We start from the raw sequence: 72,089 nt of genomic DNA, 5'->3' as shown, positions 1-72,089 counted from the left end.
GGTGAACCTTCGAACTATGGAGAAGCAATGGCGGGCCCAGATTCCAACAAATGGCTAGAAGCCATGAAATCCGAGATAGGATCCATGTATGAAAATGAAGTATGGACTTTGACTGACTTGCCCGATGATCGGCGAGCCATAGAAAATAAATGGATCTTTAAGAAGAAGACAGACGCGGATGGTAATGTGACCATCTATAAGGCTCGACTTGTCGCTAAGGGTTATCGACAAGTTCAAGGGGTTGACTACGATGAGACTTTCTCACCCGTAGCGAAGCTGAAGTCCGTCTGAATCATGTTAGCAATTGCCGCATTCTATGATTATGAGATATGGCAAATGGACGTCAAAACGGCATTCCTTAACGGCTTTCTTAAGGAAGAATTGTATATGATGCAGCTGGAAGGTTTTGTCGATCCTAAGAATGCTAACAAGGTATGCAAGCTCCAGCGCTCCATCTATGGGCTGGTGCAAGCATCTCGGAGTTGGAACATTCGATTTGATGAGATGATCAAAGCGTTTGGGTTTACACAGACTTATGGAGAAGCCTGTGTTTACAAGAAAGTGAGTGGGAGCTCTGTAGCATTTCTCATATTATATGTGGATGACATACTATTGATGGGAAATGATATAGAATTCTTGGAAAGTATAAAGGCCTATTTGAATAAGTGTTTTTCAATGAAGGACCTTGGAGAAGCTGCTTATATATTAGGCATCAAGATCTATAGAGATAGATCAAGATGCCTCATTGGTCTTTCACAGAGTACGTACCTTGACAAGATATTGAAGACGTTCAATATGGATCAGTCCAAGAAAGGGTTCTTGCCTGTATTGCAAGGTGTGCAATTGAGCACGGCTCAATGCCCGACCACGGCAGAAGATAGAGAAAAGATGAGTGTCATCCCCTATGCCTCGGCCATAGGGTCTATTATGTATGCCATGCTGTGTACCAGACCTGATGTAAACCTTGCCGTAAGTTTGGTAGGAAGGTACCAAAGTAATCCCGGCATGGAACACTGGACAGCGGTCAAGAATATCCTGAAGTACCTGAAAAGGACTAAGGATATGTTTCTCGTATATGGAGGTGACGAAGAGCTCGTCGTAAAGGGTTACGTCGACGCTAGCTTCGACACAGATCTGGATGACTCTAAGTCACAAACCGGATACGTGTATATTTTGAATGGAGGGGCAGTAAGCTGGTGCAGTTGCAAGCAAAGCGTCGTGGCAGGATCTACATGTGAAGCGGAGTACATGGCGGCCTCAGAGGCAGCACAAGAAGCAATCTGGATGAAGGAGTTCATTACCGACCTAGGGGTGATTCCCAATGCGTCGGGCCCGATGACTCTCTTCTGTGACAACACTGGAGCTATTGCCCTTGCCAAGGAGCCCAGGTTTCACAGGAAGACCAGGCATATCAAGCGTCGCTTCAACTCCATTCGTGAAAGTGTTCAAAATGGAGACATAGATATTTGTAAAGTACATACGGACCTGGATGTAGCAGATCCGTTGACTAAACCTCTCCCTAGAGCAAAACATGATCAACACCAGAACTCTATGGGTGTTCGATTCATCACAATGTAACTAGATTATTGACTCTAGTGCAAGTGGGAGACTGTTGGAAATATGCCCTAGAGGCAATAATAAAATGGTTATTATTATATTTCCTTGTTCATGATAATTGTCTTTTGTTCATGCTATAATTGTGTTATCCGGAAATCGTAATACATGTGTGAACAAATAGACCACAACATGTCCCTAGTAATCCTCTAGTTGACTAGCTCGTTGATCAACATATAGTCATGGTTTCCTGACTATGGACATTGGATGTCATTGATAACGGGATCACATCATTACGAGAATGATGTGATGGACAAGACCCAATCCTAAGCATAGCACAAAAGATCGTGTAGTTCGTTTGCTAGAGCTTTTCCAATGTCAAGTATCATTTCCTTAGACCATGAGATCGTGAAACTCCCGGATACCGTAGGAGTGCTTTGGGTGTACCAAACGTCACAACGTAACTGGGTGACTATAAAGGTGCACTACGGGTATCTCCGAAAGTGTCTGTTAAGTTGGCACGGATCGAGACTAGGATTTGTCACTCCGTATGACGGAGAGGTATCTCTGGGCCCACTCGGTAATGCATCATCATAATGAGCTCAATGTGACTAAGGATTCAGCCACGGGATCATGCATTACGGTACGAGTAAAGTGACTTGCCGGTAACGAGATTGAACAAGGTATTGGGATACCGACGATCGAATCTCGGGCAAGTAACGTACCGATTTACAAAGGGAATTGTATATGGGATTGATTGAATCCTTGACATCATGGTTCATCCGATGAGATCATCGTGGAACATGTGGGAGCCAACATGGGTATCCAGATCCCGCTGTTGGTTATTGACCGGAGAGCCGTCTCGTCATGTCTGTATGTCTCCCGAACCGGTAGGGTCTACACACTTAAGGTTCGGTGACGCTAGGGTTGTAGAGATATTAGTATGCGAAAACCCGAAAGTTGTTCGGAGTCCCGGATGAGATCCCGGACGTCACGAGGAGTTCCGGAATGGTCCGGAGGTGAAGAATTATATATAGGAAGTCCAGTTTCGGCCACCGGGAAAGTTTCGGGGGTTATCGGTATTGTACCGGGACCACCGGAAGGGTCCCGGGGGTCCACCGGGTGGGGCCACCTATCCCGGAGGGCCCCGTGGGCTGAAGTGGGAGGTGAACCAGCCCCTGGTGAGCTGGTGCGCCCCCCATGGGCCTCCCCCTGCGCCTAGGGTTTGAAACCCTGGGGGTGGGGGGCGCCCCACCTGACTTGGGGGGGAAGTTTCCCCCCCTTGGCCGCCGCCCCCCCATGTAGATGGGATCCCAGGGCCGGCGCCCCCCAGGGGGCCTATATAAAGGGGGAAGGGAGGGCAGCAGTACCCTAGCCCCTGGCGCCTCCCTCTCCTTCCCGTGACACCTCTCCCTCCCGCTTGCGCTTGGCGAAGCCCTGCTGGGATCCCCGCTACTTCCACCACCACGCCGTCGTGCTGCTGGATCTCCATCAACCTCTCCTTTCCCCTTGCTGGATCAAGAAGGAGGAGACGTCGCTGCTCCGTACGTGTGTTGAACGCGGAGGTGCCGTCCGTTCGGCGCTCGGTCATCGGTGATTTGGATCACGACGAGTACGACTCCATCAACCCCGTTCACTTGAACGCTTCCGCTCGCGATCTACAAGGGTATGTAGATGCACTCCTTCCTTCTCGTTGCTAGTAAACTCCATAGATAGATCTTGGTGATGCGTAGAAATTTTTTGATTTCCGGTACGATCCCCAACACTCTTGGCCACCAACCTTCTCCCCATATGCCCCTACCTGCCCCCACCTAGCTTCTTCTCCACGAAACAAGGGGTTCCCAGTTCTGGATCTCCATCACCAGAGCTGCCATGGCAGATGAATCAAGGTGAAATAACAATGCTATGGAACAATTTGATGCGAAAAAAGAAGAAAGAGGGAGGACAGATTAGAAAGTACCAGGCAGCACCAACAAGGGTGAAAAAAGAGGTTGATCCTTTCTCCTCATGTCCAGATCCTGACTCCTTGACTTTCCCTTTCACCCCCACACCAAATTTCTCTTTAAAAAATAGCTTCTCCATACTTAAAAGACAACACAAACAAGGATAAAAAATGGGGAGATCCGGTACCTGTGCAATTTTAACTAATTATTGTGCAACTAGATCATAAGACAAGTCAACTTTTGCAGCAATGTGTGCAACAAAACACAGAAAATATGCAAATATATATAAGAGAGCACATATAGAGTCTTATTTCACACATAATGCACAAGAACCAGTGTCACTGTAGCAAAAAAAGAAAAGAAAAAAGCATATTGTAGGTACAATGAAAATATAACTACCAACTAGACAAGAAGTATATGTGTTTTTTTCCTTTGATCTTTCCACACAGTAGTATATGTGACTCTGTAGCTTAGAATTGTGTGCAAAAAATCTACATCAGTTCATGCACCCCCATAGCCTGTAAAACCTGCACATGATGCAAAAAAAAGAAGCTTGAGAAAAAAATGAACCAACGCTAGCTTGTATTTGTGCAACTTAACGGGTACAAGTGTGCAACCGACAACACTCCCATATCCATCCACTTGTGGGGTTTGAATTTCATTAGTTGGCATCTTCAACTCATATAAAAGTAAAAGATGCCAACTCAGATAATTTCAGATTTATTTTGGTTTTAGCTAAAAATCTGTATGCAGAATTCCAAAACTAAACTTTATGTTGGCTGTTGTGCAACTACATCATCTATTTTGTGAAACTGCAAGTACTCCTGCATGCAAATCATGTTGCGTGTTTATGCAGCTATGTAATGAATTTTGAACTGGGGAACATGATGAATTTAGCCTATCTAACACTAGTAGAAAACTGGGCTTTGGTCACAGGGCAATATTCACATTAGTCCCGGTTCAGTCACGAACTGGGACTAATGTGAGCATTGGTCCCGGTTCGTGCGGCCAGGGGCCTGCTGGGCCTCGTGGGGGCATTGGTCCCGGTTCGTCCGGACCCGTTGGTCCCGGTTGGTGGGACAAATCGGGACCAATGGGCCACGCTCCTGGCCCACCACCCTTTAGTCCCGGTTCCTACCACAAACCGGGACTAAAGGGCTGGTCCTAGTTGCGGCCAGTGTTTAGTCCCACCTCGCCAACCGAAGGGCGCTCACACCAGTTTACAAGCCCGTCCCTCTATGCCTTGTTGAGCTTCTCTTAAAGTGAAAATAGATGCCCTTATACAGGGAATTTGACCTAAATTCACAGTAAATTTCATAGAAATTTACTATGAATTTAGGTTTAATTTTCTCTATAAGCGCATCTATGTTCATTTTTTATATTTATAAAATAAATAAACCTTAATAAAATAAATAAAACTAAATAAACCTTAATAAAATAAAATAAAATAAACTATAGTAACTACAATAAATAAACCTTAATAAATTAAGTAAAAATAGCAGCAGTAAATAAATAAAAATAGCAGCAGTAAAATAAATAAAAATAAAATAATTAAAGTAAAATACATAATTAATTAGAAATAAAATAAATAAGTTTTTTGTTGTAAGTAGAAACAAAACAAAACAAATAAAGCAAAAGAGAAAAAAAGAGAGGAAAAAAATTATGCCACCTACTGGGCCACAACGGCCTGAATACGACTAGAAACCCATCCATGGGCCAGGATTCAGGCCCGCAGAAGGCCCACTAGGCCCCACAGGCAAAGAGAACAGTTAGGCCCGAAAGCCTGCAGTTGAGAGGAGTTCAAGAGGGTGGGCGCAGCAGCGCTTATAAACCACTCTCGAGCTCTCTCAACTAGCGAGGTGGGACTAAACTTTTGACGCGGGGCAGCACAAGGCCTTTGGTCCCGGTTGGTGCCACCAACCGGGACTAAAGGGGGTATTGGTCCCGGTTCGTGGCACCAACCGGAACCAAAGGCCTTTAGTCCCGGTTGGTGCCACGAACCGGGACCAAAGAGTTCCCTATATATATACCCCATCGCCACAACAGAGCACTCCACAGTGCTCTGTTTTTTCTGGCCGGCGAGGGGAGGGCATTTGGGTGCTCTAGCTCACCTCCTATGCACATGAGGTGTTTGATGAAATGTCTGAGCCACACTAGTTAATCTTTGTCCTCTCGAAACTCGACCTCCGAGCTCCATTTTCCCCGAGATTTGTCTAGGTTTAGCGGTCCGTCACGTCCCGTCCCCGTCTTCACCGCCGTCGATCGCCCGCGCCGATCTCATCGCCAGCACCACCGTGGTGAGCCTCTTGTTCTTATCTTCTTTCTGAAAGGAAAAAATTCTTACTTTAGATAGTTACTTGTCTAATTTTGTTACTTTTATTATTCCTTCTTATTACATAGTGCGATGGTTTTGGTATCCGCCCCCGTCGGCCCTCGTCCTGTCTATGATTCAGATGTGGTATATATTATCTTTTTATAACTATTTGGTTCATTTATTGTTTATGACAAATATACCGACCAACGTGACATATATTTTATTTATCTAGGAGGTGGTTGAACCGGAAATTCTAACCGACCCTATTGTCGAGAGGTTAAATTTAGTTGAAGAAGAAAACAATTACTTGAAGGAAAAAATAAAAAAAATTGAGGAGGAGAAGATGATATTGGAGTTGCATGTTGCGGATGTCGTCGATGATCACAAGATCAAGATGGATGCAATGCGCTTGAAGATTAGAAAGATTAGAAAATATGCCATTCATACCGAGGCTTGGTATCATTATGCCGTTGGATCAATTGTTACCTTGGTTGCGATTATGATCGCATTTGTTTTCGCATTGAAATGTTTTACATAGTTTCAATGTATGGTTTAATTAATTAGATGCTCTGGAGAGCTATATATATGTTGTTAGATGAGAACTATGTATGTACTTTGGTTCTAATGTGATGATGAACTTCTATTAATTTGGTCACTTAATTATCTATTCATGATGTTCTGTAATGGTTTTTGACACACTTAATTATATATAATGCACGCAGATGAACCGGCAATGGATGTACGGTGACAGACACACCTCCGAGTACATTAAGGGCGTGCATGATTTTCTCGAAGTGGTTGAGGCAAACAAGCAGAATGGTTTTATGTGTTGTCCATGCCCTATATGTGGGAATACGAAGTCTTACTCTGACCGGAAAATCCTTCACACCCACCTGCTTTACAAGGGTTTCATGCCACACTATAATGTTTGGACGAGGCACGGAGAAATAGGGGTTATGATGGAAGACGGCGAAGAAGAAGAGGAGGATGACAACTATGTGCCGCCTGAATACGGTGATGCTGGAACGGGGGAAGCTACTGAAGATCAAGAGGAACCAGACGATGTGCCCAATGATGCTGCAAGGGGGGAAGCTGCTGAAGATCAAGAGGAACCAGTGCCCGATGATGATGATCTTCGCCGGGTCATAGTCGATGCAAGGACGCAATGCGAATGTCAAAAGGAGAAGCTGAAGTTCGACCGCATGTTAGAGGATCACAAAAAAGGGTTGTACCCCAATTGCGAAGATGGCAACACAAAGCTCGGTACCGTACTGGAATTGCTGCAGTGGAAGGCAGAGAATGCTGTGCCTGACGAAGGATTTGAGAAGCTATTGAAAATATTGAAGAAGAAGCTTCCAAAGGATAACGAATTGCCCGACAGTACATACGCAGCAAAGAAGGTCGTATGCCCTCTAGGATTGGAGGTGCAGAAGATACATGCATGCCCTAATGACTGCATCCTCTACCGCGGTGCGTACAAGGATCTGAACGCATGCCCGGTATGCGGTGCATTGCGGTATAAGATCAGACGAGATGACCCTGGTGATGTTGACGGCGAGCCCCCCAGGAAGAGGGTTCCTGCGAAGGTGATGTGGTATGCTCCTATAATACCACGGTTGAAACGTCTGTTCAGAAACGAAGAGCATGCCAAGTTGATGCGATGGCACAGTGAGGACCGTAAGAAAGACAGGAAGTTGAGAGCACCCGCTGACGGGTCGCGGTGGAGAAAAATCGAGAGGAAGTACTGGGCTGAGTTTGCAGCTGACCCAAGGAACGTATGGTTTGGTTTAAGCGCGGATGGCATTAATCCTTTCGGGGAGCAGAGCAGCAATCACAGCACCTGGCCCGTGACTCTATGTATGTATAACCTTCCTCCTTGTATGTGCATGAAGCGGAAATTCATTATGATGCCAGTTCTCATCCAAGGCCCTAAGCAACCCGGCAACGACATTGATGTGTACCAAAGGCCATTAGTTGAAGAACTTTTACAGCTGTGGAATGGAAACGGTGTACGTACGTGGGATGAGCACAAACAGAGGAATTTAACCTGCACGCGTTGCTGTTTGTAACCATCAACGATTGGCCCGCTCTCAGTAACCTTTCAGGAAAGACAAACAAGGGATACCACGCATGCACACACTGTTTAGATGACACTGAAAGTATATACCTGGACAAAAGCAGGAAGAATGTGTACCTGGGCCATCGTTGATTTCTTCCGACCAACCATCAATGTCGAAAGAAAGGCAAGCATTTCAAAGGCGAGGCAGATCACCGGAAGAAGCCCGCCATGCGTACCGGTGATCACGTACTTGCTATGGTCAATGATTTACACGTAATCTTTGGAAAGGGTCTCGGCGGACTAGCTGTTCCGAATGACGCTGAGGGACACACACCCATGTGGAAGAAGAAATCTATATTTTGGGACCTACCCTACTGGAAAGAGCTAGAGGTCCGCTCTTCAATCAACGTGATGCACGTGACGAAGAACCTTTGCGTGAACCTGCTAGGCTTCTTGGGCGTGTATGGGAAGACAAAAGATACACCTGATGCACGGGAGGACCTGCAACGTTTGCACGAAAAAGACGGCATGCCTCCGAAGCAGTTTGAAGGTCCTGCCAGCTACGCTCTTACGAAAGAAGAGAAAGAAATCTTCTTTGAATGCCTGCTCAGTATGAAGGTCCCGACTGGCTTCTCGTCGAATATAAAGGGAATAATAAATATGCCAGAGAAAAAGTTCCAGAACCTAAAGTCTCATGACTGCCACGTGATTATGACGCAACTGCTTCCGGTTGCATTGAGGGGGCTTCTACCGGAAAACGTCCGATTAGCCATTGTGAAGCTATGTGCATTCCTCAATGCAATCTCTCAGAAGGTGATCGATCCAGAAATCATACCAAGGCTAAGGAGTGATGTAGCGCAATGTCTTGTCAGTTTCGAGCTGGTGTTCCCACCATCCTTCTTCAATATCATGACGCACGTCCTAGTTCATCTAGTCGACGAGATTGTCATTCTAGGGCCTGTATTTCTACACAATATGTTCCCCTTTGAGAGGTTCATGGGAGTCCTAAAGAAATATGTCCGTAACCGCGCTAGGCCAGAAGGAAGCATCTCCATGGGCCATCAAACAGAGGATGTCATTGGGTTTTGTGTTGACTTCATTCCTGGCTTTAAGAAGATAGGTCTCCCTAAATCGCGGTATGAGGGCAGACTGACTGGAAAAGGCACGCTTGGAGGGGGGACTCAATAATATGCAGGGACGGATATTCTTGGTCTCGAGCACACTACATAGTTCTACAGAACTCTACCTTGGTGACCCCGTATGTCGATGAACACAAGAACAGTCTGCGCTCCAAACACCCGGAGCAGTGTGACGACTGGATTACATGTGAACACATCAGGACTTTCAGCAGTTGGTTGGAAACACGTCTCAGAGGTGACACCACTGTTTGTGATGAGTTGTACTCGTTGTCCAGGGGACCATCTTCGACTGTATTGACTTACAAAGGATACGAGATAAATGGGAATACATTTTACACGACCGCCCAAGATCAAAAGAGCACCAACCAAAACAGCGGTGTCCGCTTTGATGCAGCAACCGAGAGGGGAAAGGACACATGTTATGGTTACATAATGGACATATGGGAACTTGACTACGGACATGATTTTAAGGTCCCTTTGTTTAAGTGAAAATGGGTCAATCTGTCAGGAGGCGGGGTACAGGTAGACCCACAGTACGGAATGACAACAGTGGATCTGAACAATCTTGGGTACACTGACGAACCGTTCGTCCTAGCCAATGATGTGGCACAAGTTATCTATGTGAAGGACATGTCTACCAGACCGAGGAAAAGAAAAGATAAGGAAGCGAATACATCATACGATGAGCCAAAGCGGCACATAGTTCTTTCAGGAAAAAGGGACATTGTGGGAGTGGAGGGCAAGACAGACATGTCTGAAGATTATGAAAAGTTTCATGAAATTCCTCCCTTCAAAGTCAAGGCTGACCCAAGCATCCTGATAAACGATGAAGATTATCCATGGTTACGGCGCAATAAGCGAATGACACAAGCGAAGAAAAAGTGAAGACTTTCTCCCGCAACTATTATGATGATACCATGCCAACTTTGTAATAGACGAGTATGATACCATTGTCCGTTTTGTACAAGAAGTGCATCTAGTTTTTGCCGTAACCCTCTCAACTTTCTTGCACATGCTATGTGGATGAAATGATGATACCATGCCAACTTTAAACCTTTTCAGAGTTCATTTGAAATGCTTTTCAATTTTAGGGTCTTATAGCTAAAAATTATGCCACCTACTGGGCCACCACGGCCTGAATACGATTAGAAACCCATCCATGGGCCAGGATTCAGGCCCGCAGAAGGCCCAGTAGGCCCACAGGCATGTACAGAGAGGTTAGGCCCGTAAGCCTGCTTTAGAGAGGAGCTCGACAGCTCAGGCGCACCGCACCTTATAAAATTTATGAAACTAAAATTAACAAAGTATTTTCTGTTCAAAACATTATAAGAAACCTCTATTCTTATTGAAACTAAAATCATATAAAATTGATGCAACTAAAATTATCGAAGTATTTTCTGTTATCATTAAAAGCAAAAAGAATTTTCATAAAGAACTTTTTTTGATAGAAACTTTAATAGCAAAAAGAATTATCATAAAGTAAAATAAATAAGTAATTAGAAACAAAATAAAATAAAATAAATAAGTTTTTTGTTGTAAGTAGAAACAAAACAAAATAAATAAAGCAAAAAAGAAAACAAAAAAACTAAATACAGCAAAAAAAATTCATAAAGAACTTTTTTTGATAGAAACTTTAATAGCAAAAAGAATTATCATAAAGTAAAATAAATAAGTAATTAGAACAAAATAAAATAAAATAAATAAGTTTTTGTTGTAAGTAGAAACAAAACAAAGTAAATAAAGCAAAAAAGAAAACAAAAAAACTAAATACAGCAAAAAAAAATTGTTGGGGCGCTGCCCGCTTGGCCTTCCAACCCTCAGGTTTGCAAATACAGGCCCAGAAGGGGCTAGGAGGCTAAACGGGCAGCGCGCCAAAGTTAGGCCCAGAAGCCTGCTATAGAGAGGAGTTCGAAACAGCAGCCGCGCCGCGGCTTTTAAACTGGTGCGGGCGCCCCTCGGCTAGCGAGGTGGGACTAAACTTTTGGCCGCGATGTGGGCAGCAAGAGGCCTTTGGTCCCGGTTCGTGGCACCAACCGGGACCAAAGGCCGCCGCTTCCCGCCCTTTGCGCCGCAAAAAAAATTGTTGGGGCGCTGTCCGCTGGGCCCTCCAACCCCCGGGTTTGCAAATACAGGCCCAGAAGGGCTAGAGGGCTCAACGGGCAGCGCGCCAAAGTTAGGCCCAGAAGCCTGCTATAGAGAGGAGTTCGAGATAGCAGCCGCAGCGGGGCTTATAAACCACCCCGAGCCCTTCTCAACTAGCGAGGTGGGACTAAACTTTTGGCCGCGACGCGGGCAGCAAGAGGCCTTTGGTCCCGGTTGGTGCCACCAACCGGGACTAAAGGGGGGCATTGGTCCCGGTTCGTGGCACCAACCGGGACCAATGCCCCCCATTTAGTCCCGACCAAAGGCCGCCGTTCCCGCCCTTTGCGCTGCTGAAAAGGAACCTTTGGTCCCGGTTGGTGGCACCAACCGGGACTAAAGGGTGGCATTGGTCCCGGTTGGTGCCACGAACCGGGACCAATGCCCTTGCTATATAACCAGGACTTGTGAAAATTTCATATCTCCCTTGCCTCCCTCGCCAATTGCCCCCGCCGCCAGGCTGCCCAAATCGCTCGCGCGCTCCTCGTCGCCGTCGCCGCCGCCGGCCGCCATCCCCGTCTCCCCGTGCCCCGTGCCCCGCGCCCGAGCCCACGCCGGCCGCCGCCCCGTGCCCCTGCCCCGTCCCCGAGCACGCACGGCCACGCCTCTGCGCCCCGGCCCGCCCCCACCATTGTCGTCGTCGCCGGCGCCCGCCCCCACTGCCGCCCCTGCCTCGACGCCGCCCCTCCTCCCCGTTCGGTCCGGCTCCGGCGACCCCCTTTCCTCCCTGTCCCCTCGATCCTCTTCATATAATTTTTTTTCATATGCATATGTTGATTATATGGATGGATGGATGATGTATGCTTTTTTTCATATATTTTTTTAGGCAGATTTTTAGAATTTTTTGTGTATGTATGTTATGTTTATATGTATGTATGTATGTATGTTTATATGCAAAGCATATGCAAAGAAAATGTATGAATGGTCATATGCAAAGAAAAATGTATGTATGGTCATATGCAAAGAAAATGTATGTATGTATGTTCATATGAAAGAAAAATGTATGTATGTATGTTCATATGCATATGCAAAGAAAATGTATGTTCATATGCATATGCAAAGAAAATGTATGTTCATATATATGATGATATGTTCATATAAAAAGGAAAATAAGAAGAGGAAGAAAGGAGAAGAAGAGGAGAGGAAGAAGAGGTGAAATAAATAAGAAGAGGAAAAAAGAAGAGGAGGAGAAGAAAGGAATAGAAGAGAAGAAGAAAAAATAGAAAAATTCTATTTTTTCTTCTTCTCTCCCCTATTCCTTTCTTCTTCTCCTCTTTTTTTCTTCTTTTTTTCTTCGATCTTCTCCTCTATTCCTTTTCTTCTTCTCCTCTTTTTATTTCTTCTTCCTTTTCTTATGTTTTATCGGGTCTGTCGTCGTCGATATACCCCTCTCCCGATAACTTCAACACGAGGGGGGGTCGATATACCCCCTCCCCGCCGATAATATTATTTCCCATGTACGTATGTCGTCGTTGTCGATATAACCCCCTCCCGATAACTTCAACACGTGGGGGGGGGGTCGATATACCCCCTCCCCGATAACATTATTTTCCCATGTATGTATGTCGTCGTTGTCGATATATATAACTCCCTCCCAGATAACTTCGACATGATGGACGGTCGATATTTATACCCCCTCTCGACCGTGATAACTTATACCACGGGAGCACCCCCCGGCCCTCTCGCTCGACCAAAACTCTCGAGGACACCCAAACCCTAGAAAAAACGATGTCGGTCTCCTACCCCCTCCCGCCGCGCCCCTACCCTTGAAGCGTTGCCTAGGCCACCCCAAACCCGGAATAAGCTAGGTCTACGTTTGCACTAATATATCCACCTGCTGTCATGTTTGTGTAATAATTGCCATGTTGTAATATTTGCAGAAACAATGGAGCACGGACGAGACGAGCAAGCAGAAGAGGTGTTGGGGGACATAATCTTAGCCGGAGGTGATATCTTGTCGTATCTTAACGACAATGATGGTCTGGAAGAACAGGGTGAAGAAGCAGGCTACGGTGATCGAAGAGTGGAGGAGGAAAGACATGATTATGATGGCTCCGGTGACCCAATGCTGGTGCAAGAAGGAGCCCGTGGTGACGGCTCCGGTGACCGAACAGAGTCCGGCCAGGTAAATATATTAGTTAAGCCTGTGCTGACTAGCTAATTGATGCATTCATTGTTTTGGTATGTACACATATTAATTAACACTCGTCTTTCTTCTTTTTTCTAGCCCTCCGGATCGAGCACAACTGCGGTAAAGAGACGAGGCCCGAAGAGAAAGTTGCGCTCGGATGAAAGGTTTGAGATCACAGCAATCGCGCGCGACGGCCAACCGATTGAACCCATCCGGACAAAGGATGCATTTGCTGCTCAGTGCGGGGTTCTAGTTAGGGACAAGATCCCGATCAGCATCCACCAATGGTATAAGCCTAAGAAGGAAGACCCTGAGGTGTCTTATGTCAATGATATGCAGAAAGATGATCTTTGGACTGAGCTGAAGGCAAATTTCACCCTACCGCCAGAGGAGGATCCGGAGAAGCCAGTTATAGAGCAATTAATCAAGTCTCATGCTCTTAAGAAGATGGCAGACCTATTCAGGAGGTGGAAGAATGAGCTGAAAACGTTTGTCGACAAAGAAGAGACACCAGAATTCATCGGCCGGTATGAGAAGATCAGAGATCACTGGCCCGCATTTGTGGCCCACAAGACATCGGAAAAGAGTAAGAAGATGTCAGCGACAAACAAGAAGAATGCTGCAAAGAAGAAGCTTCACCATCGCACGGGGTCAGGTGGCTACCTCAAAGCCCGACCTAAGTGGGCCAAGGCTGAGAATGATCTGCTTGAAAAAGGGATCGAACCACAGACAATGAACTGGACAGACCGTTGCCGGACTTGGTTCTTCGGGGCTGGCGGAACCTTGGACCCTGTATCAGGGAGGTGCGTTTGGACGAACGAGCTTTTGAGAATACCAGTCAAGAAGATTCAGCAATATATCGATGCAGCGCAGGAAGGGACGTTCGTTCCAGACAGAGAGAACGACGAGCTCACAATGGCCCTCGGGAATCCTGAGCACCCTGGACGGACACGAGGCACGCCAGGCTCCGTTCCGTGGAAGGCTGGTTTTCCGGACGCGGGCGGTTACAAAAGCCAGGAGAGGAGGAAAAAAGTGGAGCAGATCCAAATTCAGAAGCTGCACGAAAGGGTTCAAGCGCTAGAGGAACGAGACGGCAATCGACATGCCGAAACTGCCCCCGAAGCTACACCGCCATCTCAGCGGAGAAGCAGCGTGGCTTCCACCGAGCTGCTTCAGCTGGAGCATGCGGCTCCTGCTAGCTACCCCGTGGATGCTATCACGGAGTCTCAACATTGCCACCTTATGGCGGAATGGCAGAACTTCAAAGTCAAGGCGGCTGTTGGCTCTGTTTTACCTCCTGAACCCGGCGCAACCTACCACTGCCGGCCGATTCCAGAAGGATATGCTAGGGTGATGGTGGATGAAATAACGGAGGGATTTGAGGAGCTCCAGCTTGACCACCCTACCGGTGAAGGGGAGACTCGGCTGGGTTCTGCTCTGAAGACTCCATGCCTATGGCGGAAGGAGCTCATCAAGCTTCCGAACTGGACGGCTCCGGCGAGTAAGGGCACTCCGCCTCCTCCTCCGGCGAGTGATCAGGGCACTCAGCCTCCTTCTCCGGCGCGTGGCGGCACTCCGCCTCCTTCTCCGCCAGCGCCGGCGCGCCAGAGCAGCCAGCCTCCTCCTTCTCCGCCTCGTCAGCAAGGGCGGAAGAGACCCGCCGCCGCTGCGGCTGCTCCGGCGCGTCGTAGTCCTTCTCCTCCGCCTCGTAAGCAAGGAAAGAAGACAGCCGCAGCCGCTCCGTCTGCTCTGCCGGCGTCTAGCAGTACAGCTGCCAGAGGCGGGAGGCAATACAGATTCGGTCCTTCTCTGAAGACTCCAGAGAAGTTACCATACGAGAGGACCGAGGAGGAAACCAGGAAGATCGTGCGAGCCGAAGTGACAAACTTCTTTGAAGGGGTGAAAGCAAAGAAACATCCACCTCCGGAGGAGAAGGTAGATCCGGTGAAAGCAAAGCGCACTCTGGCTGCCCTGACAAAACCACCAAAGTCTCCGCCGAGAGGCAACTATGAGCGCATTCTTGCAAAGACATATGCCGAAGCGGAGCGGTCGGGAAGTACTGTCAGTGATCAAAGGTTAAAAGAACGACGAGCTGGGAAAAAATTGCCCAGCTCGGCGAACAAGCGAACCAATCGTGCCCCCCGCTCAAGGTGTCAAAAGACATCGTCGCTAATGATCCGAGTATGGTGCCCGGTTATAGCAATCTTGGAGATTACCTGCCCGACGATGTACATTATGAAATCATGGAGGTGGACGAACACAAATACCATTACGGGAAGCCTCTCGTCAAAGATGAAAGATCTCTAACAACGATGATGCGAAGACTACATGATTGGTACATGAAAACCTGCAGAGAGTCTGATGGGATGGATACTTTGACGCTGAGAGTTAAACCGGAGCATGACCTCGTTGGAATTGATCTGCTGAATGTTCCATTTGAGGATTTCTTCCAGTTTTACAATCAAAAGGCCCTCGATAAAACAACGATCACTTGCTACTGTCTGTAAGTAGTACTACTTCTGTCATTAAGTCTCTCTATATAGGTCAGCTCTTTCATTGCATGTATTTATAATTATCCTCACTATATTATGCAGATTGAAGATCGCCGAATTGAAGAAAAGACAAATCGGTGATATTGGGTTCATTAACACAAATCTCATAGATGCATATACGGTTGAAAAACATCCCAAAGAAGCCGAGGCCAACTTGCTACAATCGTTGGTATTAAATCAAAACAAAGATATAATACTCTTTCCTTACAACTTCAAGTGAGTGTTACTGTCTTGTGCATATTCGGTTTCCCTTATTAGTCCAGGTTATGGTAATGTAATTGATGACTTATGCATGCATGCGCAGCTTCCACTATATTCTCCTAGAGATTAAGCTTGAGCAGGGAGTAGTAACCGTCTTAGACTCGAGACGAAAAGATCCCCAGGACTATGCGAACATGACTCAAATGCTCGAGAAGTAAGTTAAATCGATCATTATCCACCATATCAGCAACTTTGTTCATTTCCTGATATCAAGTAATTGTTTTCTTTGTCTGGCAGGGTTTGGAGAAAATTCACCTCAAAAGCTCCGGGACTGCCGAAGAAGCTGCAATTTAATCACCCGAAAGTAAGTACTATAGTAGCATGTTCCGCGCATCTCCTAGTGATTCAAGCGCTAGTTTCATCAATACCATTTAGCATGCTTGCTTATCAGTTTGATTGACCTCTATTTCTTGTAAAGTGGTTGTGGCAGGAACCCGGGAATAATTACTGTGGATACTACGTTTGCGAGTCCATCCGCTACACGACCTGTGAGCGGGGCTACACTGAAGAACAATATGAAGTGCGTAAGCAATAATATTCACAATTTTATTTTATTACCATCATTTGTGTTGAGTTTCATTTATTCATATACATATATATATGTATTGACCCCCTTCTTCAAATTAGATGTTTCGGAAGCGGGATGAACTCCTAGCACCAGATCGTATGCGAGGAATTCAAGAGGAATTGGCGGCATTCTTCCTTGACCACGTGATCGCTGAAAACGGAGAATACTATGTGGACCCTGTGTTCCTACAATTTAATTAGGAGATTGTATTGTAAGAGATAATTATTGTATATATGTAGCCGGTAGTGTCGGATAGATATACGAGAACTTGTTGTTCGACCAATATCTCGGAGAAGGAGAGGTGGTCGATATCACTTCTCTCTGTATGCATATGTTCATGACGATCTTCTGTTTCCTTCATTTGATTACTAGCTAGCGTGTCTACTCCTCTCCATACGTATATAGTACGTAGCGTCGACCAAGCACGGAGATAAGAGAGGACACTTCTCTCTATTAATTAGCTAGCTAACACAATATATGAAACACCTAAATTAACCCCCCAAAACCCCTAAACCACCCCCTTTCAAAAAAAACAAAAACCTCAGCTCCTGCCAGCTGCTGACGCGTGGATGCCTATTGGTCCCGGTTGGTGACACCAACCGGGACAAAAGGCCCTACCTATTGGTCCCGGTTGGTGGCACCAACCGGGACCAAAGGCCCCCCTGCCTGGGCTGGCAGCAGCGGCCACGTGGAGGACCTTCTGTCCCGGTTCGTGTAAGAACTGGGACTAAAGGGTTAGGGCTTTAGTAACGACCCTTTAGTCCCGGTTCGAGAACCGGGACAAAAGGCCCTTACAAACCGGGGTAAAAGCCCCTTTTCCTACTAGTGTAAACACAAAAAAATAGATAAAATAGTGAATTTAACATATTATAATCTTCCAAATAAGTAGTGCAACTATAGTCAAGTGCATTTGCAAGCCTAGAAAATCATATGCATGTGAACACATGAGGATGCTAACTACTGAATGGTTCTTGTGCAACTAAAGAAGTTGAAGATGCCAACTCATGTGGCACTGTTGCGTAACTATTAAAAAATTGGTGATGCCAACTCCTGATTGGTTCTTGTGCAACTTAAATAGTTGCGGATGCCAACTCATGTGATATTGTTATGTGACTATTCAAAAAGTTGAGACTGCCAACTCCCAAATGGTTCTGGTGCAACTATGAAAGTCGAGGATGCCAACTCGTGTGATACTATTGTGCAACTATTTGAAAAGTTGAGGATACCAACTCTTAATTGATTTTTGTACAACTATAAAAGTTTCAAGATGCCAACACCTAGCTGGTTCTTGTGCAACTGCGTAAAAAAATAATATCCCAGGTTTCTTTGTGTAGGAAAAAAATCCTAATGCCATTTTATGTTACCTCGGCAGCTGCTGCAGACGATGTGCCAACTCCAGCTACAACTCCAACCTGCGTGGTCGCCTTCCGTTTCCGCCGTTTCACGAAGAGGAATGGGTCACCAACCTAAAGGATGCATGGAAAAAGTAACTTGTGTGTGTGCAAAAAAGGGAAATGCACCCTCACTGCTTGCTCGGTACCCCTGTTTTTGAGTTGAACGAATGATCACGACTAGTCGATGAGTCGTAACTAGAAGTCGACTCAGACACCTCGACTAGATCGGTATGGCATGACTCGTTAAGAGTCGCTACCCCAGAATGACTTGTCTAGTCGAAAACCTTGCACGATACTTACCTCGTCATCCTCTGCCTCCCCATCGATATCAGCACGACGAGGCTGCCGCTTGGCGGGCTGTTTCGAGTTCCACCGAGAAGAATTGTTTACAGGCCCCTGCATAGAACAAACAAAACACATAACATGGTCAGGAACACCCCCCCCCCAAAAAAATAGTTATTATAATTGCAAAACAAAACTGCCACAAGGATAAATGAAAAATGATGAAAAAAGCAAACATACCTCTCCTTCACTAGGAGCCGCATATCCTTCTACAACCATTTTTGGTCTGTGAAAAGAAAAGCGAACAAACAAATTAGTCGAAGCAACCAAATGTATTAAAGAGAAAAAATGAGCAAAAACAATTGATATCAAAAAAATGCCATGAGGTAAGCAAGTAATGTTGATTTTTCAAAGCACACCTACAAAACAAAACAAAAATGTGTGCAACTTGATGCACTGTATGGCCAACAGGTCACACATAAGTGTGCAACCAAAAAATCAGCATACACACTGCATGGTCATGGTTTAGGCATTGAAGCCAAAACTAAACTAGTTGTCAACCATGCAACTATATAGCCCTTTCCTGTACAACTGCATAAGTGTGACTAAGCCAGCTAGGATATGTATTGCTTTGATTTGCAAACTCATGTATGAATGCATACCCTTGTGACAACAGAGCACACATGAGTGTGCAACCAAATGAACACATATACTGCTTGAACATGGTTTACACAATGCATCCATCTGAATACTATCGTTTGTGCAACTGGTTAGCTCTCACTGTGCAACTTCATAAGTTGGCTAGCCAACTGAGATTTGTATATGCATGATCCAACTACATTTGCATTTCTGTGCAACTATGACAACAAAATAGCCAACTGGTTATTTATATGCATGCAACTTATTAGAAAACAGAGAAACCACACAAATACATTTTGAGAGGGTTGAGCAATAACATTAGAACTATCCTCTCGGTACTCTTATGTACTTCCCTCCTTCTATTCCAACTCAAATCGCCGCCCAAAAATGAAAACATACAAACGTTACAGTGTTAGCTGACTAAAGAAAACACTTATTTCACCACCCAATCATTCAGTTTCTACAAGGACGATGGAACACACATAGAATTGGACTATTTTGCTTTAGTCATGTACTGAGTAGCAGACTAGCACTCAATTAGAAAAAGGAAAACAAACATTAAAAATGTAAATATAAACTAGACTCGTGTGCCAGAACTACTAGCAAATACTACTACACTGTATTGACATGCAGGCACCCATAATCGCTAGGCTATGATGGTCCAGTCAACGAATTTCAGACGAGAAGGTGTCAATGCTCTCCTACGGGACCCTTCTGCCTGAATCAGGCCAGAATCGCTGCCGGCGCTAGGACCTGACACTGCTGCACCTTCGCATGACAGATCATGACCGGAAAGACCACATCAGACACCACCACCACCGGAGGCTGCTCCATCTCCGCCATCGCGTGACACAGACATCAAACGCCACCGTGACCAGAGAATCCTCCACCTCCGCCATCACGGTGTCCAGTCACGTGGAGGAGATCACCAAAGAGCAAGCAGATGGGGGGAGTGGGCTCAGTCGGAGCCGGAGGGGAAGGAATCTCAATCAACCTCGGGCAGACGAAGGAGACGACGGCCGCATCCCGTCGACGAGGGCGGGGCACGACGACGATGGGGCTGGATTTGGTTGCGCAGGGAGGAGCGGGGCAGTTGGAGAGGACGCCATGGTGGAGTGGGCTGGTGGTGGTGCGGCCAAGCCAACCGTCGTCGTGGTGGTGCGTCGACGACCTCGGGGCAGAGCCACGCGGAGGTGGTCCTCCCCTCCCTCGATCCGCCGGTGGAGCGTGGTGGCCGGTTAGTGGGAGGCTCCTGGTGGTCGGCGTTGAGGGAAAGGCCGGTGAGCCCCGTCTGATCCAGATCCGTGGGGAGAGTGAGAGAGAGAAGCGGGTGCTGAGGGGAAGACAGAGAGAGGCTGTCGGTGGGCCGGGAACTTGTCAGATAGCGGTTGTGATGGCCGGATCGTGCGACCGCGAGCCGGCCGCTCGATGTGTCCAAATAGTGCGTATGCACTTTTTAGATTTTAGGAATAAAAAACCAATGGCTATGTTGTTGCACTTCGTTCCCTTGTTCCCTTGTTTGGCTTCAGCATGCCAAATTGTTTACGTTTATCTACTTTTTAAACCTCCTTCCGAAACAGAACAGATGAACAAACCGCAAGTCACATCGTATCAGAATGCAAGCTTTATCATGGAGGAAAAACAACATCACTCATCTTTCAAAGACTTACATATAAGAAAATTATAAGCAAGGAGAAGTTCCTCGTGTTACAATCATCTCATACTCTCTGCAACAGTCCGGTGCTTCAGCGATCAGACCCTCCATCTCCTAGTCCTCCAGGGGTACTCAGACGTTCACCACCGTCGTAGGTCATCTATATAACTGATGCCAGGCGTCCCAACTGTCTCAACTCTCGTGGAAGTAACTGTGAGATCACATCATGAAAAATTCAGCTCAGCATATTGCAAACTGCGTACATGGTGGTGCTATTTTAGATAATGCGTCATTCTGTTTTTGTGGTTCAGGTCGTGACATATTTGTAGACAACCACGTCAGATGGGTAAACTTAAAATGGGGCTGGGTAAACTTGAAATCTGCAGGAATTTCGTATGGAATGGGAAATTCAAATGTGGAGAGGCTTCCTTTCAGTTCCAAAATACTACTACAGCAATTGCTCTGTTCTCCTGCTAGTCAGGGTGAAAAAAGGAAACCAGGATAAACAGAAGCTAAATGAGGATGTTTCTGAAGATTAGAAGAAGCGAAAAATGAACCGCTGAGAATGGGTCAGCCCATTCTAGCATGAAGTTGGAAGTGGACACAAGCCATGGGAAAAAAACTAAATTAACCAGTGTTGCGGCACACTAGTACTACTTCCTTGCTGGATTCTATATATCTAAGATAACCACCTGGTATTCTGCTATTTCAGTACTAAGGATACTATCACAACGTCATATCATCAGTTTCATTATCTGTAAGCTACCACAAATCTCTGTAAAACATTTTTCCCCATCTTGCAGATTGTAGTTCTGTAAAACACTACAATTTGCAATTCACAGAACAGATTCTTACTGAGGTTAAAACAGAACAGTGTCATCCTTGCGTCTTCCACAAGGTTTCATACACATTCTCAGCATATGTTATAGAGTAGCAAAACTATAAAGGAAAGTTCTGAACAATCATGGTGAGTGCAGGCATGCACTAACATTTGGATCATACTCCCTCCGTGCGGAATTACTTGTCTCTCCCATGGATGTACCTAGAGTACATATATAGACAAGCAAAGTAGATACTACTGATACTGAGTCCAACCTCCCTCCTACTACTTAGGAATTACTCCCTCTGTAAATTTTTATAAGACTTTTTAGCTCACAAAGGGAGCATTTTCTAGCTAGATACTCACAGTGATAGTAAGCAAGGAGACCATCAAGAAGAAGCACCAGTGCTAGCTCCCCTACAGCCCTCGGAGAAAACGTGGCAGCCTCACACGGCTGTCATCTTTCCTCTGGAAGAACGGATGCCTGACTAGGCTCTCTTTGAAAGAGATCCCGAGAAGCTTTGGATCAACGTTCTCCCATAGGAATTTCTGGATCAACTCTCCCTTGTTGTCACAGTGAAACAGGGAGAGGGACCAACAAATGCGACCGATTAGCAGCATATCTCCGTTCTCAGACACAACCTTGCCGTATAGACACTGAACACATTTACCATCTTCCATCATCTCCTCCTCCGGCAATTCAATCTGGTACTTTGACGACCATACTTCCGCCTCATAGTCCTCCAACACCCAAGCTTTCGCGGTCATGGTAGCGGTATCTATGCAGCCGATGCCGAGCATACCATCCATCTGAAGCAGGTGTGCCGAGCTGGTGGATGTGGGAGATTGCACCCAGCTGAATGACTCTGCCACCGTGTCGAAAATTATAATCTTGCTGTTGAAAGCATGCCAGTGTAGGCAGTCATGTAGCAGGAGAGGCGGGCGCTCGGAGGCTTGAAGGTGCCACCAGGATCTGTCCTTGTTCATGGATGGCGAGGCCACTGGCAGCCCGATGCATCTCTGTTGTCCCTGCAACGAGCTGACGGTGAGGACGTAGTAGGCAACCCTGCAACTCTTGTTGTCTGGATGCTTCCAGAAGAGGACACGGTAGTCGCCCGACGGGCGGTGAGGGTACAGGGCCGCGACACTGCCGCCGGTCAGATCCGGGAGCTGGAGCCACTGGCGCGTCGCCGGGTTGCAGATGTAGAAGCGGTGGTTGGAGAGGGAAAGGAGGAGGAGGCCGTCGCAGGAGGCGTGGATGGTGAAGCTACGGCGAGATTTGTTGTAGTCGTCGAACCCGAGCACGGGCCGGCGAGCGGCGGGGGTTCGCCGGATATCCAAGGCATCAACCACGGCGTGGGCGGCGTAGTCGTTACTCCTGGTGCGGAAGAAGACCAGCGGGAGCGATGGCTGGCGGCGGTGGTGGGCCATCAGGAACGCGGCGTCGGAGGCGAGGCGGCGCCAGGAGCGGCAGGCCGCGCGGCAGCGGAGGAGCTCCTTCGCCGGCACGCGGACGAGGATTTCCCACTGGACGACCTCGTCAGGGAGGGGGGCGGGGACGGCGACGCGGTCGCGCCTGAGTGCCGTCCCGTTCACCACGGATCCAGCGCCGCCGCCAGCCATCGCAGGAGCTCGCCGGCGACGGCGAATCGTAGGGTTTGACCTGAATTTTGGGGTGCTGCGGCGAGGCCTGGTGGAAAATTGGGCAAATATGACTTGCACGAATATTAAAGTGCCAACCAACGGTGGATTAAGCCCTCTCACAACTTACTTGATGCATTTTTAGTTAGTTTTTATTTATTCGTCAGCCGTAAAGGCTTCTTCCATAGTCTCATCGCCGGATAGTTTATAAAGGCTTCTTTGACACTTTAACCCGGATAGCTTGTGCGCGCAAGTTCTGAAGGCAAGGTACTTTCCAGATGCTGACGTGCTACATGCAGACCAAGGAAAAAGTTTGCAGGTTATAAAGCAAAGAATTATCGAGAGGGTAGGGGACGGCACAAGCATTAAGGTGTGGGAGGACCCTTGGTTGCCGAGGAACCGGGACCGAAAGGCCATTTTCGTCGAGAGAAAACACACTGATTGAGAGGGCTGCTGAACTATTGGATCCAGTTGTAGGTGGCTGGGACGTTCACACGCCAAACACTTCTGGGATGAAGCTCAGAAGTGGTTTGCCTACCATGACTTTGCCCGCTTACTTAGGCACGCGACATTGTCAGCGACCAATGTTCTCGGATGGTGATAGAGCGGAGATAGTGTGGATCATGTGGTTTATTTGGCATTCCCGAAATAGATGGACCCATGAGGACGAACATGTTGATCCGGCAAATTTATTACAAATTATCCGAGAAAATTTAGCAATTCTGGAGCTACCACAGGAACATGCACTCACTATTAGAGATTTTTTTTGAGGGGTCACTATTAGAGAAATGCTAGGCACAACTTTAGTTGGTGGCATTTTGTATATTTGGCACGTACCACAAATTGGCCCATTTAGTTAGTGTTGGTGTTGCTTTTTTCTACACACCACAAATTGGCCCATTTGTACTCACCAGGCACAATCTAGTGCTCGCGTTGTATTTCTATCAACGTTGTAGGTAATTAATTTAGTGCCATAAATAATTTTGAATCTTTTATAATCTTGAGTATTTTTTTATTGTTTTTGAGTCTTTGTTTACTTTAAGTCTGTTTATTGTTTTCAAGTATTTCCATAATTCTGAGTCTTTTTTTATGAGTCTTTTATTTTTCTGAAACTTTTATAATTTTGAGTCTTTCCATTATTTTGAGTTTATTTATTGTTTTTTTGAGTGTTTTATTATTTTGAGTCTTATATATATTTTTAAGTCTTTTATTATTCTGAATCTTTTATACTTTTGAGTCTTTTATTGTTTTTTAGTCTTTTTATAATTTTGAGTCATTTATTTTTTGAGTATGTTTATTGTTTTAAGTCTTTCTATTATTTTGAATCTTCTATAATTTTGAGTTTTTTTTTATAATTTCGAGTGTTTTTAATTGTTTATGAGACTTTTATTTTTTTTCACAATCTTTTAGTTTTATTATTTTTATTTTTTTATCCTTTTTATCAAAGGATGCATTCCAAAGCTTGCCACCACATTGTGTGACTTCTACTCACTTCATTTACTACTACTCATTGAAAAATATTTGGAGACCATGAAAGTTATAAACAGAGGAGCTAACTGCAGTCCCCTCCACATTTTCTCATCCGGGCTTGGGACCGGCAAAGGCAGTGTTAAACTACAAAACTACAAAACACAAAAAAATTAGCAAACACTACAACCAATCATTCAGCTAAGCAACAAGCCACACAATCAACCAAGATAATAACACAGACATGGTTCAAAATATCATGGAAACACAGCTGAAATCATGCTTGCCTCACTAGCAGAATCACAAGTCAAAATCAAGGTTCAAATCATGTGTGTCCACACGAGCAGAGACACCACTCACAAGAGCACAAAGAGAGGTCCAAATTACACAGAAACAAAGAGCATCACGTGTCATGGGGATTAAAAGTTGAACACACAGAAGTACTAAAGACCCAACGAGGAGCCGCGGCATCGAAGACAAAGTAGTCGACGGCGTCTAATCCATATGGAACACACAACATGGACAATCTGCTGAAATGAAAATACAGGTGACTCAAAGAATTGAACACACAACATGGACAACATGCTGCATGTAGGAAGTGAAGAAGCTCCATTCCTGAATATAAGTAAAACTGCATACTCTGAACTACCTGATTGTTCAAAAGTCCTCTGTTGTTGCCGGGCTGCTGCAGTCACCTGTCTGGTACTCCCTCCATCCCAAAATTCTTGTCTTAGATTTGTCTAAATACGAATGTATCAAGAGAATTTTGGGACGGAGGGAGTACAATGTAATCACATCACTCATCTCAAATAAAACATACCACTGGCTTCAGTGATGTTATAGTACAAAAGGACACTGAAATAGATATACATTGGTATTGGGGTACAGAGAACTTCCGCAAGAGTTCCAACACACAAAAACCAGTAGTAAAATCACCATTGGAATGAATAAAATGTATTGCTGCAAACAAAGACATTTATCTCAGAACTATATATGCTAACCATATCTTACAACAGATAATCAATTCAGAAACACAGCAAATGCTAGTTAACATCCAAAAGAGGAAAATAGAGGGGGAAAACGGGCCACATCTTTAAAAAGGTGCACAACAAAACCATTTATCATGCTAAACACTACATCAGCTAGATTTCAAGTCTTGCATGCACAAAAGTAATTAACAAGCTAACCATCTAGGTAAACTAGAATGCAAAGGAGGTAAATGCAGCTCCCTCCACATTTTCACATCCGGGCTTGGGACCGGCAAAGGCAGTGTTAAACCACACCAATCATCATTCAAGCATACAGGCCACACCATCAAGCAAATGCAACATTCACACACACACAGAGTCAAGCACACACAGAGTCAAGCACAAACACAATCAAGCCACACATAGTCACACACACAGTCAAGCCACACACACAGAGTCAAGCCACACACAAGTCACACACACACAGAATGGAGCACTTGCACACAAGAAACATACATAAATAGGGGGGCACAAACAGAAAGCTAAAGAATTTCCAGAACTTGAATGAGTAAACTGATTTCTCTAGAGGGGCGAGGGTGATCCAGATCTTCGTTCCTGAAAATAGGAAGTTAGTTAGAGGCTGATTAAGTGATTATCTTCATCAATACCCACAAGTTTGTAGGCACAGTATTCTTGTTCTACTTACTAGAGAAAGCAAGGCATGTAACATGAGCGACATTCTTATAGAAATTCTGGCTAAGGTAAGCCATGTGACTTGATCACACCGGATGCTTTGCCGTGGTCAAGAGCAACCTTCAACACTGATTCATTTCTAGTGCTAGTAGATTCAGCCTGCAGGGCAGAGAAACAATGTCAGTACAAATCACCAGGCAAACCAAGCTTCTTACTTGTTGGGTCCAAATCAAGGAATTCTAGCTACCAAATAATTCAAGGTGGATGCAAGATGAAACCTCCAAACATCAGCCTCACTGGTGCTTATAAGCTCAAGTATTGCGTTTATATTATACAGAATAAACACACCAGCCTACCACCAGTCAAGTTCGAAATAATGTACTGATTAACCGAGCTTATGATGACTTGCCAACTATTCGAAAGTGAACTGCAGTCTAGTGTAGTGTTTATTCCATTTGTAAGTAGAAGATGATGCAAGCAAAAACCCTAAAAGCAGAATTAATTCACTGGCCTGGTGTATGTAAAGCATCCACTTTTCACATATTGGGAATATGCACTAAGGCCAACTGCCATTATTCCCTTTATGTTCAGAACAAAGACGTTGATATTTATAGGTAGTTCCTATTTTTCATATTATACATACTAGGTCATGTATTCTAAAATTGAAAAGAACCAACAAAGAATGGTTAATGTAGCCAACCGATCAAAGGCAGGTTAACTCACCGGGTGACGTGGATCAGCAAGCATGGGAAAGAGGCCTCTAACTATGAGTGATTGTCTTGCCTGCAGGAAGACAATGCAACAAATATGAGTTATAACAGTGGCACACTGCCAAACACCAGAGACAAGTCTTGGTCCAACATAAGCAGTATTGTTTCTTATCGGGCAAAATTCTATAGTACTCCCTCCGTCCCCAATTACTTGTCTTGGATTTGTCTAGATAGGGATGTATTAGACACGTGGTAATACATGTTAATTAGTGAATCTTGTTGAACACCACACTGTTTCTCATCAGGGTAAATTCTGTAGTACATTAGCGAGTCCAGTTGAACAACATACTCCCAATCTTTCGGTTTGTTAGGCACATGCGTATTTTCAGATCAACGATTTGGCCAATGAAATATGAGGTATGCTACAAAAGGTACACCATGGCAAACCTATTTCAAATACTAATTTCAACGGTATACTTCAACATATAATACATATTTCGTTGGTCAAACTGATGATCTAGAAATATAGGCGTCCCTTATAAACTGAAACGGAGGTAGTAGGAATTATGCACCAAGTAAAAATAAAGGAGCAATACATATCATCAATCTTTTGCTGAGAGAAAAGAAGGATGTTGTATCAAGGCAAAACCATGAAGGTTAAATGCTAAATGAATTTTCTAGCATTACATGGCAAATACTTATATATTGTTCCTCTGTATTGAGTTGCACAATTGTGCAAGGTTCAGTGTTAGATTCGTCAATAACAAAAACTATAGCCTGAAGTTATCTTTAAAAGTTTGAAGATCAGCATGCTAGTTCTGAATCATTATTACCTAGATATAGCACACACAGGAAGTACTAAAAAGGTTACGAGGAAAAAGGCTGTTCACATACTTCAAATGCGCCTGTGAAGCTCCACTTCAATTGATTTGTTTTTAGACGAGGAATGGCATGGTGGGCCTGTACTTGGCAATTAGCCTGCAGATACTCGATACGGCATAATATATCAATCAATTTCCATTAAACTACAAAGATGAGGTGAAGCGCCTATAAGAAGAAATACTCCTTTTCTCCTATCCAGATGAGGTGAAGCAAATGATGACCGAAGCCTTAACTTTGATAGCAGCCCCGCACCTAGATAATAGGTAGTGAACTATTTCAGACTTATAAACCCAAGTGTCACAGACTGATATTCAATCAACGGGAGACAGAAATTGTTCCCTGTAAACACTAACAAAAGGTTGGAAAATGAAAAGAAACAAAATACGCACTTCAGAGGAAGCAATAGACTCCATGAGGGTCATTGGTTCTCCCACGTATTTCATGGTTCGCTTGAAGTACAAATCCTGGTTGAAGACATTCTCAGCCTGTGAAACAATTCATGAAAATATATCACCAAATATGAAGAGAGAAAAGGCAGAAAGGAGTGAGTTTCCATTAGATTCCACTAGAGTGCCAAAGATATACTTGTTGAGAACACATTTAGGGGCTGTTCGGAAGAATAGTATTTATTTGCAACATTTTAGTATTGAAGTCTGATTTGAACTACAAAAGGGAACCTATCAACAAATGCCCTCCCAAACAGGCCTCAAGAGAACATATACCTCCAAAAGAAAGTTCACCTCAGCACAAATTCTGCCTACCGTTGAAATAGTCTCAACTGGATACAACCCACGGAGAGTCTCGGCACCAAGGAGAATGGCATCACTATGAACAAAACAATTGTGATTCATGTTACAGCTTGTGTAGTTATAGTTTGTTTGGGTGCAGTAATGAGCAGCTGTACAGGATCACCAAAGTATAAGATATCTACAAGAGGCAAAAACTAACCATCCAGCACCGCATTTGCCACATCAGTTGCATCTGCACGAGTAGGCCTTAGGTTGTCCGTCATACTGTCCACAACACAAGTAACAGCAGCAGGTTTTCCAGCCATGTTGCACTTGTGCAGAGCAAACTTCTGAAATAAGAACACTTAAAGAACGACAAAGTAGTAGTCAATAGAGAAAAATACATGTTAATTACTATCAACGTTAGGAATATTTTCCAAAGTATGAAGTGCAAACAAACATGTGATATTCAACAAAATATCAATATAAAAAATTTCAATATGTTGGGAAAGATGGCACTGTGAAGTAGTACACTTTAAATATCGACATAGAGTTACTTACTTGCCACACATCTTCTGCATGCCTTGTATAAGAAAGATAGGAAGTCAATCTTGTTTGGAGCATCCCATTTTTTCATAACCTGAAAGTGGCGCATGCTCATAAAGTCATATAATGGGTTACAGCAAGGAGCTCCAGTTTCATGAAAAAAATGACATGTAAAGTCTAGCGCCAAGTTAATACAAGGAGAAAGAGAGATTCTTGGGAGGAGTTCCTTACATCTTTATCCTCGTCAGACAGCGTGGGCATGTCGATATGAATCTGGGAGCAGTGCAATGTGAAGGCATAATAATCACAAGAAAGTTCAGAAAAATAATAGCGACCTACTACCAATACCAAAATTAGATACCAATCAACAAACAACAATCAATCAATTGTAATAACCATGAACAAACAGCAACCAGTCGTGCCATATAAACATGTAATATCTCAAGGCAACAAACAACAATCAATCGGCCTACATGGTTTGTACCTTCTCAAGGCAATCAATCAAACAGCAAACAACAATCCATCTCAAGGCAATCAATCAAACAACAAACAACAATCCATCTCAAGGAAATCAATCAAACAACAATCAACAATCCATCTCAAGGCAATCAATCAAACAACAAACAACAATCCATCTCAAGCCAATCAATCAAACAACAAACAACAATCCATCTCAAGCCAATCAATCAAACAACAAACAACAATCAATCAATCGTGCCATATGGGAACATAAGCAAACCATGATAACAATAAACAATTGAAAAGAACAGCATCAGAACAACTGTAACAGGCAAGAACAGGATTCTCTACATCTAGGATGGGAGCACACACGCCTGTCAGTAGAACAAGAATCGACAGAGGGCAACCAGAGTATCAAGCGCATGCGTTTGAGATATGAAAATAACCGACGAACAACGCATGTGATGGAATAGAGGGAACGATTTGACACTGCTCCAATTTCCGAACCAAGAACCCATCGTTCCTCCAACCGTCGCCCCGACACGAACACGAAACGCAGGATCGTCAGATAACAGAAGCGCACGCACAAGTAAATGCAGGAAATATTGCTCCACCGTGAACACGAAACGCAGGATCGTTAGATAACAGAAGCGCACGCACAAGTAAACACAGGAAATATCGCTCCACCGTGAACACAAAACGCAGGAACAGAAGTTTCTCAAACAGACTTTAGTTCGCAAACCAGACCGACCGACCGCTCGCTTGCTCGCCCGCTTCCTCCCAGAGTCGCAGGGACGGAGACCCCCGACGAGACGGCCCCAAGAACACGCGAGAGCATCAGGGCGACAACGAGGACAAGCAAAATCATATCACAAGCGACTCTAAAGTGACGAGGAGGACGAGTAAATCAAACCAAACGCGATTTTCTATCTAAACGGGCGAATCTAGGACGAGCAAAATCAGTCGAATTAGACGCACTTCAAGGCAGATGAATCGTGAACGAGCAAAATGACAAATCATACGCGATTCTTCTAATCTAAATGGACGAATCGAGCGGGGATGAGCAACATAAAGTCTGAGGCGAGAGGAGAGGGAATCGGGGACGAATTGCCTCACCAGACGCGAGAGGAGGAGAGGCACGAACCGAGGATGAATTGCCTCACCAGACGCGAGAGGAGGAGAGGTAAGCCATTCATACCTAAAAAGTATATGTTTCAAGTTGGCTAGCCTGAAATGACATGAGCAACTTAAAATGTGAGTGTGATGTAAATGATATTTCTATTATTCTTGAAGCAAGAAAAGTAGCTTACATCATCGGCAGCACCAGCAGTCATATTTACAAATGAAGATTCATATGACCTGTTATGTAAAAAGCATCATATGAGTCAAAGATACTTAGAAATCAGTTTATGATCATAAAAACATAAGTAATTATTCATGTGTGTATATCTAAGTTATCAAGGAATCAAGGATTCAGTATAAAACAAGTCAGACAAACTGATCAAAATTCAAACTCTGACCATTTGAAAGCATAGAAACTTACCGATGATTTATAGTCCTGCAACTCCAATAAGTCACCTGGTTTGTCGTCTTTGACTTTAGCTATAGCTGAGAAGAACCAAGAACAAATAGAAGTACACAAATGGAAGTAACCAGTGTGTTTCAAAATTAGCAAACAATCCCACCCAGGGGGGAAATGTATTTCAGCAAACCATAAAAATAGAACAATCAAAAGAATACCTCTCTCGACATTCCTTGCCTATACATCCACCCATGGCATACTTCTGTGTCGAGGAGCATGCCGTGGACTCATACTTGGCCCAATCAGTCTTGTACATGTGAGCAATCTCAGGCACCAGAGGATCATTGGGGTTGGGGTCCGTCAGCAACAAATAGATTGACAGGAGGACCTGTTAACAGAGACGGGTAAATGTTAGAGAAACATAAATGAAGAATTTTAGTGAGATTAAGTTGTTGAAGTAACCAAGCTTATATCAGCAACAAGCTTTAAGCAAAAATGGAACAACCAAGCTAGGAATGCAGATCATTACCTTTGATATGGTCAAAGTCGGGCTCCACTGTTCCTTGAGAATGTCAAGGCAAATGTTGCCGTTGCTGTTGATGTTTGGGTGGAAGTGGAAGTGGAACACCTTGGTGCGGAAAGAGACCTGAAATATGTTCATGTCTGAATGTCAAGATAGCAAGCAGCAGCAAACTAATTGTTTGAGGACCCCCAAGACATTTGTGTAACAGCAATTCCAATATCATAGAATCAATATGAACTCTTTTTTACAAAGGTTAGCTCGGTACACCGGAAATTACCTTCGGGGGCTTGAAGGGATAATCCAGTGGGAAATGGATGTTCACCAAAAATAGGCCACCAGTAAACGGGCTGTCCAAGGGTCCCATGATAGTGGCCTGCCACTGGAACATGTCCTCACCTACAGGACCTTCCTGAATAAAAGGAAAGTAATACATATTACACAACAGTCAGACAAGCATTTGTATGAAGCCAGTCAAGTATGAGTAAGAAACAAGTCATATTTGCTGCGAGATCAAACAGCAGCCAGCTTTAGGCATGGAATTATATGTGTGAACAATCATCATATACCCGTCCAGTACAATGATTAGAACAATTAAAAGTTCATTATTCTTAATTTCAAGAGGTTAGTGGAACCAACTGCTGTATTAAAAAACATCAAGTCACCCAGGAGGCCAGGACATCCACTGAAGCCACTTATTCTCCACAAAAACACAGAACATCAGGTTTACACACATTATGAATGCTGAAGTTGTTTCAGTAATTATATTTATTCCAGTATGCGTTAATAGACTAAGGAAGACAGGTGACCATTGCCACCTCACCTCCTAAAACATAGTTCACTCTCGAAAATTCTCCCTATTGATTTGGTTGGTACTGTTTAAGTTTCTTAAATAGTCTAGTCCATGCCTAACAGATTAGATTGGAACTGTTTATGTTTCTTATATAGTGCTAGTCATGCCTAACTGTCCATATAAAATGTGAAGTACTTGGCAATTTTAATTTCTTTTGGTTATGGCAGTTAAGATAGCATACAGTGCTACAGGGTGGTGCATGTTCTGCCCATGTGGTACTGACTGTAAACTGTAATAAGGTTGGCATACTTTATAACCTAACAGAACAAATCCAAGGGTTTTTTTAAATGGCCTGCTCAGAAGATACATCACACACTTGACATGAGTCAATCATATTAGTAGTCCATGCACAGTTCATAAGCAGTATTCTCCACCAATCAATCCAGCAAACCTAAAAGCACTGCGAGAGCACAGCTAAATAATCGACAACCTAACCCCCATGACCAGTAACAACATTTAACAACCAGGCCACGCCAACGGCGCGCTCATCCAGACGCAATACAATTCGGGGCAAGATCTAGACGGAATCAAACGGGGCAGAGGGGAAATCACCTGCGCTGAGGTGGGAGGGTCCTTCTGCAGGTCCTTGCAATGAGACCATTTTGTTGGTCCATACTTCCTTACAAGATCAATAATTTTGTCATCTTCCTGTAGAAAAAATATCGTAATCATAAATATAACTATAAAATGTGCAAAAGGTTTTTTTTTTTCGAGCAAAGTCAGGAGTGCAGTGCCAAACCTCTTGAATCCAAGGACCTTTGATGAGTTCAGGGTTAAGAACCTTCTGCCATGGATGTAAATATTGTACCTCTGTCCTATCCAGAAAGAGCTCAGCTGCGTAGATAGATGCCGACAGAATATGTGAGCTCACCACACTTGCATATACAGAACATCATCCAAGCAAGCATGGCATTACTATATAACTAGCTAAAATGTGGGCTATGCATTCATAAGGTTACCATTACCAGCCATGAGATAAACATTTGTGTAAAATATAGGAACAAGTAAAATTCGAGAGGGATTATCATCGAAACACATACCAGGTTGATGAGCGATCCACGGCTTCAGTTAAAACACCAGAAGCACACCATCAGAACAACACACCATCAGAACAACGATAATGAATCAAATTAGTCATCATGAAAACATCCATGCAAATATCAGGTGCCAATATCTAAAACCAAAAGTTCCAGTAGCAAAATTTGGGTGAATAAACGGTTTGGGACTACAGGCATCAGCATCACAAAATGTAAAGAATGTAAATATACCTGCACTATATGCCAACTCAACCCATCGGTGTCCTTAGCAACACAATAAAGAGCAAATGTGATATGTCCAGATCAACATGTTTGTACCTTAAATACTTAGAAAAGCATTATTCCAAGGACTGGACAACAATAATACCAAAAAGAGAATATGATATCCACATAAGACATAATCACAAAAAAGTTCGGAAAAAAGACTAGTGCTAGGTCTGTTACATATGATCAGGAACTGGCAATACCAAAGTTAAATACCAATCGACAAACAGCCATCAATCAATCAATCAATCAATTGTAATAACCATGAACAAACAGGAATCAATCGTGCCATATAAACATCTACCATCTCAAGGCAACAAACAGCAACAAACAACAAACAACAATCCATCTCAAGGCAATCACTCAAACAACAATCAACAATCCATCTCAAGGCAATCAATCAAGCAACAAACAACAATCCATCTCAGGGCAATCAGTCAAACAACAAACATCAATCCATCTCAGGGCAATCAATCAAACACCAAACAACAATCAACCAATCATGCCATATGGGAACATAAGCAAAGCATGATAACAATAAGCAGTTGAAAAGAACAGCATCAGAACAACCGTAACAGACAAGAACAAGATTCTCTGCATCTAGGATGGGAGCACACACGCCTGTCGGTAGAACAAGAATGGACAGAGGGCAACCAGAGTATCACAAGGGCGCATGAGTTTGAGGCCTGAAAATAACTAATGAACAACGCAGGTGATGGAACAGAGGAACGGATTTGACAGTGCTCCCGTTTCGAAACCAGAACCCATCGTTCCTGCAACCGTCGCCCCGAGGCGAACACGAAACGCAGGATCGTCAGATAACAGAAGAGCACGCACAAGTTTCTCAAACAAGAAACGTAGGAACCATCCTTTCACCGCGAACACGAAACGCAGGGACTTGCTAGCTCGCAAACAAGACGGTGACCCAAACCGACGGACCGCTCGCTCGCTCGCTTCCTCCCAGAGTCGCAGGGACGGAGACCCCCGACGAGACGGCCCCAAGAACACGCGGGGCAACGGCAAGGACGAGCAAGAATCAAAGCACACGCGACTCTAAACTGACGGCAAGAAACGAGCAAATCAAACTAGACGCGATTTCTATCTAAACGGCCGACGGTGAGGACGAGCAAAATCAACCAAATCAGACGCGCTTCAGAACAGACGAACCGAGGACGAGCAAAGTGAAACAAATCAGACGCGATTCTTTCTACTCTAAACGGACGAATCGAGCAAGGACGAATTGAGCGAGGCGAGAGGAGGAGAGGCACGAATCCAGGACGAACTGCCTCACCGGACGCGAGACGAGGAGAGGCAAGAACCGAGGGCGAGTCGCCTCACCGGACGCGAGACGAGGAGAGGCACGAGTCGAGGACGAGCGCGCGCAGCTGGCGCACGACGCCGGTCGCCCGCCACTTGGCCGAGCCCCCGCCCGCGCCCTCGGGGAGCGGCGCGGCCCCGCAGGCGGAGAGGAGAGGGAGCAGGGTGGACTTGGAATCGGCGGCCGGAACGGAGGCCACCACGCGGCCAGGACGGGCCGAGGACGAAGGAAGGAGGCGAGAGGCGCGGCCCGGACGGAGAGAGGAGGGGCGGGCCGGGCAAAGGGCGGAGCTTTATAGGCGGCGGCGGCGGGCGGAGGCTTGTCCTTGGCGAGGTGCGCGTGGCGTGGCTGCGGATATGAAAGGCAAGTGGAGCGGGCTGGATCCGGAGCGGCGGAACGGGAGTTTTCCAGGCCCGTGCGTACCGTTGCCCTGCCTCTTTCCTTTTTTTGTTTCAGATCAGATTGATTGCGTGGTGAAAACAAATGCGTTCATCTTTTAGTGCTGAAAGTAAATGTGTTCGTGTTAGAAACACCTGCCACTGCCAAACAAATATAAAAACGCCACGCTCATGTATGCACAGGGGATAAAACATTCCATGTACTCATTTCGCTAGCACCAACTTAAGTGTGATTTTTTTTGGCCCGGATAGAATACGTATCTGAGTTGATCGAAAGCTCGTCTCGCCCGCTCTAGCTTCCGCCGCTTCCCTCCCCTTCATCGCCTCTCCTTCCCTCCCGCGCGTTGGTCTAGGCGGCGGTGGGGTGTTTCTCCCCTCTTGATGGTGTGCGCAACGCGGGATGCGGCATCGTGCCGGGGGCGCGGCGGCAGCGAGTCAGACGGGCGCGTCGGTGGCGTGGGCGGATGGCAGGGCTGCGGCGGCTGTGCGGATTCCGAAGGTGGGTTTTCGGGGCGCTCGATGAACTTTCTTTCGAATTCGATGATTTTTTTCAGATTTAATGAAGTGTTTTTCAAATTTGATGAACCTTTTTTCAAATTTAATAAACTTATTTTCAAAAATCGATAAACTGTTTTCAATTTTTGTGAACTTTTTCTCAAAATTGATGAACTTTTTTTCAAATTCAATGATTTTTTTTCCAATTCGATGAGCTTCTTTCAAAATCAATTAACTTTTAAAAAAATATGTGGATTTTTTTCAAATTCGATAAAGTTTTTTTTAATTCATGATCTTTTTTAAGGTTTGTGAATTTTTTTTCAAAAACCATGAACATTTTTTAGTTCACTATTTAAAAAAAACTTGATTTTAAAAAGTTAATTGGTTCACCGTGGCCGGTCTAACACGATCAAGGGAACTAGGAAACCAGTCGAGCGCTATTTTCTTCTTGGGCCGGTCCATGAGCGAGGGCGCATGGGCGCCAAGAAGCTCAACAAGGCGCCCTATAGGAGCTCCCACTGGACCCAAGGTGCGGCGGTCTGTTCCCGCTTGGCGCCATGCGCCAAAGTGGTATAGCCTGCAATTCTTCTTTACGGTTCTTTCATATCTTGTGCCCCTGCACTCCAAGGGCGCCTCTCCGTAAGAACACCACCTGAATGACAACAAAGGGATGCTTTGAGTAGGTCGAACAATTCTTCTTCTTTTTTTGCAACAACAGGCTATATTGAATTACTCAAGAGGATTATAGTGTGTGTGAATACATCCTAGAGGAAAAGCAAGGGTGTAATTCACCCAGATACATCTTCTATGATCCTCCCTAGCCTATTTGGCACACCCGTGTGCCGCTTCATTTGCTTCTCGGATGATATGGACAATGGAGCAAGATTGAAAACTGGATCTCGCGTCCACATTTGCTTTTCGGTTTGATATGGACAATGGAGCTAGGTCTGCTCTTGAAAAATTTGCCTCATTTAGCATTCGCGCATCTTGAGCATCACTTTCGATGATCACCTTGAGATGTTCAAGAGTAAGACGAATGCCATCAAGGAGCGCCAAGGCTTCCATAGTGCTTGCATTTTGTGCAAATCAATACCAAGTTGCTTGGTCCCGAAGAACAACTCTCATACTACCATAGCCATCTTGCTCGTAATAGCTCGTGGCAGCATTGACCTTGATGATCTCGGGGTGTATCCAGACCAATTTCTCCCTCGGCTCTCATGCCATCTTCGAGCCCACTAGCGCAGCTAGAGCGTGGATGGTATCAGTGGCCCATCTGAAATTCTCCATGTCTCTATTGTTTCTTTCAGTGCAAATCGTCCTGCACCCACACAAAATGATAGCAGCATGCAGTTCCGAAACTTGATTGCCATCAACAATATCTACAGCCCATGAATCCGGATGAAGAGAAGGGATCCTGACCGGAAGGAAGCAACGACGTTCAATCGGCTCCTCAACACCACAATCTTCACAAAACAGAATCTGCTCAACATGTCGTTCTTGCAGAACATGGACATGCCACCGATCAAAGAACGCTTCCAGGTTCCATCAAGCACATGGATCGAAAACCATGGGCTCTAGCGAGTCTACGCTCACTTTGCCGGCAGGCTAAATTCTAATACCTGCCTTGCCTGCTTTCCATGCAAGCAAGGTCGAGATAACACGAGACAACACATGATCCAGGCAACTGAGTCAAGAGCTAATATTAGTATATATACACACACTACTACCTTAACACGACGACTCCATAATTTGCGGCATGCAATTCTACGACGTACGATTAGTAATTTAAACGGGGAGTGAGGCTACGCTAAGGCGTTCTTTTAGGTGGTGGTTACAAGTTCAGAGACTTCAGCTTCTCCAAGGCACCAGGCACAGCACAAAAAGGGTCCCGCCTGTTTCTCCTTGGAAACTTGCATTGGTGGCCCAAAATCACCGCGACGGTGACCAAAAGACCAGTCAAGTACGGGTGTTCATCCTTCCGCCCAGATGAGCTTGAAGATGTTCTTGCTAGCCCCCGTGTTGACCATGTCGCTCTTTTTCTTCAGCATCTCCTCCTGGGCACGCCTATCGCCATCCTTCAAAGTTACAAGGATAAACTCTTAGTTCTACAGATATGTTGAATTGTTCAGTACATCAATAGCACGAGCAGCTAAGGATGTGTGTGTACATACACTGGTCACATCTGTTCCAATGAGTAAGTAAAGATTGTATAAGTTGTATATGTAAAGAACATTGTATAAGTTGTATATGTAAAGAGCATTGTATTGAAAGGAGAAGAGGACTCACAAGCATGGTGTACGCCTTAGCAAGCGAGAGAAGAGTGGGGTAGAGACTCGTGACAGCAAGAGCAGCTTCTTCTAGCACCTGATTTACATGCACCATAAATGAGAAAACTACTGCATGAAATGGACTACCCGACAAACTTTGGTGGAGGTGGCCGTATTCGCCTAGTTACCTGCATAAGCTGAAGGGCGAATATATCGCTCATAGTGACCTTCTCAAGGTCAGAACACCTCTTCACAAACTCGTCATAGGTCAGGCAAAGTCGAGAGGTATCAACACCAGCAGAGAAGTTTCTGCTGTAGTAATCAATTATAGAGCCCGTGAGGTGGCCTTATTTATTTTCAGTGTCAGCATACCCAGTGGTTCTTTGGACATCAAATCCTTCAAGAACCTCAGTAGTGAAGCAACTGAAATAGAAGGCATATGGAGAAGTTAATAGGGCATACAACTGACATCCTGAACGGAAGGAATGATACTTAATAATGTTAAACAACGAGAAAAAAACACTGCCATTCAGGGGTTAACATGATCGTCCAGGCTTCATGAGAAGAGTACATACGCTGTTTTAACGCTCTCTGATCTATCTATAGTGTTTACATCCCCTTCAACTAGATATATTAGCTTCCTTAGCCCACATTTCTGCAAAGGATACAACAAATGGAGGTATCACGTCGTATTGTTGCTAAAATAACCACAGCAAACCCATATATATGGACAAGAAATACAGTTTCTTTGGGAAGAGATGCACAATCTACAGGCTCAAGCTTATGTCTGCTAATAACATCGTCCTTCATCATCTCATACCCAAATATGGGCTATGCTTTTCAATTAATGATAACAAAGAATAAGGAAAAAAAATCTCCTCGGCTAAGATTAGACTCAAGCAACATCAAATCACAGGGGATAGCATGCGGGCATAAAACATGGCTGGTCAAAAGACACTCAGCACGTTGCAGGGAAACATTCCTTTCGTATTCAGCATGTCTGGAACCCAATTGAAATCTAAAATAAACAAGATATCACAAAGTTCTTGATCTAAAAAAAAGAAGCACAGATCCAATGCGCTGCTGCTCTTCGTCAAAATAAAAAGTTCTTTATCTAACTGTTTAGAGATGCCTCCATACCTGTGCCGCCAAACAGGCTAGACTATGCCCATCAACTTATTTGCAACATGACCAAAACAATGTGTTGTGTTGCCACAACTGCTGATCAGGATTGTCACAAGAAACAAATGGTAATCTACGATACAATTTTTTTTATCACTATCAGTGAGAAATTGGAAGGGGAGCCTTGGCGCAGCGATAAAGCTGTCGCCTTGTGACCATGAGGTCACGGGCCTCTTGCAGAAATGTAGGGAAAGGCTGCGTACTATAGACCCAAAGCGGTCGGACCCTTCCCCGGACCCTGCGCAAGTGGGAGCTACGTGCACCGGGCTGCCCTTTTTTACTATCAGTGAGAAATTGAAAGCATGAAGAACTGGGAAAGTTAAGATGGAAGGTTTATAATATTAATGACAAAAATCAAAGCTATTTTCAGATGGTACCTTCAGTCTTAGTTTTTGATCTTTGTATCTGTTGTCTTTAATTGAGCCAAGTAAATCATCCACATTTTTCCTTTCAACAATGAAATCAAGAACATAATCCGTGTCAAGTTCTTTATGGCGAGCAATCCAAAGAGCATCTCCAACAGGCAAGTGTTTAATCTGGATGACATGGTTCGAACAGAACGATCAGTACAATTTTCTTTGGCACATTAGATGAACAGTTCAATCTATGCAAAGCAACTTTGTTAATATTATTATGTTGTCTCCTTGCACACAAGCAAGAAAAAAGTGCAGTCAGCAATCATCAACACAGTGGGGCAGCGACCAAACATATCAGATAATTAATCCAGCAGTACAGGGCATTTAATTTACAGCCGTGTTGATGCATATAATGACTTTCAGCAGTGTATTTTGGTTGTCTGAAGAAATGAACAAGGATAACACCCAGAGGAGTACTGATGAATTAGATACAAGAAAGGAAAGGGCAAGCAGTGTTAAACAAAGAAGAGTTCACATAACTCTCAATCCAACTAACCTCTACGGGAATATTAAACTGTGAGCGTATATTATCAACAACTTTTCTTCTGGAACGGGGCCTGCACAAAAAGGGAGCAATCATAAGAGAACTGAATTCTGATACATAGATGGATGATTAAATAAAACATAAAAAACTATTGGGTGCAACAATAATCAATTTATTTCCTTGGAAAATAATTTAATTAAACAACATGCAGAATCTAAATTTTATATACAGAAGCAGAAGGTTAAACAGTTTAAGTAACACATGATAACGAATCAAAGTGTCATCAAGATTCACAATTCCAGCAGTAAGTGGATAAATATGTGAAATCCCTTGCCTATCTTATTTTAACAGAAATAGTATCAACATGGAGAATAGAATGCCCTTGCAGGTCATGCGAAAAAGAGACTAGGTACGCATACTCCCAATCCTCAGTTACTTTACCCTCCTCAAAAGATGTTTTTTTCTTTTTTTTGGGGGGGGGGGTGCCTAATATATTGTTTATTTGCTAAGACAGCCTTATTATGATCCTACTTAAATATCAGACACAACTAAAAAATACAACTCATGAGTAAGGTACGATCATACAGACCCGAAAGTATCTCGATCATCCAATATCAGCACCACTTCATAAGCTTTCAGAAAACTTTCATTAGATTGATGAGGTGGCATAGCTAGTAAAGACTTTTCAGCAGAACCCTGACGTTAGAAAAGAAAATGTTGCATTATGTTCCATTTGAAAAAGAAAGGTACGGAAAGGGAAAGTAAAGTGTACCATTGCACTAAACGATTGCTGTCCAAACATTTCTCGAGATGAAAGAGGAGAATTAGTAGCACAGCCATTGTCTGAAAAAATGCCATTAACTACAAAGATCAATGGGGAGTACAGTAATATTTTGCTTATGGAATATATCATCATATTATATGCAAAGAAAGCATGCTGATACCAAAGGAACTGGAACTGCCTGCTTTTGAGTTTGGAAGTCCACTTCTTTCAGAACCTGCAATTGAGTAAAAGGAATTTATTATAGTGCTGCTGATGTACAATCATCGGTTATCTGGAAATTCATGCTGCATGAGCAGAAACCTTTATTAATACCTATCAGGGGACTGCTGCCGTCGTATTCATCAGAATCTGAATCGCTGAGCACAACTGCAGGATGACCGGCCGCCGTTAAAGGTCCTGCAGGACCATCCAATCCAGACCGTGCAAGACAATCGCGAGCTGTCTCTTTGCCTTTTTCTGTTAGGTAATACCTACAGCAAACTCATACGGTAAGCCCCAAGTCTATGCTTGTTATCTCAACAGAATGTGTGTGCTTGGCAAATAAAGCCCCAGAGAGAAAGAGGAGATGCAAACTGAACAGGGTGAGCTGCTGCTTGTATTCAGGGTGGAAATAAAAGAGATAACTGTAGGACCAAAGTAATGAGCAAGATCTGGTTCATGTAGCAAACTAGCATACATCTGGAACATTCCCAAATGGCCACATGTGCAAGATTTTTATAATCATGTTTCAGGTTCATATTGTGGACCAGATAAGTTCAAAGGAGCTATGGAATTGGACATGCCTGCTTCTATTCCATCAATAGAAAATTGATGATATACCACCGCAGAGCTGTATGTTTAAAAGATATATTTTCTTAATTAGCTCAAAAGATTAGAGGGCATTATATTACCTAAGGCGCCGACAAGCATCAACAAGCTAACTATCAGATGTTGATACTCTGCTAGCATATATATGACTTCACTGCTGCACTGTATCAAACTTCTCCGACCAAGAGAAAAACTGAAGTAGGAATGTTTCTTGATACAAGTTAAATTACTAGAGAACACATGTACCAAACAGCAAAAGCACACCAGAGTCAAAGGTTAGCCGCATTTTTGGATCTAGCCGATCCACAGTCAGACCAAAACATGTGAGAGGCTTTTCTATCCGGTGAATGTCGCAAGAGAGTGAATCAGATAAACTAGTGCAGACACAATCATACTTAAATACTCCCTCCGTCTGGAAATACTTGTCGGAGAAATGGTTAAATATGGATGTATCTAGAACTAAAACACATCTAGATACATCCATTTCACCGACAAGTATTTCCGGACAGAGGGAGTATGTGAGAACCCTATGAACCCTCTAATGAGAGTCAAGTTCATGCATACAAGTGCAATATTTTATATCTCTGGTATCTCCTTGAGTTTGAGTCCATTATAATATCATTTTATCATTTAAGAAAGACCTGGCAAAGTAAGAAGTTCACAATCAATAGCTAGCAGAGCCACAATAGTACATTATACAGCAATAGCCAGTGATGTGAAGGTAATGAAACTTGTCTGGTCTAATACGTGAGTATAAAACGTATTGGGTTTACCCCCCTAAAAGATCCAATTCTTTTTAGTAAATGACAGAAAAACATAACATTAACATGGGGATGAGCCTGGTACATTACTTTGCAGGGTTACTCTTTTTCTCAACCAGATCCTTATTTGTTAACGTCTTCATGCTATTCCATCCAGTGTAACTGTAACCGTCATTCCGAGAATTCCTACTGTTGTTTGGGCTGCTCATAATACAACAGAGACAGTTAGTGATGCACTAAAATATCAGCTGAAATCAGCAACCATGGCATATACTGAATCACTGAAACTGTACCCTATTGCATGTTGTGACAGACCACTGGCCTCAGCAGCATCAATAAGCTCTTGCCTCATCATAAATTCCTTCCCTCTTTCCATTTCCCTGGGGGGGGGGGGGGGAACAACTGTCAATATCCGCTGTTGCATATTCAAGCGTCCTTTCCCTTTTCCTCTGATTAAATGTTGCCCTTTGTACTAAGGTTGCACTAATTTTGCAGCGTGAACAACACAAAATTAGGTAAGATAGCCCCCCACCTCCCACCCTAAAAAAATCATACCTGTAGAGTGTGATCATTATTGCATAAGCAGCTGATTTCAACCGTGGAACATAAGGTTTGTTTCGTGTGTTCTTCTTCCCTGTTAAAAGGACAGTACCCTTGTAAGATATAATAATAAACCTGTTTCCATTAAACTGAGTATTGATAAAACTGAAGGGGAAGAAGACTTGTTGTCATTCTGATGATGAAAAGGAATAACAGATTCCAGAGGACACGTGAGCAATCAAGAAAACTATTACCCGTTTCTCCTGGTGTATTACTTCTCAGAGGAGACAAATCAAGGCTGCATCCTGGAAAGGAGTCTTCCATAACATCAACAACCCAACCTTCAACTCCCCTGACAAAAATAATAGAACCGAGGAAGCAACACCAATGATTAAACTAATTCAGAAAATGTAAAAGTTTTTCAAAAATCAATGCAACTCAATGTAGAAAGCAACCATTGGTACTAGATACATTCCACACATCAATCTAGTGTGTGATTTCCGCCTCTAGATTCAACACACAAAAGAAAAATCAAAGGGAAAGCGTTCTACATAGATCAAAACTAAAGCCATACTGTTATAAACTTATACCACTTGTCTGGTTATCTACTTGCAGGCAAATCCCAAGTAGAATGGCAACCCTAAAGGGATATAAAAATGGTAATGGCCTAAATCTATTTCAGCATATACCTGCAGCAAATCAACGGTCGCGGCAGATGAGTAAACATAAGGGGAACAGAACTGAAACTGATGATTCCACAGATCAATAGCCATCCAAACCGAGAATTCATGCTCGGACCAAATGGGCACAACTAAAATCCCCGAAGGACTAGGCCGTTACATCCATCCACCAAACAAAACTAAGATCCCAGAGCTAAGGCGTGGGAATGTGGGATTGGGAGGGGGCTGAGGCTGTGTGGGGAGTGGGGAGGGGGTTTTGACAGGTGAATAAAAATAAGCAAATAAATAAATGCCGACGCAGTCAATGATGGGACGAGACCGTGCCTAGAGGTGCAGGCTACACAGAGACCGCGTCGTCTTCGTCTGCGGACTGCCTGCCCATGTGCCTACGCATGTTGAAATGACAAATGGTTTTTGAAATGCCAGAAAAATCAGACTAGTGTTGAGTGTAAATCTCCGAGCAATCTGATTGTTCTGTGAAAACGGTGGAAACTTTGAGCATTTTGGAAGCCATGTGAACTCACTTTGTATGCTAACAGCAATTCTAGCATATTCGTCATATCTACGATCATCGTCCCCCACATGGAGGATACGAAGGCCGCGGCGGGTGTGCACAAACCAAAATTTAAAATCGCCAACAAAAGTGCAGCTATCATGGTGCAGTCGCTGTTCAGGAAAGGTTGCGGCAGCAATTCTTCATAGCTGCGCTCGATGGGTTAGCGGTTGCTTCGCCACAAAGCTGGTGGTTTGTGACGGATGAGGAGGAAAGGCTATGACCAGGGCTCCTGGCAGCGGCGAAGAGGGGGGCCTCTCCGCCTCTACACGACGAGTACATGATATCATCTCAGTCTCACATGATTCCAACTCCCAGTACATTGCCATTGCCGGCTGGTACAGACAAGCCTTATTTCTACCTGCTTGACTAGCAAGTGTACATTGCCATATCAATCTTCAGTTCTTCACCATGCCATGCTTGCACCATACCATGTGAATCTTCAGTAGCACTAGCGACAAAATTTGCACCATGTGATGCTTGTTGATGCACCATGCTATGTCAGTCTTCAGTGGCACTAGCAACAAATCTTGCACCGCCATGCTTGTTGATACATTGACGCCATTAGTAGAAAACAGGGCTTTGGTTCAGCCAGAAAAGAGCATTAATCCCGGTTGCATTACGAACCGGGACTAATGTGTCCCGGTTCGAGCAGCTAAGGCACCGTACATGCATTAGTCCCGGTTCAATGGGACCTTTAGTCCCGGTTGGTGCCACGAACTGGGACTAAAGGGTGTGATGCCCATTAGTACCGGTTCGTGGCACCAACCGGTACTAAAGGTTAGACCTTTAGTCCCGGTTCGAGCCACCAAGCATGAACCGGTACTAAAGGTCCCATTTTTTCAAACTCTACCCCCCCCCCCCGCCCCCCGTGGACCGCCTTTTCAGTTTTGTAAAAAGCAAAAGAAAATGATAAAAACTTCAAAAATTAAAATCCTTCCAGATGTAGTTATGTTACTACATGTACTAGTTAGGAAAATTTAAAAACTTAAATTTGGACATGTTTTGCAAAAAGTGTAGGGAAAATGTAAAACGGCTATAACTTTTGCATATGATGTCAGAAAAAACGTATAATATATCAAAATGTTCAGCACGAAAATCCGCATCCGATTTTGACAGCCTATGGCCTGTTTGCAAATATTTAGAATCCTCAAATTCTAAAAGGAAAAAAAGTTATGCTCAAATTTCTGTTTTTTTTAATTTTTGTTAAATCTGGTCAAACTATGGTCAAACTACTTATTCAAGAAGTATTAGTGTTACTAAATAATTATTCAAGAATATTAGTGTTACTAAATAATTATTTCAGTTTTTTTTGAATTTTGGTCAAATCTGGTCAAACTATGGTCAAACAATGGTCAAACTAATTATTCAAGAAATATTAGTGTTACTAAATAATTATTTCAGTTTTTTTGAATTTTGGTCAAATCTGGTCAAGCTGTGGTCAAACTATGGTCAAACTACTTATTCAAGAAATATTAGTGTTACTAAATAATTATTGTTTTTTAGAACAATAGTTTCAAACTCAAACAGTGAAATGTGTGACTCAATGCTCAAGCTAAATTCCTGAGGGTTAATAGGATTGACATCTTACTATTATCAGGAAAACAACAAGTGCAGACTTGGAAACGAGGGAGAATAGAACCCGGAAGTTAAGCGTGCTCAGGTTGGAGTAGTGAAAGGATGGGTGACCGTCCGGGAAGTTAGATGATTTGGAATGATGAGGGGTGATTAGAGATTAGAGGTTAAATTGAGCAGTGATGAGGGATGATTAGAGGTTAAAATAATTTAAAATTTTGAAAATAAAAAATTCAAAAAAAAATTCGTGTAAGAACCGGAACTAAAGGGGGAGGCTTTAGTAACGACCCTTTAGTCCCGGTTCCAGAACCGGAACTAAAGGCCCTTATGAACCGGGACTAAAGACCCTTTTTCTACTAGTGCGCAACTCTCATCGATGCTCAATTTCTTTTATTGTCGACTAAGCTACTAGCCTACTACTAAAGCTTTTTTGCAAAACATGGAATTTATGGTCGGACATTAGCTTTTTGATAGTTTGATTGGTGTCACTAATTAATCGTAGATTTCTGTTGATCACACTTTGGTTTGTTTATTCATTAACTACGTAGGTTTGATTAACTGCATATTTGTGTTGGTTTATGTTTATTAGAACAATAGGAAGATGCTCGATTAATTCTTAGGCCTCCTTTGGCTTAAAGAAATTTCATAGGAATTCTATAGGATAGGATTCTTATAAGAATTTTTCCTTTAGAGTCCTTTGGTTCGTAGGAATGGATCCCAATCCCTACATAGGATTGGTTCCTATCCTCTACATTTCGAAAAAAAACATCAGCCTAGACTCAACGGAAAAAATTCTTATGATGTGAACCAAATGACATCTCTTTTTCTATTTCTACTCGGAGAAAGTCTATTTTACTCCCATGAAGAAAGTGGGTTGTTCGCACAACCCCCTGACCTTTCTTTTGGTTCACTTAACCCCCTAACCTAACCAATACCGTTCAAAAATCAATGTTGGTGGGTTTGTCAGATGGTTTGCTTGTAAGCATAACCCCCTGACCTTTCTTTCCCTTGTTTTTCAACTGTCAAACTGGTGATGCATGTTTGTAAGTTCTAACCTATAAACCAGTGATGTTGAATGTATACTCTGTTTTCTTGCTGAAAATCCCAAGTTTTCCTGCTGAAATTGCCCTGTATTGGCTGCTATAGCAGCTGTAGGGTCTGGGACAATCTACTGCGAAATGAAATCTTCCCTGGGTCAATCTAGATGCAAATCACCTGATCCCTGTCCTTCGAATTCACATGCATGGTGCGTCTCAACCGCAAAAACGTCTTATATTAAGAGACAGAGGGAGTATCTTATTGGTAATTCATTTTGAAAGATATCATTCTAAAGGAACACAAAATTTTGGACAAAAGAAATTTGACGACTCTAGGCTCATCACACAAACACTGAACATGGATAGAATCTTGAGCACAGGTTATAAGAGTATCTCCAGCCGTTCGGCCCTCCAGGATGCCGAAAAATTGTTGTCTGGGGCCGAACCGGGGCTTACATTTGGCGTGGGGGCGATTGTGTTCCCAGTCGTCACCCCCAGGTCGCCCCCAACTCGGCGATTTGATTCGAATTCGGCACAAACTTGGTGATTTTTCATTTAAATTTGTACAAAAAAAGAAAACAAACAAACTACGCCTAGCCCTACTACACCGCAGCCGCCGCCCGCCTTCTACATGCCAAGGAGCCTGTAGAACTGGGTGTAGTCGCCGCCGCCATCGTCGACGTCGTCGCCGTCGTCGCCGCCGCCGCCCTGTGTCCCGCCGGAGCCGCCGCCGTCCCTGCTGCACCCCTGACCAAGGTTGCCGACGCGCGGGGGGTTGGACGGCCCGGGCGCGTCCTCCTCGTCGCTGTCCAGGACGATGACGTCGCCCTCCTCGCGTCCGCGGCGCCGGGCCTTGATATCCTCGCAGGCCTGGCGCTGGCGCGCCACCTGCTCGCGGACGTAGTCCGCCTTCGCCCACTTGAGGGCGTCTCGTCGGCGGCGGCCATCTCCGCGTGCTCCTTCTTGACGGGGAGCATGTTGGAGATCGTAGCAGAATTTTAAAATTTCCTACGCATCACCAAGATCCATCTATGGAGTATACTAGCAACGAGGAGAAAGGAGTGCATCTACATACCCTTGTAGATCGCGAGCGGAAGCGTTCTAATGAACGGGGTTGATGGAGTCGTACTCACCGTGATCCAAATCACCGATGACCGAGTGCCGAACGGACGGCACCTCCACGTTCAACACACGTACGGAGCAGCGACGTCTCCTCCTTCTTGATCCGGTAAGGGGGAAGGAGAGGTTGATGGAGATCCAGCAGCACGACGGCGTGGTGGTGGATGTAGCGGGGATCCCGGTAGGGCTTCGCCAAGCGCAAGCGGGAGGGAGAGGTGTTGCAGGGGAGAGGGAGGCGCCAGGGGCTAGGGTACTGCTGCCCTCCCTTCCCCCCACTATATATAGGCCCCTTGGAGGGGGGGGGGGCGCCGGCCCTGGAACCCATCTACAACGGGGGGGGGGCGGCGGCCAGGGGGGGAAACTTCCCCCCCAAGTCAAGTGGGGCGCCCCCCACCCCAGGGTTTCCAACCCTAGGCGCAGGGGGAGGCCCATGGGGGGGCGCCCCAGCCCACTAAGGGCTGGTTCTCTTCCCACTTCAGCCCATGGGGCCCTCCGGGATAGGTGGCCCCACCCGGTGGACCCCCGGGACCCTTCCGGTGGTCCCGGTACAATACCGATAACCCCCGAAACTTTCCCGGTGGCCGAAACTGGACTTCCTATATATAATTCTTCACCTCCGGACCATTCCGGAACTCCTCGTGACGTCCGGGATCTCATCCGGGACTCCGAACAACTTTCGGGTTTCCGCATACTAATATCTCTACAACCCTAGCGTCACCGAACCTTAAGTGTGTAGACCCTACGGGTTCGGGAGACATGCAGACATGACCGAGACGCCTCTCCGGTCAATAACCAACAGCGGGATCTGGATACCCATGTTGGCTCCCACATGTTCCACGATGATCTCATCGGATGAACCACGATGTCGAGGATTCAATCAATCCCGTATACAATTCCCTTTGTCAATCGGTATGTTACTTGCCCGAGATTCGATCGTCGGTATCCCAATACCTTGTTCAATCTCGTTACCGGCAAGTCTCTTTACTCGTACCGTAATGCATGATCCCGTGGCTAACTCCTTAGTCACATTGAGCTCATTATGATGATGCATTACCGAGTGGGCCCAGAGATACCTCTCCGTCATACGGAGTGACAAATCCCAGTCTCGATCCGTGTCAACCCAACAGACACTTTCAGAGATACCCGTAGTGTACCTTTATAGTCACCCAGTTACGTTGTGACGTTTGGCACACCCAAAGCACTCCTACGGCATCCGGGAGTTACACGATCTCATGGTCTAAGGAAAAGATACTTGACATTGGAAAAGCTCTAGCAAACGAACTACACGATCTTTGAGCTATGCTTAGGATTGGGTCTTGTCCATCACATCATTCTCCTAATGATGTGATCCCGTTATCAATGACATCCAATGTCCATAGTCAGGAAACCATGACTATCTGTTGATCAACGAGCTAGTCAACTAGAGGCTTACTAGGGACACGTTGTGGTCTATGTATTCACACATGTATTACGATTTCCGGATAACACAATTATAGCATGAACAATAGACAATTATCATGAACAAAGAAATATAATAATAACCATTTATTATTGCCTCTAGGGCATATTTCCAACAGTCTCCCACTTGCACTAGAGTCAATAATCTAGTTACATTGTGATGAATCGAACACCCATAGCGTTCTGGTGTTGATCATGTTTTGCTCTAGGGAGAGGTTTAGTCAACGGATCTGCTACATTCAGGTCCGTATGTACTTTACAAATATCTATGTCTCCATTTTGAACACTTTCACGAATGGAGTTGAAGCGACGCTTGATATGCCTGGTCTTCCTGTGAAACCTGGGCTCCTTGGCAAGGGCAATAGCTCCAGTGTTGTCACAGAAGAGAGTCATCGGGCCCGACGCATTGGGAATCACCCCTAGGTCGGTAATGAACTCCTTTATCCAGACTGCTTCCTGTGCTGCCTCTGAGGCCGCCATGTACTCCGCTTCACATGTAGATCCCGCCACGACGCTTTGCTTGCAACTGCACCAGCTTACTGCCCCTCCATTCAAAATATACACGTATCCGGTTTGTGACTTCGAGTCATCCAGATCTGTGTCGAAGCTAGCGTCGACGTAACCCTTTACGACGAGCTCTTCGTCACCTCCATAAACGAGAAACATATCCTTAGTCCTCTTCAGGTACTTCAGGATATTCTTGACCGCTGTCCAGTGTTCCATGCCGGGATTACTTTGGTACCTTCCTACCAAACTTACGGCAAGGTTTACATCAGGTCTGGTACACAGCATGGCATACATAATAGACCCTATGGCCGAGGCATAGGGGATGACACTCATCTTTTCTCTATCTTCTGCCGTGGTCGGGCATTGAGCCGTGCTCAATTGCACACCTTGCAATACAGGCAAGAACCCCTTCTTGGACTGATCCATATTGAACTTCTTCAATATCTTGTCAAGGTACGTACTCTGTGAAAGACCAATGAGGCGTCTTGATCTATCTCTATAGATCTTGATGCCTAATATATAAGCAGCTTCTCCAAGGTCCTTCATTGAAAAACACTTATTCAAATAGGCCTTTATACTTTCCAAGAATTCTATATCATTTCCCATCAATAGTATGTCATCCACATATAATATGAGAAATGCTACAGAGCTCCCACTCACTTTCTTGTAAACACAGGCTTCTCCATAAGTCTGTGTAAACCCAAACGCTTTGATCATCTCATCAAAGCGAATGTTCCAACTCCGAGATGCTTGCACCAGCCCATAGATTGAGCGCTGGAGCTTGCATACTTTGTTAGCATTCTTAGGATCGACAAAACCTTCCGGCTGCATCATATACAATTCTTCCTTAAGGAAGCCGTTAAGGAATGCCGTTTTGACGTCCATTTGCCATATCTCATAATCATAGAATGCGGCAATTGCTAACATGATTCGGACGGACTTCAGCTTCGCTACGGGTGAGAAAGTCTCATCGTAGTCAACCCCTTGAACTTGTCGATAACCCTTAGCGACAAGTCGAGCCTTATAGATGGTCACATTACCATCCGCGTCTGTCTTCTTCTTAAAGATCCATTTATTTTCTATGGCTCGCCGATCATCGGGCAAGTCAGTCAAAGTCCATACTTCGTTTTCATACATGGATCCTATCTCGGATTTCATGGCTTCTAGCCATTTGTCGGAATCCGGGCCCGCCATCGCTTCTTCATAGTTCGAAGGTTCACCGTTGTCTAACAACATGATTTCCAGGACAGGGTTGCCGTACCACTCTGGTGCGGAACGTGTCCTTGTGGACCTACGAAGTTCAGCAGTAACTTGATCCGAAGCTTCATGATCATCATCATTAACTTCCTCCCCAGTCGGTGTAGGCACCACAGGAACATCTTCCCGCGCTGCGCTACTTTCCGGTTCGGAAGGGGTGACTATCACCTCATCAAGTTCCACTTTCCTCCCACTCAATTCTTTCGAGAGAAACTCTTTCTCCAGAAAGGACCCGTTCTTGGCAACAAAGATCTTGCCTTCGGATCTGAGGTAGAAGGTATACCCAATAGTTTCCTTAGGGTATCCTATGAAGACGCATTTTTCCGACTTGGGTTCGAGCTTTTCAGGTTGAAGTTTCTTGACATAAGCATCGCATCCCCAAACTTTTAGAAACGACAGCTTAGGTTTCTTCCCAAACCATAATTCATACGGTGTCGTCTCAACGGATTTCGACGGAGCCCTATTTAAAGTGAATGCGGCAGTCTCTAAAGCATAGCCCCAAAATGAGAGCGGTAGATCGGTAAGAGACATCATAGATCGCACCATATCCAATAGAGTGCGATTACGACGTTCGGACACACCGTTTCGCTGAGGTGTTCCAGGCGGCGTGAGTTGTGAAACGATTCCACATTTCTTAAGTGCGTACCAAATTCGTGACTTAAATATTCTCCACCACGATCTGATCGTAAGAACTTTATTTTCCTGTCACGTTGATTCTCAACCTCACTCTGAAATTCCTTGAACTTTTCAAAGGTTTCAGACTTGTGTTTCATTAGGTAGACATACCCATATCTACTTAAGTCATCAGTGAGAGTGAGAACATAACGATATCCTCCGCGAGCCTCAACACTCATTGGACCGCACACATCGGTATGTATGATTTCCAATAAATTGGTTGCTCGCTCCATTGTTCCGGAGAACGGAGTCTTGGTCATCTTACCCATGAGGCATGGTTCGCACGTGTCAAATGATTCGTAATCAAGAGACTCCAAAAGTCCATCTGCATGGAGCTTCTTCATGCGCTTGACACCAATGTGACCAAGGCGGCAGTGCCACAAGTATGTGGGACTATCGTTATCAACTTTACATCTTTTGGTATTCACACTATGAATATGTGTAACATCACGTTCGAGATTCATCAAGAATAAACCATTGACCAGCGGGGCATGACCATAAAACATATCTCTCATATAAATAGAACAACCATTATTCTCGGATTTAAATGAGTAGCCATCTCGAATTAAACGAGATCCAGATACAATGTTCATGCTCAAAGCTGGCACTAAATAACAATTATTGAGGTTTAAAACTAATCCCGTAGGTAAATGCAGAGGTAGCGTGCCGACGGCGATCACATCGACCTTGGAACCATTCCCGACGCGCATCGTCACCTCGTCCTTTGCCAGTCTCCGCTTATTCCGCAGTTCCTGTTTTGAGTTACAAATATGAGCAACCGCACCGGTATCAAATACCCAGGAGCTACTACGAGTACTGGTAAGGTACACATCAATTACATGTATATCACATATACCTTTGGTGTTGCCGGCCTTCTTGTCCGCTAAGTATTTGGGGCAGTTCCGCTTCCAGTGACCACTTCCCTTGCAATAAAAGCACTCAGTCTCAGGCTTGGGTCCATTCTTTGACTTCTTCCCGGCAACTGGCTTACCGGGCGCGGCAACTCCCTTGCCGTCCTTCTTGAAGTTCTTCTTACCCTTGCCTTTCTTGAACTTAGTGGTTTTATTCACCATCAACACTTGATGTTCCTTTCTGATCTCCACCTCCGCTGATTTCAGCATTGAATATACCTCAGGAATGGTCTTTTCCATCCCCTGCATATTGAAGTTCATCACAAAGCTCTTGTAGCTCGGTGGAAGCGACTGAAGGATTCTGTCAATGACCGCGTCATCCGGGAGATTAACTCCCAGCTGAGACAAGCGGTTGTGTAACCCAGACATTCTGAGTATGTGCTCACTAACAGAACTATTTTCCTCCATTTTACAGCTGAAGAACTTGTCGGAGACTTCATATCTCTCGACCCGGGCATGAGCTTGGAAAACCATTTTCAGCTCTTCGAACATCTCATATGCTCCATGTTTCTCAAAACGCTTTTGGAGACCCGGTTCTAAGCTGTAAAGCATGCCGCACTGAACGAGGGAGTAATCATCAGCACGTGATTGCCAAGCGTTCATAACGTCTTGGTTCTCTGGGATTGGTGCTTCACCTAGCGGTGCTTCTAAGACATAATCTTTCTTGGCAGCTATGAGGATGATCCTCAGGTTCCGGACCCAGTCCGTATAGTTGCTGCCATCATCTTTCAGCTTGGTTTTCTCTAGGAACGCGTTGAAGTTGAGGACAACGTGGGCCATTTGATCTACAAGACATATTGTAAAGATTTTAGACTAAGTTCATGATAATTAAGTTCATCTAATCAAATTATTCAATGAACTCCCACTCAGATAGACATCCCTCTAGTCATCTAAGTGAAACATGATCCGAGTTAACTAGGCCGTGTCCGATCATCACGTGAGACGGACTAGTCAAGATCGGTGAACATCTCCATGTTGATCGTATCTTCTATACGACTCATGCTCGACCTTTCGGTCTTCCGTGTTCCGAGGCCATGTCTGTACATGCTAGGCTCGTCAAGTCAACCTAAGTGTATTGCGTGTGTTCCGAGGCCATGTCTGTACATGCTAGGCTCGTCAACACCCGTTGTATGCGAACGTTAGAATCTATCACACCCGATCATCACGTGGTGCTTCGAAACAACGAACCTTCGCAACGGTGCACAGTTAGGGGGAACACTTTCTTGAAATTATTATAAGGGATCATCTTACTTACTACCGTCGTTCTAAGCAAATAAGATGCAAAACATGATAAACATCACATGCAATCAAATAGTGACATGATATGGCCAATATCATTTTGCTCCTTTGATCTCCATCTTCGGGGCGCCATGATCATCTTCGTCACCGGCATGACACCATGATCTCCATCATCGTGTCTTCATGAAGTTGTCACGCCAACGATTACTTCTACTTCTATGGCTAACGCGTTTAGCAATAAAGTAAAGTAATTTACATGGCGTTATTCAATGACACGCAGGTCATACAAAAAATAAAGACAACTCCTATGGCTCCTGCCGGTTGTCATACTCATCGACATGCAAGTCGTGATTCCTATTACAAGAATATGATCAATCTCATACATCACATATATCATTCATCACATCTTCTGGCCATATCACATCACAAGGCACATGCTGCAAAAACAAGTTAGACGTCCTCTAATTGTTGTTGCAAGTTTTTACGTGGCTTCTATAGGTTTCTAGCAAGAACGTTTCTTACCTACGTAAAACCACAACGTGATATGCCAATTTCTATTTACCCTTCATAAGGACCCTTTTCATCGAATCCGTTCCGACTAAAGTGGGAGAGACAGACACCCGCTAGCCACCTTATGCAACTAGTGCATGTCAGTCGGTGGAACCTGTCTCACGTAAGCGTACGTGTAAGGTCGGTCCGGGCCGCTTCATCCCACAATACCGCTGAAACAAGATAAGACTAGTAGTGGCAAGAAAAATTGACAACATCTACGCCCACAACTGCTTTGTGTTCTACTCGTGCATCGTAACTACGCATAGGCCTGGCTCTGATACCACTGTTGGAGATCGTAGCAGAATTTTAAAATTTCCTACGCATCACCAAGATCCATCTATGGAGTATACTAGCAACGAGGGGAAAGGAGTGCATCTACATACCCTTGTAGATCGCGAGCGGAAGCGTTCTAATGAACGGGGTTGATGGAGTCGTACTCGCTGTGATCCAAATCACCGATGACCGAGTGCCGAACGGACGGCACCTCCGCGTTCAACACACGTACGGAGCAGCGACGTCTCCTCCTTCTTGATCCAGCAAGGGGGAAGGAGAGGTTGATGGAGATCCAGCAGCACGACGGCGTGGTGGTGGATGTAGCGGGGATCCCGGCAGGGCTTCGCCAAGCGCAAGCGGGAGGGAGAGGTGTTGCAGGGGGAGAGGGAGGCGCCAGGGGCTAGGGAACTGCTGCCCTCCCTTCCCCCCACTATATATAGGCCCCTTGGAGGGGGGGGGCGCCGGCCCTGGAACCCATCTACAAGGGGGGGCGGCGGCCAGGGGGGGAAACTTCCCCCCCAAGTCAAGTGGGGCGCCCCCACCCCAGGGTTTCCAACCCTAGGCGCAGGGGGAGGCCCACGGGGGGGCGCCCCAGCCCACTAAGGGCTGGTTCCCTTCCCGCTTCAGCCCATGGGGCCCTCCCGGATAGGTGGCCCCACCCGGTGGACCCCCGGGACCCTTCCGGTGGTCCCGGTACAATACCGATAACCCCCGAAACTTTCCCGGTGGCCGAAACTGGACTTCCTATATATAATTCTTCACCTCCGGACCATTCCAGAACTCCTCGTGACGTCCGGGATCTCATCCGGGACTCCGAACAACTTTCGGGTTTCCGCATACTAATATCTCTACAACCCTAGCGTCACCGAACCTTAAGTGTGTAGACCCTACGGGTTCGGGAGACATGCAGACATGACCGAGACGCCTCTCCGGTCAATAACCAACAGCGGGATCTGGATACCCATGTTGGCTCCCACATGTTCCACGATGATCTCATCGGATGAACCACGATGTCGAGGATTCAATCAATCCCGTATACAATTCCCTTTGTCAATCGGTATGTTACTTGCCCGAGATTCGATCGTCGGTATCCCAATACCTTGTTCAATCTCGTTACCGGCAAGTCTCTTTACTCGTACTGTAATGCATGATCCCGTGGCTAACTCCTTAGTCACATTGAGCTCATTATGATGATGCATTACCGAGTGGGCCCAGAGATACCTCTCCGTCATACGGAGTGACAAATCCCAGTCTTGATTCGTGTCAACCCAACAGATACTTTTAGAGATACCTGTAGTGTACCTTTATAGTCACCCAGTTACGTTGTGACGTTTGGCACACCCAAAGCACTCCTACGGCATCCGGGAGTTACACGATCTCATGGTCTAAGGAAAAGATACTTGACATTGGAAAAGCTCTAGCAAACGAACTACACGATCTTTGAGCTATGCTTAGGATTGGGTCTTGTCCATCACATCATTCTCCTAATGATGTGATCCCATTATCAATGACATCCAATGTCCATAGTCAGGAAACCATGACTATCTGTTGATCAACGAGCTAGTCAACTAGAGGCTTACTAGGGACACGTTGTGGTCTATGTATTCACACATGTATTACGATTTCCGGTTAACACAATTATAGCATGAACAATAGACAATTATCATGAACAAAGAAATATAATAATAACCATTTATTGCCTCTAGGGCATATTTCCAACAGAGGAACCCAGGCTCGGTCTTCAGCCGGACTAGGCGGAGGGAACACGGGGAGGGGTGGCCGCCCTCGTTGATGATGAGGGCGCCGCACCCGGCGTCTCCTGCGGCTTCGGCTTGACGGGGCAGAGCGCTGGCGACCCGGAGGAGAGCGAACCGGAGCCCGACGAGGAGGAGGTCGCCGTCTCCATTCGCCGTGGCATCCAGGAGCTACCACGGCGGCGAGAGAAGGTCGGAGGTGCCGGGTACTCGAGGCGTGGCGTGTTGCCGGTCTCGATGTGGTCGAGGACGGCCTCGAGGGTGCGTCCGGGCACGCCCCACCATTCGCGCCGCCCGTCGGCGTTAAGGCGGCCACGGGGGATGGTGCCGTTGGCGGAGGCGATCTGGTCTTCGCGGCGGCAGTAGAAGTACATCGTCCACTGCGTGTGGCTGTCGGCGGCGTACCTCGGCTCGTTCTGCTGCGCCTCCGACAGCGACGAACGGATTTGGGCGATCTCGGCCCGCCGTTCAGCCCCGGTGGGTACTGGGGGTACCGGGACGCCGCCGGCACTCAACTTCCACGAGCCCGGCACCCGCATGTCTGGGGGCGCCGGATAGTCGGCCTCGTAGAAGAGGCGCGCCTCGTCCTCACGGAGATGGCGTCGGCCGAAGCCTTTCGCCACCGCGGCGTCGCCTGGGTAATGCTCGGCCATTGCTCGTCAGCGGGAGAAGAGGGGGAGAGTTGCTTCTATGGCGAGACGAGGCGAGAGAGAAGGCGAGTTGTGGCAACTGTGGCGTTCACCAGCGGGGAGGTCGACTTTTATAGCCGAAGCGGGGAGGTGAGAACCTGCATTGCCGGGTGAAGCGTGGCGGGAGCGGGCGGGACGCGCGTCGCGGCGCCTTCACTGCGCCTGTGAGGCATCAATGGAGGCTGACCGGCGCGGTAGCCTTGGCATTGATTCGCGCGTGAACCGAGGCGATGAGGACGACGAAGCGGCGTGTCGCTGACTCGGCGGGCCCATTCCTGTTCGCGCCAAAATCAGTTTCCCCGGCGCCCCCAGCGCACCGGGTTTGGCCTGGCTCCACCGGCGCCAGTTTCGGCCCTAACCGGCGAAAAACGGGCTCCTGGAGCCCGACTGGGCCGTTGCGTGCAAGTCACACTCGCCTAACATGAAGAGTTTTATTCAAAGCCTGACCCTTCCTCTAATTTCTTTTGCATATTTACAACATTATAAGGTGTCTGGTCGTGCCTAACTGAAGGTAGCAAAGAGTGCATATATGAACTCAACCACATTTTAAAACATGGTGGTGCAATTCAATAAATTAACTTAAAACATAAGAAAAATACTGAATACTCAATCTTCCCGTCAAAAAAGAAAAGAAAAATACCGAATACTTAATCTTCCCGGCAAAAAAGAAAAGAAAAATACTAAATCATTGTTGCAAGGAATGGAGGGCTGTAAGTACTTTTTTACATTTCAACAGCAAATGCATGAATTTACCGAAATAGGGTTTGCCCCCACTTTATATTATAAAGCAACCATCATTGAATACATTCGAGATACCGAACACCACACACAACGCACACACCCAAGGCAAGATACAAAGGTGTCAGGCACCGACACACTACCCCACCGACAAAACAATAGAGAGGTGAACCGGACCACAACGAAGCCATGCCTCCAAAGCGGTGACTCCAAGAAGAGTACGACCACGGATAGCCGCCACCGCCCGATCCGCGAAGATCAGATTTTCACCCAGAGCAAGACGACAAGAGTGGGAACGCTGCGATGGAGCCTTCAGGAAGGGTACGGCGGCAACGGCCACCGCCACCATCGACGAGTCAAAGGACTGGACAAGTGGTGTACCCCGGTGCTCACACCCCACCGGTGCACCCTAACTCCGTCAATCACCCACAACCACACCACCCACGAGCCCATGGTTGCCCGCCCGCAGCTGAGACGCACGCTACGCCCACAAACGTCGCGCCTCCCGCCACCCGAGCCGTCGCTCTGCAACCAGACAACCCCGAGACCGACACAAAGGCCCCAGCTTTGGACCAACCGACGGCCCTCGACCGACAGATCCCCCCGCAAACGCTCCGCTGGTAAACCTGCGCCAACTCGCCCGCGGCCGAGGAAAGGGGGAGAAAGGGGAGCGGACGAATCCGGACCGGCACACCCCGTGCTAGCGACAGGTGATGCGACCGCATCGAGGCCACCTATCCCTCCAACTGAACTCCCCGCCGAACACGAGGAAAGGGGGAGAAGGAGGAGCGGACGCATCCAAATCAGCAAACCGTGCCGACGACTGGTGGCGTGACCGCATCGAGGCCACCTATCCCTCCAACCAAGCTCCCCCGCGAGCACGCCCGTGTCGCCCCACCATGGTAGTTGACACACATCTCCGCGAGGCCATCTGCAACCGTGCGCGCGCCGACGAGGGAGACCAAATCGACCCGCAGCCGCAGCCAAGGAAGCTCACCGGAGATGCCTCCTCGTGCCGCCCGCCGACGTCCGAGCGCCAGACCAGGAAGGTCCCGGCGCGGACACGACCAACACGCCCCGCTAGCCACCACCACTGCGCCGCCGCCCCCACCAGCCCGAAACCAAGGCAGGGATGGCCACTCGCATATCCCTGTCGCCCGCGACCTGCACCACCATTGCGCCAAGCAGGAGCTGGCCCAGGCCTCGCCGGACCCCGCCACCGACGCCTGCCTCGTCGTGACCGCCGCCACGCCAGATCCGCCTGCCGCCATGAGCACCCGCACGCCGCCCCCGCCGCTCCACGCACCAGCATGCCCTTTGACGCCCACCTCGTCGCGCCACCGCCACGCGACCGCGCCATCACCACGCAGCCGCGCCGCCTCGCCCTGGGCCAGCGAGGCACCCCGATCCAACCGCGTCGGCCCACGCCAAGGACGCCGGGAGGGGGAACGAGGAGGCCTCGCCGGCGCCGGCGCCGGCCAGGCTTCGCCCGGCCGCGCCCTTTGGCGCCGGCGAGGGAGGAGGGGGCGGAGAAGGTAGTTGACGGCGGCGCGGTAGGGTTCCTCCCCGTCGCCTCACGGGGGGCGACACGGGAGGGTGGGGAAAGTGGTGGAGTGGGGGATGATATGAAAGCTCTTTTTTCTCCAATCAAATGCATGAATTTCTGCTCTACAGGATGCAAGAATGAAAGTTTAGATCTGCACCCCCAGTTCCAGATCAAAGGCCTGAGTGCATGAGTAACTGGATGCACCTTAGTGCATTTGAGTCAAGGTCTGAGATTTATTCGAAACCTGCAGCTCTCTCCCTAATTTGCAGTGGGCATCCAAAGCATTCAATGAAAAGAAAAAGAGTAGCCAGAGAACTTGCAAGGCTGGTGAATATCAGTCAGCGTGGCTACTTGATAACCAAGCTATTTTACTAAATAATAGGAAAATAAGCACCTGTCAACGAACTAACATAACAGAGACCAAATAAGCATAATTCTGCATGCCATTAGGATAAATTTAGTAATATGCCAGGACAAAATTCCTAATAAGAAAATGTAAAAGATATTAATTGCCATTAGGCCGAATTTAGAAGGATGAAGACATGCAAAGAAACACCAAATAAAAATAAAGTGACAGTACTAATTTCCTGTTTCTTCAAATGTTAGATAGGTAGTCTGATAGTCATACAATAAGAATCCACGATAAATACCAGATAATAAGTCTTGAAACCAAACTAGGGAGCTAAGGACCATTGCTGGTACAAGAAAACCATTTCAGACCGTGGAACTATAATTGCTAAAGCAACAATCCCACTAAACAAGGGCCGACATGGCAATCAGATTTTTAGCAACCAAAGGACAGCTCCTGCTGAGATGATCGAAGCCGTCACTGTCCAACAAAGCCCTAAGATTGGCCGGGGAGCCAAGAAACCTTGAGCACGCCTTCTTTAGGCCATCACAGTGGTGCTGCTCAGCTAACGTCAGGATGGTCGCTATTGTGGCTGCGTTGACGAACTTGCATAGCTTTTCCTCGCAAATACTCTTCAGCCGCTCCATGCCATACCTGTCCGCCGCAACAAGCAGATGCTGGCACATGACATCTTCATCTTCCTCTTCTGTCACCTGTAAGGAGTCGGTATACACAAACCAGAGCAACGCCTTGAACACCTCTGCCTCCATTTCATCTATGCGCACGGCACCTGCGGTGTTGCCCTCCTTCATACCGCCAAAGAGCTCCGCACTGAAGACCGGTGATCGGGCAGCGAGCACACAGCGGTGTGCTGCGAAAGTGTGACCATCAACCTCGAAAACCACGTCGGCGCCCTTCTCGGTCTTGAGGAGATCGCCGAGGTGCTGGTGCAGGTCAGATGGGGCCACAGAGACAAATGTTGGAGGGTTTTCTTGGGGCAGATCAAGGGTGGACCCTGGCAAGGAATCTTTCAGGAGGTGAACAACCCAATCTTCAACGCCCCTGAGAAGAATAAAAGAACCGCAGAAGCAACAACAGTGATCATCAAACTGATTCAGAAAATGTAAAGTTTCTGAAAAATCGATGCGACTCAATGTAGAAAGTAACATTTGGTACTGGATACATTCCACATATTAGTCTAGTAGTATGTGATTTCCATGACACAATTCAACACACACAGAGAAACAGAAGATACATATGGGTCAAAACGAAGCCATACTGGTCTAGTGGTATAGCAGTAGTGTGATTATCTACATGCAGGCAAATCCCAATTTGAATGGCAACTTAGAGGTGATATGAGCACAGTTCGCCAGACAAAAAATGGTAAGTAATGACCTAAATTGATTTCACCATACACCTGCAGTAAATCAACGGTTGCAGCAGAGCAAATGGACACACGATGGAGCTGAAAACTACTGTATGATTCTACAGCCACAAAAGTTATGCAGACCGGATGCATTGCTCAGATCCAAAGCGCGCGACCCCGAAACCGACAGAAACCTCGCCTCATCCTAACAACAGCGTAGACGGAAGCAGTTTGATTTGAAAGAGGCGGGGGAGATGCGCACCTGAGACGGGCCAGGTCGCCGAAGGTCCGGATGGGCACGTTGGTGGCGCAGACGCAGCGGTAGGCGGTGGAGAGCGCGTGGCCCTGGTGCTCCGGGAGGCCGCCCGGCTGCTGCTCCGCCATGGACCGGTGCTTCAAGAAGAGCCAGGCCGCCACCTCCTCGTTCTCCGGGCGGTTCACCCTGCGCTTCCTCGGCACCGACGGCGCCATCTGCGACGAGGCGTGGGAATGTGGGGAGTGGGGTGAGCTTGCGGTTTGGGAGTGGGGAGAGCCCGCCATTATTGGCTTTGGGTTCCACCGGTTCCCCCAGTCGAGAGTTAATTCTACGATAGGCCATGGTGATGGGACGAGACCGTGCGTAGGGCTGCAGCCTACTACAAACAGAGACCTTGCGTGTGGTCTTCGTCTTCAGACTACTGCCCATGTGCTCCTACCTACGTTGAATTGTCAAATGGTTTTTGAAATGCCAAATAAATTGAACAGTTTTTAATATAAATCTCGAGCAATCTGATCGTTCTGTTAAAAAAACTGTGAAAACTTTAGTTTTGCATCCTTTGTGAAAAATAAATTCAGTGCTTAATATTATTTCTCCTTTAGAGCATCAAATGTGATATTTTTCTAAATGTTTTTTTAAAAATAGAATCGCATAGGAAACGTGAAATTTTTTGTATATATTTTTTGAATTCCTTTTGTTTATGTGCGCATTTTTACAAGCATATTGTTCATGCATTCAGAAGCTATGTTGACTCACTTTGTATGCCAAGGGCATCACCAACATGGACCACCTGCATCCGTCTGGATCGAGCGGTCCGAACTCATTTTGCCATCCAACAAGGTACCCCATCGGTCCGCAGACTGGTCTGGACATCTATTTTGACGCAATCCGGAGCCAAACCAAGGCCGGCTTTGCGGGTGTCCGGACCACTGCCATGCACCCTCTCCGCACGAAGCATTGCTGCGCATTCATGTCAGTCAGCGTCGCTCCAATGCGGACGTGACTCTGTGGCATTGATGTCGGCCAGGGTGGCGGACGAGCGGGCGGTGTCGTGTCAGTGCAAACACGGTGACTGATAAGCCTACTCCAGCCGCCGCACCTATTTAAGTTGTGCTCTGTAGCCGTCCACATCGCATCTCTATGAACCCCTCCTCTACACGCACAACCACCTCCCCGATGCGTGATATCTAAACTCCACCTCCTCTCCCCATCCACCATGCCCAAGTCGTGGTGCTTCGTGGTGGACATGCATGTAGAGGCGAAGCCGTGGCCGCGACGCCATGGTGAAGTTGGCTACGCGGCGGCGCCTCGACAAGGAGCCGGCCTTGTGGTCATGCTTGTCGTGCTTCATGGTGGGCGACGACTAGGGTTGGTGTCGAGCGGCTGGGGGGCAAGAGGAAGAAGAAGAAGGGAGGAAGTGGACTTGGCGGCCCCCCACCACACGCGTGGCATTAAAATAAATGCGCATGGACTGGTTATGTGGCTGATGTGTAGGTTCTTCCGTACTTGTGAAATTAAATAAGACCGATGGGAGGTAGTTGGGGGGCCGACGCGCGGGCCGAGCTGGACACCGAGCAACACATGGCGCGTCCATCTCATGTTCGCGTGGACGCAAATCGAACCCAAATTTGGGACAGATTTGCATCCACATATACACGTGACAGGCAGTTTTTGCGTTTGTGTCCACACGTTTGGCTATGTTTTCTTTTGCTCACATACCCAAACGGACCAAATGGGCCTGTTGATCGGAGTTGCCCTTATAAATATTCAACTCAAACGGACAAAGCATCAAAAATAGACCTTCCCAGACTATCTCTAGCGCAAGATCTTGGGGTGCAATACATTCAAGTGTATCGGACTGCAAGCAAGTGGAACAACACATTCATCAACGAGCGGGTGGAGAATATCGAGCTATTGTTAATGAAATCTTAGAAACTTCATCTACTTTTACTTCTTGTAATTACTTTTACTTCTTGTAATTTTTGTCTCGAGTCTCGGGTGTCAAATTTAGAAGCTCATAGTCTAGGTAGGTTCAGTATTTCCCTTCCTGTGGGGAGACACATTTGGTTGGTTTTTTTTTTCTTTTTCGAAAAGGGATCTCCCCGGCCTCTGCATCAGAATGATGCATACGGCCATCTTATTACCAAAATAAAAGGTTCCAACAAGGTTTCAAAGTCTCCGACCGAAAAGTAAATAAAAAGACAGCTCACACAGAGCTAAAAGAGGCTGAACACACAGACTAGCCAAGATAAAGACGCCACAACCGGCTGGCTAAAGATAGATAGGGAAACTAATTGCCTATCCTATTACATGACCGCCATCCAAACCGGTTGAAGATATCCCGAGCTACCATCTCCCAGCGGATAGATCCAGTAACCAAATGCTCCCTGGCCTCCATCGGAGTGAGTAGCGACCATGAACGGATCACGGCCGTGGCTCGGAAAATAACCTGCAAAAAGTGAATACGTGATGTTCTGTTAAAAACCAAATCATTCCTGCAAGTCCAGATAGTCCACAACAAAGCGCAAACTCCAACACGAATATGTCTCGCTAATTCAGGCTCAATCCCAGTGAGCCATGTCCCAAATAACGTAGTGATAGAATTCGGTGGAGTAATATTAAAAGCAATGTGAACCGTCCGCCAAAGTACTCTGGCAAATGGGCAATCAAAAAAGAGATGTTTGATCGTCTCGTCCCGATCACAGAAGCTACACCTCGTAGGTCCTGTCCAATTACGCTTAATCAAATTATCCTTGGTTAAAATAACCTGTTTATGGATAAACCACATAAACACTTTTATTTTCAAAGGAACTTTGACAGCCCAAACATGCTTGGAGGTAGGAATGGAGCTCGAATTAATTACATCAATATACATTGATTTAACCGTGAATACTCCAGACCTAGTCAGTTTCCAGCGTAATTCATCGGGGTGTTGAGAAAGCTGGACATCCATTAGTGTCCGAACTAAACGAAGCCAATCTTCCCAACGATTGCCCATTAACGACCGTCTGAACTGAATATTAAGGGGGATGGATTGAAACACCGTAGCAACGCACACCTCACGTCGTTGAACAATGCAATATAAAGACGGATATTGAATGGCTAAGGGTGTCTCGCCGAGCCAAGTATCCTCCCAGAAACGCGTAGTAGCGCTGTTGCCAATAACAACCTTTGTCCTATTAAACAGAGATTGTTTGACTTTCATCAGGCCTTTCCAGAAAGGCGAGTCAGTTGGCCTGACTGTGACCTGGGACAAGGACTTTGTCTGTAGGTACTTGCTGCGAAGGATCTGGGCCCACATGGCATCAGTCTCAAAAAAAAGCTTCCACAGCCACTTGCTAAGAAGGCATCTGTTCTTAACTTCAAGATTCTCAATACCAAGACCCCCTTGGTCTTTCGGTCGACAGATGATATCCCATTTTGCAAGTCTGTATTTTCTTTTGAGATCATCACCTTGCCAAAAGAAACGCGATCGATAAAAGTCCAGTCTTTTCCTAACACCAACTGGGACTTGAAAGAACGATAAGAGAAACATAGGCATACTCGTGAGCACCGAATTAATCAGAATTAACCGGCCTCCATATGACATGAGCTTGCCCTTCCAGCAACTCAGTTTCTTCTCAAACCGGTCTTCGATGCATTTCCATTCTCTATTGGTCAGCTTTCTATGGTGGATTGGAATACCTAGATACGAGAAAGGTAAATCCCCCAAGTCGCACCCAAACAATTGCCGATAAGCCTCCTGTTCGTCTTTGGCTCTACCAAAGCAGAACATCTCGCTCTTATGAAAGTTAATCTTTAACCCGGTCAATTGTTCGAAAAGGCATAACACCAGCTTCATATTTCTCGCCTTGGCTAGGTCATGCTCCATAAAGATGATTGTATCATCAGCGTACTGAAGGATGGATACACCTCCATCAACCAGATGAGGTACCAAGCCACCCACTTGACCATTCTCCTTAGCCCTTCCTATCAAGATTGCTAACATATCAACCACAATGTTAAACAAGATAGGGGACATCGGATCTCCTTGTCTTAGGCCTTTATGTGTCTGGAAGTAATGACCGATATCGCCATTCACTTTAATTCCCACACACCCTTTTTACGTAAATGATTCAACCTGGCGTCGCCAGGCTTCATCAAAACCTTTCATTCGCAATGCCTGTTGGAGAAATGGCCATTTAACCTTATCATACGCTTTCTCGAAATCCACCTTAAAAATGACACCATCTAACTTCTTGGAATGGATTTCATGGAGCGTTTCATGAAGGACGACCACCCCTTCAAGGATGTTTCGGTCCGGCATGAAAGCAGTTTGGGAGTGCTGCACCACAGAATGCGCAATCTGTGTGAGCCTATTAGTCCCGACCTTGGTGAATATTTTAAAACTAACATTGAGAAGGCAGATCGGCCTGAACTGCTCAATTCTCACAGCGTCCATCTTCTTAGGAAGCAGTGTGATAGTTCCAAAATTTAAGTGAAATAATTGAAGCTGTCCAGAGAACAGATCATGAAACATAGGTAACAAATCCCCCTTAATAATATGCCAGCACTTCTTGTAGAACTCCGCCGGAAATCCATCCGGTCCGGGAGCCTTATTATTTTTCAACTGTGCTATAGCATCAAACACCTCCTTCTCCGAAAACGGGGCAACCAGAATATCATTTTCAGCAGCCGAAAGTTGAGGCACATCCTCAGTTCTGGACTCATCGAGAGATACACAATTATCCTCCGGAGGTCCAAATAACTGCCTATAATACTCGGTTATATATGTTTTTAGGTTATCGTGTCCTACAATAGTGCCCTCATCTTGTTCAAGTTGGAATATTCTCTTCTTTCTGTGCTTACCATTAGCAATCAGATGAAAGAATTGAGTATTCGCGTCCCCTTGGACCACTTTGCGAACCTTGGCCCGCAAAGCCCACTTCAATTCTTCTTCGCGGAGAAGTTCTTTCAACCTCTTCTCTGCTTCAGTTTTAACCTGGAGCTCAGCAGGCATCAAAATCGTGGATTCGGCCTTAACGTCCAGATTCTGTATAAGAGAGAGGAGCCTGTCCTTTTCAATCTTATATACCCCACTAAGGTGCTTAGCCCAACCCCGTAAGAAGCTTCGCAAACTCCTAATCTTATTTTGCCAACGCTCAACCGCGGTCCTACCGCCTACACCCTTCGCCCATTCACTAGCGATCAGGTCTAGGAACCCTTCGCGTTCGAACCAGGCCATCTCAAAAGAAAAGGTGTTTTTGTTTCCCACGTGGTTCGGCTCCCCTGAGTCAACGAACAGGGGTGTGTGATCGGAAAAACCCCGTGAAAGAGCTTGAACCGTCACAAGCGGGAACTTCTGTTCCCACTCCACACTCGCAAGAACGCGATCAAGCTTCTCGTAAGTCGGGTTGGGCAAAGAGTTAGCCCAGGTAAACTTTCTACCAGAAAGCTCTATCTCCCTCAGATCCAAGCTTTCAATAATAGTATTGAACATGAACGACCACCTGCCGTCAAAGTTATCATTATTCTTCTCCTCTCCTCCTAATGATGTTGAAATCACCCCCAACTAAGATTGGAAGCTGTTCGGACCCACAAATCCGAACAAGATCCGCCAAAAATTCCGGTTTAAGCTCGGGCTGTGCGGCACCATAAACCGCCACCAATGCCCAGTTGAAACCATCAACCTTAGACCTGACTCGAAACTTAACCGCGAAGTCACCCATCACTACACTCCGGACTTCAAGCGAATCGCATCTCACACCCAGCAAGATACCACCCGATCTTCCTCGCGGAGGGAGGCAATGCCAATCAAAATCAACACCACCCGCAAGAGAGGAAAGGAACTGGGGCGCAAAGTTGTCTCTACCAGTTTCCGATAGAGCAATAAAATCTAAACGATGCTCCAGAGAAGCCTCAGCAAGAAACCTTCTTTTAGCCAAGTCTTTCAGACCTCTGCTATTCCAAAAGATTCCTTTCATCACTCATCATGAAATTTTTTAGTCGTCCGAATCCTAGCACTCCTACGAACTGCAGAAGCGGGGTAAATTTTCCGTTTCCACTTACGCTTGGGTTTACTAAGTCCTGACTCCCGATCCTCATAACCGGGCTCAGCGGAACAAACAACTGCATTCTCTAAGGGCATATCATCGTCCTCCGACTCATGATTGGATGGTGCTAGATCCACACACATATTATCGAGCACTCTAACCCCCAATGCATTAATCTCATTGTCATTCATGGGTTTAACCGCTGCAATATTACGAATAGTTTCTAAGGCACGCTCCGCCTCCAAATCTAACAAATCATTCACCGAAATGGAAATCTCACTATCTGTAGCCCCAAGTGAAACTCCTAATTGGTTTGCATTATTTATAATTTCCTCAGGAGAAAAATGCAATAAAGAATTAGATATGTTGACGGACATACCAGTAGAGACCGCAGCATCATGAAGCTTGGCCGCCCTCATAGCGTACCTCTGCTGCATGTCATCAACCTCCGGAAGCTCCTGAATGCGGGCACTCATCCGCCTCCCCGTCGAGGCCGGGTCCGGGATCCCGCCAAAAGCAACGACCTCTTCCCTAGTAACCCCTCGCGCTGAAACCCGCGAAGGGTCAACCAAGGAAACCGGAGGAGGCGATTGCGGGCTCCCATGCCCCTCGGACAAGTGCCCCAAGCCGAGACCCATAACAACGGGTACGCTGGGAGGAGGCTCGGACCTCCTGACCGCCGACGAGGAAGGAGGAGTCAGGGCCGCCTGCCCCACACCCCCCTCCCCCAACGCCACCAAAGGCGCGGGCGCCGCCACAGGCGAAGGAGATGCGGTCCTCCTGACCGCCGGCGAGGAAGGAGTCAGGGCCGCCTGCCCCATACCCCCCCAACGCCACCAAAGGCTCGGGCGCCGCCACAGGCGAAGGAGATGCGGTCCACCTGACCGCCGGCGAGGAAAGAGGAGTCAGGGCCGCCTGCCCCAGATCCCCCTCCCCCGACGCCACAGAAGGCGCGGGCGCCGCCGCCACGCCCGAAGGAGAGAGAGCCGAGGCCGCCTGCCTCGGACCTCCACTCCCAGCACCTGCCGGTCCCGTCATGACCAGCGATGCCGATGTCGGAGAAGTGAAGGGGGAAGTGGGAGTCAGAGCCGCCTGCCCCAAGCCCCCCTCCCCCAACGCCACAGAAGGCGCGGCCGCCGCCGCCACGCCCGAAGGAGAGAGAGCCTCCGGTGGAGCAACCACCGACTCCCCGTCCCCAGAACCAACCAAAATCCTCACCGACGATGTCCGCACGGAGCATCCAGCCAGTGCCCCACCGGCATCCTCAAACTCCAACAAAGGTAGTGACTGCTCAAACGCCTCATCAGAATCTACCCGGTCACTCCAAAGTCTGGGAGGGGCAGAGGCTGGCTCAAAGGACCCGAACCGCAACGAGGTCATAGGCACCGATGGTGAAGGTGCCGGCTCAACCCCGGTCCCATCCCCGGTCTGAGCCACAGGACGGGATCCGTTAGTCCCCTCACGGGTCGACTCGTCAGTCGGTGCCCCTTCCGCTCCCGCACTGTCGTCCCCCTCGTGCATGTCAACATCATTCCCAATCATTGCCTCAGCAAACAGGGCAGCGTCCTCAAACTCGATCTCAAGAGGAAACACCTCTCCTCTATAGGTCCAGTTAACCACGTCAGGCACGAACTCAATATCCAAAACGCTCACTAAGATGCGTGCCACTCCATGTGCACGAGTAAAGGCCATATCCACTTTCTCCGTCTTGCCAACCATAATGCCCATACTGGCCACGACTCGAACATCCTGCAAAGGCTTAGATGGAGCCCCCGAAAACCTCAACCAGACCTGCGTAAGCGGCTTTCCTTTAGGTTCCACTTGCTGCCACTCATGGAACTCCAGAATGCACCTAGTGCCAGGAACTCTGCATAAAACAAAACTCAACAGTCGCTGCAGATCGTCCACTGAAGGAAACTCCACCTTAAAAAACTTGGCCTCGAGAGGAACGAGCTCCCAATGGAAGTCTCCCGGTGCCAGTTCCTGAAGCCTCTGCACAATCTGAGCCTCCGAAACCTCACCCTGAGTAGCTTTGACAACCCCGGTGGTCAAGCTCAAAGTCTTCTCCGGAATCTCTCTCGCAGCCGGGGACTCAAAGAACATAAGTTCAGCACAATAAACTCCATACATAGTCAAAGATAGAGCCTGGTCACGCAACAATGGGCAGTCCCCCGAGACATGTGCTGGCTTACCACAGGACTCACACAGCTCTGCCACGCAATCAGCAATGAACTGGCCCTTCTCACCACAACGGTAGAAAAGCATCCTTTCCTTCTTACGCGCCCACTTGGACGCCCTCTCAGCCTCAGACCTGTCTGTAGCCTCAGTCACACTCCCAGTCGCCGGAGCCTCAACATTGGCTAAAGCCGCTACCACCTCCATTGCCTGGGGAGGGAGCTCCGCGGTAGCGCTATCGGTCTTCCGTACTGACTCCGCTTGGTCAACAACTGCCGAAGGCGGAGGCGGTCTACGATGATACCTCCCGCGTCCACCGCCCCGACCACCGCGATGTCCACGGTGACCCCCTCTCTGGCGGTGATCCGGACCGGAAGCACCCTCAACAAAACCTCCTGGAGGCCCGAGAAACGGTCTCTCAGCAGACCCGTCACTCTGCCAGGCATAACCACGACCTCCACCCGTGGATGAGGAACCACGATGTTGTCCATCTCCAAACGCATCATAACCATCGTCCCCCCACTGGCCTCGTGGCGGATCATAGGAGTCTCTAGTGTTCGAATTCTGCCTCGTCTGCGACTGTCCCGAACGTTTGTGAGCAGGCCTCGCGACGAAGTGAGGCGGAGGCGCGGCACGAGGCTGACCGGCTGTCGGCGTTGGCACAACCCCAAGGGCCGCACCACCCCGGCCTGCAGTAGCCACAGCAGCCACGCCCGGCACCTGAGGGCGAGGCCCATCCCGACCCGCGGCCGGCTGCGCCACGGAAGCCAGACCCGGCGCCGGCGGCCTCAGCCCGCCCCTTCCGGCCATAGCTTGCAAAGGAACTTGCCCCGGCGGCCGAGCGCCCAAGCGGCCATTACCACGACCCTGGGTGGCCTGAGTCCCACCACTGCCCGCCGGCGGTCTCTGGCCGGGCGGCACCAGGACACCACGCTCAGCACCCGCCACCGGCGGCGGAGTAGCCCCGCCCCGACCTGCTGGAGCAGAGGCGGCTAGCGTCTTGGCTGGCGGCGCCGCAGCCCCGCGGCCGGCCATGGCCAGCAAAGGTCGAATCCTCCTAGCCCGACCCGAACCACACGTCGGGAAGCCGCGAGTCCCGCACCTAGGAACCCTAGCACCAACAAAGTACGGCGCACGTGGGGGAGAAGGATCGATCGCGATCGTGCATGGGAGACTGCTACGAGTAGGATTCAGGTCCGGTACAGACTGGGCCACATACCCATCTGACCCTGGCCCATCCACTCGCGAACTCGGCTCCCTCCGATCCGGCCCAACGCAGCCCAGCAAGTGATTCAAACGCTGCGATCGCATCTGGGAGATCCCGATCGCCGGAACGGCCATCACGGGCGCCGCCGACACCGGACGAACGTCCCTCCGTTTCGCATTCTTCCTTTTCTTGACAGAAATCCACGACTCCGGCCTAATCATATCGAAAAGCGTAAGATTTGGAAGACTCACCTTAGGTAGGGACCCTTCCAAGGTCTGAGCGCCGTCGCCGCCGTTCTCCGATGAACTACGCGTCGGATCATCTCTTTCTTCTCACTTGCGTGAAGTCCGATTCGTGCCGGATCGTCCGAAGGCAGAACACGTTCGATCGTCGTTGCCACTTCGTCTTCGTTGTAACCTGAAGTAAAAAACTCACAAATGATATCTGAAGGCGTCGGTGACGGCAGAGAATCCGCCGGGGCCGCATCCCCATCGTCGTCCGCGTCGTCCTCGTCGGAGTCGGCAAGAGCCCAAAACCGGCCGCCGACGCGCCGGCGATCTCCGGCGGCAATGGACGGCGTCGGCGCGGTCGCGTGCGCCTTCGCCCGCCCTGTCGCCCGCATCCTGTATGCGCTGCGATGACAGAATAAAAATGGTCGATGGCTGGGATGCCGCTGACAGAATCACATTTGGTTGGGTACACCTCATTCCCAATTGTAATTCCGGCAAACATTCCAGCTGATCAATAAAAGCCTAGCAAGCTTTGCTCCAAAAATAAATAAATCAACACAGACCTTCCCACGCAAAGTCGCATGAATTAATATATAGGAAAACAAAAGAAGACTGAAGATCGACCACGTGACCGGGGGTACACGTCCTCTGTCAGGGTAAAAGCACATCCCCAAGTTCCTCTCCGTGTATGTCTGAACCTCCAAGTGCCCAAGTTGCTGA

General features: G+C 46.7%; 2 protein-coding genes and 1 pseudogene across 3 annotated transcripts; all 3 read right to left on the bottom strand.

Annotated features, from left to right (window-relative positions):
* Positions 1-20,603: 20,603 nt before the first annotated feature.
* Positions 20,604-23,174, bottom strand: LOC123080680 (F-box protein At5g49610). Of its 2 annotated transcripts, XR_006438514.1 has the most exons (2): positions 21,816-23,174; positions 20,604-20,840 (listed from the first exon to the last, which is right to left on the bottom strand). XR_006438514.1 is itself a non-coding variant. In XM_044503612.1 (1 exon), the coding sequence occupies exon 1, from the start codon at positions 23,070-23,072 to the stop codon at positions 21,867-21,869; it is 1,206 nt and encodes a 401-aa protein (XP_044359547.1). In that variant the 5' UTR covers positions 23,073-23,174; the 3' UTR covers positions 21,551-21,866. The 2 variants fall into 2 exon arrangements, 1 of the variants encoding a protein (XP_044359547.1); XM_044503612.1 differs by lacking the exon at positions 20,604-20,840 and having other exon boundaries at positions 21,551-23,174.
* Positions 23,175-26,252: 3,078 nt separating this feature from the next.
* Positions 26,253-36,412, bottom strand: LOC123076579 (ubiquitin-conjugating enzyme E2 28). The gene is made up of 18 exons (XM_044498751.1): positions 36,341-36,412; positions 33,707-33,739; positions 33,479-33,500; positions 33,178-33,272; positions 32,991-33,086; positions 31,866-31,997; positions 31,595-31,711; positions 31,284-31,453; positions 31,087-31,151; positions 30,854-30,902; positions 29,316-30,771; positions 29,100-29,178; positions 28,759-28,902; positions 28,533-28,635; positions 28,200-28,295; positions 27,823-28,062; positions 26,942-27,001; positions 26,253-26,377 (listed from the first exon to the last, which is right to left on the bottom strand). The coding sequence occupies exons 1-9, from the start codon at positions 36,410-36,412 to the stop codon at positions 31,142-31,144; spliced, it is 747 nt and encodes a 248-aa protein (XP_044354686.1). The 3' UTR covers positions 26,253-26,377; positions 26,942-27,001; positions 27,823-28,062; positions 28,200-28,295; positions 28,533-28,635; positions 28,759-28,902; positions 29,100-29,178; positions 29,316-30,771; positions 30,854-30,902; positions 31,087-31,141.
* Positions 36,413-37,913: 1,501 nt separating this feature from the next.
* Positions 37,914-62,062, bottom strand: LOC123080678 (crossover junction endonuclease MUS81-like; annotated as a pseudogene).
* Between the last annotated feature and the right edge of the window lie 10,027 nt (positions 62,063-72,089).

This window comes from Triticum aestivum, chromosome 3D, assembly GCF_018294505.1.
Source record: "Triticum aestivum cultivar Chinese Spring chromosome 3D, IWGSC CS RefSeq v2.1, whole genome shotgun sequence".
Taxonomy (NCBI): Eukaryota; Viridiplantae; Streptophyta; class Magnoliopsida; order Poales; family Poaceae; genus Triticum; species Triticum aestivum.
The sequence above is the reverse complement of the archived record's forward strand: the minus strand, read 5'-3'. Positions and strand labels throughout refer to the sequence as shown.

Excerpts from the sequence above, each read along its gene's own strand:
- LOC123076579 (XM_044498751.1), bottom strand. The coding sequence starts at position 36,412 with ATGGACCGGCCCAAGAAGAAAATAGCGCTCGACTGGTTTCCTAGTTCC. Across the intron at positions 31,998-32,990 it reads ACCCTCCCACCTCAGCGCAG|GAAGGTCCTGTAGGTGAGGA; the intron begins GTGATTTCCCCT and ends CCTTTTATTCAG. Across the intron at positions 31,712-31,865 it reads ATCCCTTCAAGCCCCCGAAG|GTCTCTTTCCGCACCAAGGT; the intron begins GTAATTTCCGGT and ends AACATATTTCAG.
- LOC123080680 (XM_044503612.1), bottom strand. The coding sequence starts at position 23,072 with ATGGCTGGCGGCGGCGCTGGATCCGTGGTGAACGGGACGGCACTCAGG.